Below are 72,089 nucleotides of genomic sequence, written 5' to 3' on the forward strand. Positions count from 1 at the left end.
GCTCAACCTCGAAGATCAGTCTTCATCATTCCCATCAGTATCCCTACCCTATCAGGGTTTTTCTGGTCCCCTACAGTCCCTTGTGGAAGGGTTACTGCATCAGAGGAAGAAAGAGTAGGGGATGGCACATTGTCTCTTAAATGCTTCCATGTCATTTGTTAGATTTAGTCAGATGACCCTGACTAGGCACCAAGGGAGCTGGGAAGTCCTCCCAAGTGCCCACAAAGGAGAGAAGAACTGGAAATGTGTAAGCACTAATAAATCCCACCACAGTTCAGAACTTGGACCTTTTCTTCCTTTGTTCCTTTTGAGTGTGCAACCTAATCTTTACATTATTTTGCAGAAAGCTAGGTAGCTATTAGCTGATGAAAAATTCACTGATTATTTAGAGAACAACTTAGGAGCAACATCTACCTCTCTTCCATCTTGAATAAGATGAACTATTAATGATGAATGTTTCTTCATTGGAGTGAGGAGAAGGACCTTGAATTGAAGAGGCACAGATTGGAACTGGTCCGCAATTGGGTCATTGAGAGGTTATGAAACAACACCAAGTACAGGGAGAAATGAAATGCCTGGAGCCACCTAAGACAGCCACTTTCATATAAGGCAAAAAAATTCATTCGTGAGCTAATCTCATATAGTATTTCAGTACTGACAAAGCTTTTTTTAAAAAGGGGTTGGGGGCTTAGGTGCCCTTTTTATTTTTTTAAAGATTTTATTTACTTATTTGAGAGAGAGAAAGGGAGAGAGAGAGAGAGCAAGTGTGAGTGGGGGGAAAGGGCAGAGGGAGAGGGAGAGACTCTTAAGCAGGCTTCACAGCCAGTGAGGAGCCGGAATGCAGGGCTGATCCCACGACCCTGAGGTCATGAGCTGAGCCAAAATCAAGAGTCAGACACTTAACTGAATGAGCCACCAAGGTGCCCCTTAGTGCCCTTTTTTTACTGTGATGAAGAGAAATAACATAAAATTTACCATTTTGACCATTTAAAAGTGTACACTGTAGTAGCATTAAGTACACTTAACGATACTGTGAAATCACCACTATCATCACCACTAACTCTATTTCCATTAAGCAGTCATTGTTCAGTTCCCCTGTCCCCCACCCTTGCAAACCTGGAATAGATATGCCTGTTCTGAATATTTCATATAAATGAGATCATACAATTTGTGATCTTTTGTTTTTGTCTTCTTTCATTTAGCATGCTTTCAAGATTCATTCATCTCATATCATGTATCAGGGTTTCATTCCTTTTCATGGCTGAACAATATTTTATTGTATAGATATACCACATCTTATCTACTTATTTATCACTTGGTGGACATGTGTTATTTTTATCTTCTGGCTCTTTGCTGTTTTGCTATGAACATTCAAGTACAAGTTTTTGTTTGGACACCTGTTTTTGATTGTCTAGGGGTAGAATTGCTGGGTCATATGGTAAATCTATGTTTAACTTGTTGCAGACTCTACACGCTTTTTTAACTTACATTATTACATTTATTCTTCCCAGTCTGTATTATAATCCTCATTTACAGATGAGGCTCAAAGACATTAAGTGAATAGCCAAACAGGGCCTTGATTCACCATCCTACAGTAAGCACTTTATAAAATCACAGTGCAAACCAAAGTGAGACAGATTTATTTCTGGATATATTTTCCATCCACCTTAAAAATAAGATGAATCTTAAAACGGAATATTCCATGATAGTGATAGAATACCACAGACTCCAGGGTGAGGGAAATCCTTCCTAGCTTCTCCATTCCCTTGTATGCTTCATTAATTTAACATTTAGGTCACTAGCTTTATTAGCTTGAGGGGGCTGGCACTATAAAAAATGAAAAACACTCTAAATAAAAACTAGACCTGTTGCATATTTACATACATGGAAGTGACTCTGTCCCAAGCCATAGAAGTGGTGGTCTAAGTTGGGATGTATAAAATAATGCCACAAAGGGACAAATGCAAAGAAATGGGTGACAGAGGAGAGAAGGGGAGATACCAGAGCTACAGCCAAAAGAACTTCACCTCTTGCTTTCTTGTAGCACACCGTCTGTGGCTAAAAAGTTCTGAGCAACTTCTGAAACTTGCCATTTTAATACGTGGATAGTTTTGGTGGCCCAAAACTATTTTGGTTCTGAAAACTGTCTCCTTCCACAGGGTCACAGTGGTGGGAGGTGGGGGATATGGAAGCCAAGTTTGCACTTTTGGGACCCTCCCGGTTGGTCTCAGTTGAATGGAACTAGGGCAGCCGGGGCCAATCAAATTCTTGTGCCTAGAAAACTGGCATTGAAATTTGGAAAGTCGTTCATCTCTGCATGTAGTCAAGACTACAATGTGAAAACAGGGCTGTGGAGCAGCCATATTCTGCCTTGTGGATGAAGGAGTAGCTTAAAAAAAAAGAAAAGTACACAGAGAGAGTGGAAGGAAGCAGTGGTACAAAAATAAGAGGGGAGAGAGGGAGAGAGCTATCTTATTTCTAGCTCCAGTCCTTCCCCAAAGATGTAGGATTCTGTGACAACCTCTATACTCTTGTCATAAATCCCATTCGGCTTAAGCTATGTGGCAGACTGCCAGCTGTTTACCAAGCCATTCCCTTTCACGCTGGGCACACAGCCAAACTCTATTCCCAGCCTCCTCTGCACTTAGCTGTGGCCATGTGACTGGACCCTGACCAATACAAGGTGAGAGGAAGTGATATTCTCTACTTTAGGCTTGGCATTAAAAACCTTCCCCATGACTCTCCACTAGCTCCCCTTCCTCATAGGCCAGTTGAGTGCCAACCCCCTGGGGCAACAGTGAAAGCCTTGTTTTGAAGACGTCGGAGCCAGCAGCCATCCCATCCTTACCAAGGAGGATTTACAAGCTCAAGAAATAGATCTCTCTTAGGTCAAGATTTCACAGAGATTTCTGGCTTTATGCAACACAACATCAAGCTTTAGCTAAACTAATACAAAGCAGTTTCAGTAGGTTTTAGGGTTTTTTTGTAAACCTACCATCGAAGAGTCTTAAAACATCACACCTTCCACAGCATCTCTTCTCATTCAGTAACTGCTTGTTGAAAAGGCTGAAGACCTTGGGCCAACTACCTCATGTGCCATGCTCTGGAGCCTGCAGCAGAGGGCAGAGGTAAAGGACGTAATCTCCAGGATGCCAGAACAAGGCTCCTTCAGGTGACATCACACACCCAAACACACTGCCTTTGTTGACAGATATCCTTTGAATGCTCTACAAGTTCTGAGAGTGATCGGCCACCCTCTCAGTCTCCATATGGCTGTGCAAGCTAAAAGCAAAAACCTTTCATGTAGAAACTTTGTGTTTCTATTGAAGTCAGTACAGAAATGTGTTTCTTCCCAAATGACTGAGGCAGATTTCCAAGATGGCCCAATAACGCCCTGCTCAATTACTGGAATTCTAGCAAGGAAGGGACTGACCGAAGAAAATGGCTTTATCAAAGAGCTATATTGACAGCAGCTATGCCTTTAAGTATTCTGGAAGACAGATTTGAAAGCAACAGCTTTCTATGTGCAAGATACGAATTTCCTGTTCTCCCCATATAAAGCAGTAACTCCTGTGTAAGAGCAAATTTAATGGAGTCGTAAGGGCTATTAACAGAGGACGTATAAGGCAGATCTTCTTGACATTATTTTACAAACCTAATTGGGCTGTCTGGTCAATAAAATGTCTCTAGAAAATATGCGTTAAATGCAACAGAGCTTGTTTTGAGCCCAAGTACTTGCTTTAAATGGCATGTAGTTTTTGTAATATTTAAACTAATAGTCTTCATTGTCTATAACATGCAAGATTAAAGGTGTAAGAGCTTAAATTCAGGGGAAACAATGAAAATATATTACCTTCAGGTAATTTTATCAGTCTTTGAAGAACAGGAAAAGCCTCCAAAATGTGGGGAAATATTAAGACTTCACTTTGGGATCTGTTTTTTAGCAGCTGTGCCAAGGCCAGGGAGATTCTGTACACATAAAAGCTACCACCACCCTCCCAACTGCAGCCCCTTTTCAAACTCTCCTGATGTCCCCACTTTACCTGAAATATACCATTTTGCTCTTGTCTTCAAAAAAAAACCCCACAGACTCTGATAAGCTAAATATATGAAAGATCACAAAATTAAGTAGAATATGACCTTCCCCATCCTTGGAAGAGTCTATGTCCTTGGAGACATGTGGTGGTGGGAGGGGGTATAATTTCTTCAGCACCTTTACTGGTATCTGAGTATTGTGGTCCACAAAAGGGGAGTGAATGAGGTGGAAGAAGCCCTGAGCAAGACCACACTTGACTTCTTCAGTTGCCTACTTTAATATATATATATATATATATATATATTACTTTAATTATATATATAATATATACTTTAATATTGCACCCTGGAAGGGCACCTGGGTGGCTCAGTCGGTTAAGCCACCACATGCTCATGCACGCTCTCTCTCTCAAATAAATCCTTTAAAGGATTTATTTATACATAAATAAAAATAAATATATATATAATACATATATTATATATATATTTTGCCCCTTGGAAGACACAAAGAACTTCATATAACTCTCTCATTTAATATTTAAAAGAAGACTCTGAAATAAAAAGTGTAAGATTGGAAGATTAGACTATAAGAGGACATAGCAAAGATCAACTATCCAATAAGTGGCAGAGAGAGAGTTTTGATTTTAAGAACAGGGCTCAGTCTGTTGCTCCACATACTCTTTCTGATGTTCATCCCTGTTGATTTAACTTACTTTTTCCACAGGACTTTAACACTAGAAAAATATCAGCATTCATTATAGCTTTATAGACAGCAGAAATATTTAGGTGGATACTAAGGATGCCTACAGTTCGATTTAGAGTTGATTCTATAGCCCTATCCAAAGATTAGTGATTAATAGTAATCAACTATAGTCAATCAATGACAACCAAGAGGGCTCACTCACTGCCAAAATCCTAATTCATACTTATCAACTGCTTATGACACAACACATCAAATGTATGCTCAATGAATTTCTTGGTTAACAAAACAGTGTCAGTGGTTAGTAGGTTAGATGGCAAAGCCAGAGTAAACATGGCATTCAAATTCCCTGCCCATGCATGCACTCTGCTCTTACCAACTGGGAACTGGCCCTAGGGCTCTGTGAGTACCTCTACCCTACCCACTGTTGGTTGCAACAAGGGGAAACAACTGATTTAAGTTGTGTCAATCAACTTCCCATACTCAGAACTTGCAAGTGGGGTACAGACGATAGTTGGTTAGCTGAGTGTCCTGGTTGGGAAGTAACATAGACCCAGTGGTTGTAGGTACAGTTTGGAGATGGTCATGATGGGTCATGGTAAAGTGAAATGGAAGATATATTCTGTAGAAAAAAGAAAATGTGGAGCAAACGGTCAGGGAGGAGGGGTGGACAAGAAGTCATGTGATACCAGACCAAGGGAGATGAGGTGGACTTGGGTCTCTGAAGGTGGACACTTCCCAGCACAAGTCTTATCAGCCTTAGCTGTGATCTCCACCCTTGGATTCTGTGAGATGTCCCTGTTCTCTGATCATAAATCTTCCTTCACCGAAACTGGGTGAAGAGTTTCTGTTCCTTACGATCAACCAAAGGATAATTCAAATCCACAAATATTTTTAAATCCTGTTCCCCTTGTAGGAGTGAACAAGATATAAGAGTCAAATTAGCCTATACTCTTCTGAACAGTGTGCTGGGCACATGATTCTCAACCTCTGTGTCCTAGGAGTATAGGAGTACTTCTCAAAGGAGTCAGTAACTACTCTATCTAGAAGGTTAGATAATTCCTACCACTGGAATATTGTCTCTACCAAGTGACTCTTTCATGCAAAGTGCTACTGGAACCTTTACAAGGACTAGAGGCCAGGAATGGATTGAGTTTGCTGTGGATTGTATGACTTGTTTTTTGTGCATGTTTGTTAAAAAATATGTTTATACTTCTGTCTGAACCCGAGATGAACAATAATCCTGATTTAGCTCTTACTACTAAAGGTTGTCAGTATCAACCACAGACAATAGAGTTATTGTGAATGATTGAGTTGGTTTGGTTCAATGTGAATCTCTGGATATATCAGAAAAATGAGAAGGGGTTGGGAGGGTGGGGCTCTCTTCTTTTACATTGCCTCAAGGGATAGAACTGGTAGCAGCTGATCTTATCTCCACATAGTAAAAACCCTTTGAAATGAACCAAGCAGTCTAGGAAAAAAATGGCCTCCCTGTGAATTCTTCCCATCACTAGAAATACAAAAGCCAAATAACTCCTTATCAGACAGATGGCAAAAGGGATCCTTGCAAGAATGGAGTCTTTAAATTATCCCACCTTTGCAATTTAGGAAACCCTAAATTTCCTTAGAAATCCCACCTGCTCTGCTCCCCTGCCACATCTTATTTTTGACTGCCTTTCATTAAGTACCATTAAGTGATATATCATGTAACCATCACAACATTTTCTGTGGTAGATTATTATTACTTCCATTTTATGTATAAGGAATATATGGCTTCTATATGTTAAATAACTCATCCAGAATCATCCAACTAACAAGTAGCAGAACCAAAATTTTAACCTAGATTCTTAACCACTGTTCATTCAACCATTTATAACTTTGCTATATGATGGCTTACCTTACACCAGCAGCACTATAGCTTGTGAGAAATGCAGACTCTCAGGTCCTACCCAGGCCTACTGAATAAGAATCTGTATTTTAAGAAGATCCCTGGTGATATGTATGCACAGGAAAGTTTCAGCACCCGAATTTATAAAAATATATTTTTTAATCCTTCCAAAAGCACTACTGCTCATTAAACCTGCTCTATGGTTCATTCTATCCATAGGCCTATCTAATTCTTTGACAATATATTGATCTTCTCACTCTTAGTTGTGAATTAATCATGTTTTTTATTTTTTGTTTGCTTTGACATCTTGAGGCCTTACTGACACTGGAAGGGACTATCCCTCCTGGGGTCAGCTAATTTCTAGAGATAGTAAGCACATACCCAACAGCATACTCTTCAAAAGCAAAACAATCAATCAGAGCTCCTACCCCCAACCACTTCCTTTATTGGGATCTCACAGGGCTCTTTCATGCCAAGCCACTATCCACTTGCCCTAATCACCCCAGTGCCAGGTACCAGACAAGTAGGAGCCACTACACCCCAAGGCCTCTGAAATTATTCAAATTTGCTAATACTAAACCTGCTTTCTTTGTCTTGTCTTATCTTTCCTATGGAAACCACCATGGGGGTTCTTGCCCACATTTTCCCTTCATTTCCTCTACTTTCTGACCAACCCTGTTGCTTCTTCTTGTTGCCCTGTATAGCATGCCATGCCTTCTGTTTCCAGGGACCTGTGAGTATAAAAATGTTTCCTTCATGACAATCATTTCCATGTCTCTATGCCTTACCATACCTGATTAAAACAAATCCTGGATACATTTTAAAACAGTTAATATAAACTCAGGTCACTTAGGTTTCAAAAATGTCTCTGAATCAGTAACTAATATGTTCCTTCTAATATAATAATTAAAGCTGGCATTGATTTTCTCATTCAGTTTTGGTATGAGAGCCCTTTTCTCAATAGGTTCATTGAAGATTACTTAGAGACTCCTACTTCGTAGGAGATAGGAGTGATGAGTCGTTCAGATGGCCAGTTAAGATTTCTTCTTCAGCCCTTGGGTTTCCATGGTCTACCTCTGAATCTCTGTGTTGGGTCCCCATCACCCTATAGGACAATCTCTTGAGTAAATATACTATAAGATGGACTCAGACAAAATGCATAATTTTGACCCCAAATCTATACCAGTGCAGTTACTTAATAAAACTCAGCCTCCTGCTGCCAACTCAGGTCATTCAGCCAATCTCTCCTCTCAAAATGTCTCAGAAGTGAGTCAAAAACCAATCCACAGCACCCCCCCCCCAAAATCCAGGAGCTGCATATCAAGCTTTCCAAATTATTTGTTGAAGCTTCTCTTGAGTGGATGATAAGGACACCCCCACCCTGTTTCAATAGAGAAGAGGATTCTGAGCACATTCAGAAGTTCTAAAGAAGTCCTCTTTTTAATCTCTAAACCTTTTTGGCATTTTTAATCTCTTAGATTAAAAGTGGAGGGGGTAATCATCTGAAGTTACTTTTAAAAAAAGAGTAACTTTACTGAACTATAACGATGTAGAATAAATTGCACATACTTAAAGTGTACAATTCAAGTTTTGACATAAATACATATATATATACACACACCCATGAGACCATCACTACAGTCAACATAATGAACATGTCTATCACACTGAAAAGTTTGCTCATCTGCCTTTGTAATCTTTCCTTCTCCCTCCTGGTCCCTCCATAAACCACTGATCTGCTCTCTGTCACTATAGATTAGTTGATTTTCTAGATTTGTATATACACGGAATCACACAGTATATTACTGTTTTTTTATTGAAAGATATACATGTCATAAAATTTACCATGTCAACCCTTCTTGAGTATATACTTCATTGGTATTAAGCACATTCACATTGTTATACAAGTATGTACTCTTTCTTTGTATGACTTGTTTCATTCAGCAGAGTATTTTGAGATTCATTCATTTCAATGTTTAATAGTTCCCTCCTTTTTATCACTGAACAGTATTGCATTGTATGATTTGTTTATTTTATTCGTTTATTAATGGGCATTTTGGGTGTTTCCAGTTTGAGGCTGTTGTAAATAAAGCGGCTATGAATATTCAAGTATAAGTCTTTGTAAAGACAATTTTTCATTTCTCCTGTGCAAGTACCAAGCAGTGAAATGGCTGGGGCACATTTAACTTTATAACATACTGCCTATTTTTCAAAGTCAGTGTAACATCTTATATTCCCACCAGTGGTATATAAGAGTTCTAATTCCTACACATCCTCACCACTACTTGGTATGGTCAGATTTCTTTTTCCTAGTCTTTCAAATAGTTGTATAGTGGCATCTTATTGTGGCTAAAGAACTTGAAAATGGTTTGACCCTTTCAGGTCTTGCTTTTAAGATTTGTTAGGTGTGGGGTGCCTGGGTGGCTCAGTCTGTTAAGCATCTGCCTTTGGCTCAGGTCATGACCCTGGGGTCCTGGGATTGAGCCCCACACTGGGATCCCAGCTCAGCGGGGAGCCTGCTTCTCCCTCTGCCTGCTGCTCTCCCTGCTTGTGCTCGTGCGCTCTCTCTCTGCCAAATAAATAAATAAATAAAAATCTTAAAAAAAAAAAAAAAAGATTTGTTAGGTGGAACAAGATTAATGGTCAGTCTGGGGCTAATCATTCCTCAATGCTGAACTGTACCTTTTTGAGTGCTCTATACAAAGTCTTATATATCATGAGGTTTTCCACGGGGGCTGGTGGGAACAGGCACTATGCCCAGCCTCCCAGAAAGGAAGGTAAAACTGATCCCTATTATTCCATCTTGGCAGGAAGCTAAAGACTCCAACCAGTTTTTTACCATCTTCTTTAGTAGTTCAGGCTAAGTAGATTCACACCTCACTTTGGAAGGTGAGAATAAGAGCCATTTATTTTCTTGGGTGTTCAATCAAAACAGAACAGAAAACCTCACTTAACATATTATTACATGTATAAAGGATAGTTCCCCCTGTGTTTTGTTTGGCTGAGTTTCCATGAATAATTTCATATGACCGCAGCACGGGGTGATGGTTCTTTAGATAATGATGATATGTCATGTGCATCCAGTTTATTCTGGCCCATAACTTCTCACATATACAATGACTCCAATATATTTGGTAAATTTATGAATCAAACTTGGATAAAATGAGTGTGGTTAAAAAGTAAATCTTGAATTGGGGTGAAAGGCATGTTTCTGGAGTCATTCAGGTCTGGGTTTAAATTCTGGCTCTTCACCTACTGGTTGTTAAGAATTAGGCAACTAGGCAGAGTGGAGCGGTCACCGGAGATGCCTGATGGTCTGTACGGAGGAGCGGCTAGCAGCGCGATGGAGCGGGCCAGGGACCGCTTACACCTGAGACGGACTAGGGAACAGCACGTACCAGAGGTGGAAGTCCAAGTCAAACGTAGAAGGACAGCCTCACTGAGCAACCAAGAGTGTCAGCTGTACCCAAGGCGATCTCAGCAGCAGCAAATACCTGTGGTGGATTTCCAGGCGGAACTGAGACAGGCATTCTTAGCTGAGACACCAAGAGGTGGTTAAAGCAGTATTGGAACATCCAGGTAGCTGATTTCCAAGTGAAAAAACAGGCTCCATCTACTGTTTGAAGCTTCTGCCCCAAGCTTGCATTGTTTGTAGGAGAACCTGCGTCATACCTTTATCTGTAGCCTTCCCTTAGGTCTTAAGGATCCTGAAACCTTACTGTGGACATTGGATTTGGTGGAACAGCAACCATGACTGTGGGAAACAGCAGCAAGATGCTGCAGCACATTGACTATAGAATGAGATGTATCTTGCAAGATGGCCGAATCTTCATTGGCACCTTTAAGGCTTTTGACAAGCATATGAACTTGATCCTCTGTGATTGTGATGAATTCAGAAAGATCAAGCCAAAGAATGCAAAGCAGCCAGAGCGTGAAGGAAAGCGGGTTTTGGGTCTGGTGTTACTACATGGGGAGAACTTGGTTTCCATGACTGTGGAAGGACCACCCCCCAAAGATACTGGCATTGCTCGGGTACCACTTGCTGGAGCTTCAGGAGGTCCTGGGGTTGGCAGGGCAGCTGACAGAGGAGTGCCAGCTGGTGTTCCAATTCCCCAAGCTCCTGCTGGATTAGCAGGCCCTGTCCGAGGGGTTGGGGGGGCCATCCCAACAGGTAATGACTCCACAGGGAAGAGGCACTGTAGCGGCTGCTGCAGTTGCTGCCACTGCCAGCATTGCTGGAGCCCCAACTCAGTACCCACCAGGACGGGGGACCCCACCCACTCCTGTGGGCGGAGCAACACCACCTCCCAGCATTATGGCTCCTCCACCTGGTATGAGACCACCCATGGGCCCACCAACTGGGCTTCCCCCTGCTCGAGGGGCGCCAATAGGCGTGCCCCCTCCAGGAATGAGACCCCCCTCCACCAGGAATTAGAGGTCCACCTCCCCCAGGAATGCATCCACCAAGACCCTAGGATACTGTTGATCCTTCCTAAGTCACTCTTTTCCCTGCAATGTGTCTTGTGAAATTGTGTAGAGTGTTTGTGAGCTATTGTTTCCTCCTTGCTGCATTAATATTAGCTAATAAATGCACAGAGCAATTAAACTGCGGAAAAAAAAAAAAAAAGAATTAGGCAACTAACTTAACCTCCCTGAGCTGCTAGGAAACCAACTTGCTTACAAGCAAGGGAAACAGGTTCACAACTAGCTAGTTAAATATGATGACATAATGTAATGCATTGTTTTCCATAAAATGCATATCATGCATTTCCACATAATGCATGTAATGTTGCAAGGTAATTAAGATACAACATAATTGTAATCTATTTTCATATATTTTAAGAATTATTATTATGTAATGGAATAACTTCTTATCATAGAGACTAAGGCAATCCATAATCTTCCGAAACATGGACATTCTAGAACTGTAGAAACTCAGCAGTAAGTCTATATGAGAAACACCTGCCTAGCACTAAGGTTTGTAGGTTCAAACATAAGGGTGATCCAAAGATACTCCTGCAATTTCAACTCTTCTCTCTTTTAATGATGAGCAAATGAAAGATTATTCGATTAAACAATATATTAGATAAGATTAAATGATTTGTCATTATTACCAAACTGTTTGTACTTGAGTATTTGGAGAGTACTATCCTTCAAGCCATCTTGCCTTTTAACTTGACTATTAAGTTTCCCCTTTGCTGACTTTCTCATCTGTAGAATAGGGACAAGAGTGGTGTAGCATGGAGATTCAACAAGATAATTCTTGTAGGGGCACTGGGTGGCTCAGTCGTTAAGCATCTAACTTCAGCTCAGGTTATGATCTCAGGGTCCTGGGATCGAGCCCCGAGTCCAGCTCCCTGCTCAGTGGGGAGTCTGCTTCTCCCTCTGTTCCTCCTTTCCTCCCCCCCACAATCCGTGCTTTCTCTCTCAAATAAATAAATAAAATCTTTCAAAAAAAGATAATTCTTATAAAGCACTTAGAATGGTACTCAATAAATATAGGCTATAATTACTTTACATACACTGAGGCATTCACACAACAGTGCTTTGGATCAAGGTAGGTTGAGAGCTTAAGTTATAGACCAATGCAGTTGCTTCAAATAAAGTAAGAACCAGATTAAATATAGTACCTTCAAAGGTTATATACCATGTTGTTAGCCTCTTAAAATTATGGAGTGATACGTTTCAAGTGAAAATGTATTTGGGAGCCACTGTAAAAAATGTTAGTATAATTATTTTGTTTTACATACTAAGTGAAGCCTGAGAAAACCACTGAGAGGACCCAAAATTATCAATAAATTTTATATTTTTATATTCTGGATTCTTCAGATACGGTTGAAGTCATAACTCCCCAATCAGAACCTAAGTTTCTTGAGACTGTTTGTTGCTTATTATCATTTATTACTTCTAAGTAACAAATAAATAAATGTGTGCTAAAATAACCAGATCCCAGACACCTTCTTCTTTGCTCCATCTTAACATAGGAGGTGTTAGTAGAAAAAAACCCAAAAAAACAAACGTCAAAAAAACACTGATTACCTAAGTATACACATCTATATTTAAAAGAGAGTTTGAAGCAATAGGAATTACTATACCAGCAATTTGCTTTTTGGCACTTAAAACTAATTTCCATCCTTCTAGGAACATCTGGGTGAAATTAAAATTAACCATTTTGATCCTACTTCACGTATCGCTATCTTACCCCATCCTTTGATGGATTATCTATCCAAGAAGTTTTCCCTTTCCCTATGCACTCCAGCCCTTACTGATCTCCCTCACTTTCAGACTCCTAAAACACTCATGGTCAATTACACAGTAAATGTAGGCATTTCTCACATTTCAAAGTAGCCGCTCTGAGAGAGAAAAGCCCTAGAATTAGAGTCAGAAGACCTGGGTTCAAACCCTGGTCTCACTGTTTAAAAGCTGAGGGTACTTGCTATTTGACATCTCTCTATCCTTATAGGTAATATTCCTTATAGGTAATTTCCTTATAGGTAAATTTCCTTATAGGTAAAACAGGGATTATGTTTTCTGTATCTTACCATGGTGCTTGGAAAATGGTGTGTTAATTGCTTCTTGATTTGATTGATTCAGTGAGTGATTGATAAAATTCTCACCAATAGTAAAAATATTGCAGACCCCACAAAATTCCACAATAGAGAATGGATGGCCTATATAAAGTGTTCTCCACGTGGCTAGTGTGGTAACATATACCACATCGGTACAGAGTTTCTTGTCCTGATGCCCATGGACTTCAGGAGAATTGTGCATACTGTGAGATGGTATGAGAAATTACCTGTGTGCACTCCCACAGGGATTTGAGGGAGAGGAGAAACCAACAATGTTGAGAACCACGGTTCTTCTCAGAAATACAAAACCAGAAGTGAGACGGTGGAAGAGAGAGGGGGGTAATCAATCCAAGGTGCCAAAGGGGTTGGTGAGAGGGAAGCAGGACTGCTGGTCAAAGCAACAGTGGGCTGGGTACTAATCTAGCTCTGGTCTAGTCTAGACCTAACTAGTCTAACGAGTCCATGATCCCTCTCTAATTGGTCTAACCAGTCAACCTTGCCCTGTCCACAATGTCTCTACATCCTACAACAGTGCCTAGAATACAATAGGCATGCACCAATTATCTGCTGAGAATTTCTTTCAATTTTCTTACCTATAAAATGCAGGAGACTGAGTAAAATTATCTTTAAGTTTCCTGCCAATTAGAAAACTCTTTTACATTTGAAGTTAATTATTTTATGGGGGAAAAAAACAAAACAAAACAAAACATGGAAGCTGCCTTTCCCCATCTAGGAAGGATCAGAATTCAGCATCCTATTCTAGCCTCACACTTAACAAACTTGCTTCTCGCTGAAACTCATCTCCAACAAGTCCTTCCTTAGAAAGATGATTTTCATTATTTTGGTTATTATTCTCTTAAGTAAGCTACTGACAACTCCTTCCAATCCCTGCTTTCTCTGGGGGCTTCCGACTAGGGGCAGGTAACAGATACAGTGCATTAACACATCAGTATCAGTTGAAGAGTTACTCCTCTCACAGCCAGGCTTTTAACAGGCCTGGATTTAAATGGCATTGCTTTCAAGCACATTTCCTTCATCAGTATTTGAAATTTCAAAGAGCAATCAATGTCAAGGATCTGAATGTTAAAATACAGGAGACCTTTGGAAATGCAATTATTGTTTTCTCCTATAGATAATTAGCAACTGAAAAAAAAAGTTGCTTCAAGTGAGATCTTCTGGGAAAATATCACTGAACTCTACCGACAAGCTTTGAAAGAATTAGGTGTTCGAACTACCAACAGGGCAGCCTGGGCTTTGTGGTGCTGTTCCAGGAGTGGTGATGGCTTTGTACTAGATGAGCTTCCAGATGCGACCTCATCAGCCCCCTCCCCATCCACATACCCATATGAACTGCAAAATACTCTGTACAACCCTGGGGCAGAGGGCTGCAGCCCACTGTAATGAGATAGTCCTTCTGGTGCACACAAAGGAGCATTAGAAAAATCAAATCTACAAGCTTTCACTGGGTACTTCTCTGAAAAAACACGAGACAGTCGAAATTGACTTTAACTAGTCCTGAAATGATAAACATTGCAGCACAAGGTGTTGGTTTGACTGAATCTAAAGGAATTTCTAACAGTTTCAGCTGTTCAAAAATGAAATAGGATGCCTTTAGGGTTGTCTACTAACCAAAGTTGTTCGAGCAAGCCATTCAGTCTACTATTGATGGGATTCCCACAAAACATGGGGGGCTCATTTTTCAGCTCTTCCAGAGTTTTGAGCTTCGACCTTTCTCTAAAACAGACCTTTCTTAAATTTGCTTCATTGCAGTGACATGGAAATTTGCAGACGCAAAGAGGCAGAGAATCTCACATAGTATTTATCTTCTAAAATTCAATACCGAATATTTTTATGGTTAGCCCACCATACTTTAGTCCTCTGTGGGACTCTTCCATGGTCTGGGCCCCCTTGCATGTGTTAGTATGTCCATGACTGGGCGGATGGAAGAGGCATCATAACTTCTTAGTCGCGTGGGTTTCCCCAGAAGGAAAAAAAAGTGCTACATAATTCTATGAGGGCATAACATGCCCCCTTTGGGAATTTTCCCAAACGCCCTGTCTCCCTCTCAAATAAGAAGGAAAATGAGCAATATTTGTTGAGTACCAGGAAATACGCTAACAATTTCAGATACCTTTATTCCATTTGTTTCATTCATAGGAATAAAACTTTGAGGTAGTTTCAGTATGTCCATTTAACAAATGAAAAGTCTCAGACTTTTCTGAGAGTTTAAGTCAAATGCACGAGGTCACACCACAAGTAACACAAAAGCCAGAATTCAGACCTCCTATGTTCAAATGCCCCCCGCTCCGACCTATCTAGAATTCTAGCATATAGAAGTGTGGTCATAAACCAGGAAACAAGGACCTGTGCATCTTTATTCTAACCATGAACTTATTCTTCCAGTAGGCCTTGCAAGGGAGGAATCATTAGAGTGCAAATAACCTAAAGGAAAAAATCTTTTTCCCTGAAAGCTGAAGTGAAAAGAATGTGGGAGAGCGGAGCAGTGAATCGTCAGGGCTCGGCTACAGAAAGCTCATCCACATCAATCAGCTCTTGGAGTCGGTGCCCTAAGAGAGAACTGACACGAAATTACACAAAAAGTTATGAGGCTCAAGACACCGAAGCTCTTCTTGGGAAGAAAATCATCTTTCATCCTCAGCTGACCCCATGAAGAAAGGGGGCAGAATAAAACCTGGGAGATGACAATCTGAGGAACTGAGGTGGGGTTCTGGTGCAGTAGGAGTACTGAACAAGGGATGTATGTAAAAAATGGAACATTTGCATAGATTGTGCTGAAGTTGAAATGAATGCCTCTTGTTCGGCTAGTATTTCAGGCGCTCCTGTGTGCTCCTCGTGGGGGAAATGGCACTCAGATCAATGATCTAGCATCACAGCAGCTACTGGTAGGACAGATGACAGAGCAAGACACACCGGCAGACCAGACTCACAGGTAGTTTTGAACATAAGACCTCTGTTCTTGTGCTGGCTGAAGACTCATGAATTTCACAGAACTACCGCTGGGAATTGAGAACCAGAGAAAAAAGGAATGGGGAATAGGCAGCATTCAGTGATAATGTCTTGATGGTATTCAGAGGAGAGTTTTTGATATTCTCAACTAAAGCATTAGGGAAAAAAAAAATGAAACTTGGCCTCTATCTCACACCACACACAAAAGTTAATTTAAGAAGCTCTGATTTTTTAGAAGAAAGCATAGAATATTTTGTGAAAAATGAAAAATTTTCTTGGATAGGACACCAAAAGTACTAACCACAAAAGCACAAGCCAGACTCAAAATGATACATATTCTCTCCGATGTGTTGTCCAATTCAAGCCCTTCTCTTCTCATGAATTTTTTGGGGAGGAAGACACACACACACACACACACACAGTGATGATATCTCCTTTCTCTCAATTCCTGTTGTAATTACATCTGAATTCTCTTAAAATTATCACACAGTGCTAGCATATTGATTGTGTATAGTTATTTATTGGCTGCCAGCCATGGTATGCTGGTAAACGTTTAGTAACGGGCTCTCTAGAGTAAAAAGACCCGATATGTAAACTTTGCCAATTTCTGTGGTGTAAATACTCCACTGTGGCCTATCTCAAGCCATCAACACCAAGTTCCTAGAGGTAGAGTTGGAAAGAGAGCCATACAACTGCGCATGAGCCAGCACAGCCGGCTATCACACATCACTGGTAGCCTGTCTCCCCAGTGAGTCCGTAAGCAATTCCTGGTGGTCTAGTTGAACTTAACATGCTTCCTCGGTTTCCTCGTTTGGTAAAAGTGGGTAAACATGCTCGAGAGAGTAACTTCCTCAGAGGATAACTCATTCTAAAGCTCTATTTGAAGTGTAAGAAATTAGAGTGGATATTTGCCCAATATATCTCCAGCAGCCATATCTTTTTCTAGAAATAGCCTCCGTTTTCTGTTTTGGATCCATCCCTTCCTCATTTTCAATCCACAGTCCTCAGGTGAAGCTCATTGCCCGGCTCAGGAGTGGACTATGTGACCAAGACCAATCTGCACATCACATTCTCTCGCCACAGTGATTGGTTCACAAGAATGCCATGAGATCCAATGACAAAAATAAGAAGCGGTGAGACCTTTGCTGAAAATACTGTCACATAACTCGACATTTGTTACTAGGGACTTGAACCAAACAGAATGTAAGATCTGGAGCTACCCGTGTCTCCACCTTGCCACCATGTGGAGCCTGTGAATCATGCAAACCCAACAGAAAGAGAAAAACTAAATGATGAAAATGTTTGAGCTTTGAAGTCAGGAATGCCAAAACGTGCAAAGCTTCAGCCTTAGACCTTTTATTTAAGTAAGCCAATAACTTTCTTTTTTCCTTAAACTAATCTGTGTTGGGTTTTCTCTGACATACAGCAAAAAAATTCCAAACTGATACAGAAACATACCCTGATTAATAAACCCTATATTATTAACACATTGGGAAATATTAGCAAAAATTCGTAGCATGATAATACTTTTCTAGAAAGCATCATTTTGCCAGTTTCTTACAAAGTTAAACGTACATTTGTCATATGTTCTGATCGTGGCAGGCAGAATAATGTCCAAATCTCCAGAACCTATGAATACATTACCTTTTCTGGCAAAAGGGGCTTTGAAGGGAACTTAAAGCTGTGGTTAAGTTAAAGATCCGGAATTATCCGAGTATACCAATATAATCATAAGGGTCCTTCAGAGGGAGGCAAGGACAGAGTCACAGAAGGAGATGTGACCATAGAAGTAGAGGTCGGAATGATACAGGATCACTGCAGGATATGGATAGCCTCCAGAAGCGGGAAGAAGTAAAGAAGTGAATTCTTCCCCAGAGCCTCCTTCCCTAGAGCCCTGCCAACACAGTTTAGACTTCTGACCTCCCCAATTGTAAGAGAATAAGCTTATGTTATTTTTTTTTAGGTGACTAAATTTGTAGTAATTCATCACAGCAGCAATAGAAATCTAATAACCTAGCAATCCCAATTCCAGCTGTTTTACCCAAGAGAAATGAAAACTGATTCTTACAAAAAGAAAAAAACATATGCAAATGTTTATGGCAGATTGAGTCATAATTGCAAACACTGAAAACAACCTAAATGTTCTTCAACTGATGGATGAATAAATAAACTGGGTAGCATTCAACTCAGTGGAATACTACTCATCAAAAAAAAAAAAAATAAGAATGAACTACTGATGTGTGTGACAATTGCGTGAACCACAAATGTATTGTGTCAAGTGAAAGAAAAGAGATTCAAAATGTTACATTCTTTATAATTGCATTTATACAACATTCTGGAAAAGACAAAACCATAGGGACAGAGAACAGATCAATGACTGCCAGGGGTAGGCAGTGGAGAAATGGCTGATTACCAAGGGACAGTGCAAGGGAATATTAGGGGTGCAGGAACACTTCTGTATCTAGAGCATGGTGGTAGTTTCACAACTCTGTGCCTATGTCGAAACTCATAGATCTATACTTCAAAAAAAAGTGAACTTTCTTGCATATAAGTTAAAAATGAAACTGGGGGACGCCTAGGTGGCTCCGTTGGTTAAGCGTCTGCCTTTGGCTCAGGTCACGATCCCAGGGTGCTGGGATCGAGTCCTGCATCGGGCTCCCTGCTGGGCGGGGAGCCTGCTTCTCCCTCTGCCTGCCATTCCCCCTGCTTGTGCGCTTGCTCTCTCTGGCAAATAAATATAAACAAACAAACAAACAAATAAAAAATTGGTTGGAAGTTAAAAAAATAAGCATCTATTTATTTGAGAACAAGTTTGAGATGCTGGCATGAAATTATCTGTCTATAGGAGTTGTTTTCCTATGTTCGTCTCACTCACATTGTCAGGCTTTCACATCAAACCCCCTTTCTTGACCTTCGACCACCGTTTCTCAAATAACTAAACAATGGTATAAAAAAATGTGCTAAACTAAAAATCCAGAGTGGCAAGAAGCAAGTCCCTGAAGGACCTACCATCTCTAGAAGCTCAGCCAGCAGCTCTCTGGCCCTTTAAAAATGCAGTGCTTAACCAAACTCTGACCCCAAAATGTTGCTTGGGTTTTTGTCCCTATTATTCCCTTATTAATTTTTAAAAGGCGAGCAGTTCCACCATTACACTGGGTTTAAAGCCCAAAAAATAATAACTTTTGTGGTTTTAAGATTTCACAACTTTGACCCTACGAGCATCACCAGAGACAGGCACTATCTTTTAAAAAGAGAAATAGAAAAGAAGAGCAGTCAAATAAAAATGGATACAGTGAGGGGCGGGGCACAGAGGGTGGCATATTTCCAGGAAAAGTAGATAGATGCATGGAGTGTTAGTGGGTGACCTCAGGCAAAAGGAGGTCAGAGTCGTCCTTCTTCGTGACCCAAGTTCATCTCATAGTATTCTGTAACAGTACAGTGCCTCATTTTCTTCATACTGCAGGGTCACAACTAGACAACAGCAGAGGAAGAAATGAAAAACAAGGGGAAAAGGGTCATTTTTCCAGGATCTCAGAAAGGGAGCTCAGTATTTCTATAACATCTTATTGGGAACAGACACACAGCCTAATGTTTTTTCATGAGTTCCCAGTTTCTACTGCATGGAAATGTTTCCGTATCACTCATGCCACAAGCCAAAGACATAAAGGCACTGTCTGTCTTTATCCGAATACCACATGATAAAGAGTCTGAAGTCCAACAGATCCTTAGAGAATTTCAAGGTGCTCTACAAGTGATCCAAATTTGGGCCATCTCAAGATAAAGGACAGTAATGGTTATGCCTCTACCATTTCACTAATTCTTGGCTCAAAAATCTAAAACAGGTATCTCTGCTGTGAATGAATATCTTAAAATCTCCAAACAGAACTCACTTCCCACTAATTCTGTAAACAAGATATTACTTCTCCCTCCTCCCTACCCAATACCCATTGATACCCATCTCTGTCTTTCCCTCTAGAAAACCAACTAACAAATAAACAAAAACTCATCCCCCAAGATTTCTTTGCTAGTTACTATCTACCATAGGTACTCTCCTTAGCGTCTACACGGTTTTACAGACAATATCAACTCATTTGTAGGATTATCTGGGAGACTGTAGGTCATGTCACTAAAATTTCTGAATTATTTCAGTGAAAAATTAGTAAAATAGTTCCTCTGCTGTACCATGGGAACAAAGAAATGTAAAGTAATGCACAAACTATAGCAAATCTTATTCTTTTAGGGGCACCTGGGTGGCTCAGTCGTTAAGCGTCTGCCTTCAGCTCAGGTCATGATCCCAGTGTCTTGGGATCGAGTCCCGCATAGGGCTCCCGGCTCTGCGGGAAGCCTGCTTCTCCCTCTCCCACTCCCCCTGCTTGTGTTCCCTCTCTCACTGTGTCTCTCTCTGTCAAATAAATAAATAAAATCTTTTTTTTTAAGATTTTATTTATTTGAGAGAAAGATTTTATTTATTTATTTGAGAGAGAGAGAGTGAGACAGCATGACAGGGGAGAGGGTCAGAGGGAGAAGCAGACTCCCCACTGAGCAGGGAGCCTGATGTGGGACTTGATCCCGGGACTCCAGGATCATGACCTGAGCCAAAGGCAGTCACTTAACCAACTGAGCCACCCAGGTGCCCCTAAATAAAATCTTAAAAAAAAAAAATCTTATTCTTTTAAGCAGAAATAAATTTGAGCATTATTTTAATTTTTTGAGAAGAAAATGTGCAGGAGGAAAAACTTTTGCACTACTCTTATGTTCACTGACTATGGACCTGTGAATGAGGCTAGCAGAAGACAGATTAACAAGAGAAAAGGCACACGATTTTCACTAATGTCTTGGGTGCACAGGAGTTCACAGAAAAGTGAGACTCAAAGTAGTTAGACTTGGGAGCATATATACCATTCTAACAAAGGAAAGGGAGTTTGGGCTTCAAAGGATGATAAATTGTAAGCAAGTGACTATGGGGGAAACCAATGGAAGATAGGGTTATTTTGGTAAGGTTGTTTATGCAGACTCATCTTAGTGTAACTCTCTGTCTCTGTGGTGATGAGTCTCTCTCCTCTTCCTGGTACAGGGAAGGAACACCTTTGCAAAGGGAAATTTATGCCCTACTTTTAGGCAGGAAAGGGGAAGGTAGAGAACTGACATCTGTGGATTCTCAATTCCCTGCAGTTCAAAATAATCCTTATGCCCAAGTGGCAGACTTGGGGGTAGGATATTGAGATCGCCTTCAAAAATCTTTCCAAAACATACTATACCCATATAAACCATAATTTAATCTTTTCCCCCAAAATAGGGTCATCAATAGGAACCCCAATTAATGGACTGTATGATAATATAGATTAGTTCTGATTACTTCCTTCTTCCTTTCCATAGAAACCATATTAGAAAACAGAATATAGGATTCAGAGTCTTACACACATAAGTGGCGTTCTGGAACTTCACGTAGCTGTGTGTGTGACCCTAACCACATCTCTTATCTCCACTGAGGTTAGTGTTTTAATCTGAAAAGGACAGCAATATGTTTTTCTCCCAGAAATGCTAATTAAGACTATAAAGATGATGCTTGTATCATAAAAAGCTATTAACTTGAGAATATGAGATATTGATTGATTAGTCTTAATCACATGATCCACTCCTGTACTGACCCTATTAGAAACATTTAATAGGCTAGCTATCAGTAAGAACAGAAAGTATTATCATTAAGGTTTCAGATACCTCTGAGGTGTTAGACCTGTTTATGTTTATAGCAAATGGCCCTAGAATTTTCTTCTCAGTTTGCTTTGGCACCTGGTTTCTAATGATTTTGTATTTCCTCTTTCACTGTCCATGTATCAGCAGCTTGTTTGTGTGTGGTTTTGAAGGCACTTGTGGCAGATTATATTATTTGTCTCAGGTTTTCACTACAGCATATGAATACATGTCCTTGCCATGGCCTTGTGGTGGAGAAAGTACTTCCCCATACCTCGACTTTTAGTATGACCACATGCTTTACATTAGCCAATGGGATATTAGCAGATGTTTTGCAAACTTGTGCAGTTTGACCTGCTCACTTGCAGTCCAGCCTTTATCATCAAAAGAAAGACTCAGGTAGCCATTAGTGCAATGAGATAAGAGAAACAGGAGCAAACTTTACTCAACCTGTATCTGGAATCCAAACCCACCATAGGTCAGCTGAACCCAAATGAACATACAGTTACATGAGTAACAAATAAATGATTTTATAGAAGCCACTGAATTGGAGTCATTAGGCATCTTTGTTGTGGCAGTAGCTAACTACATGGTGCCCTCAATCTTTAGGTTTTATCTCATTGGATGATTACACACTTCCCAAGAACAATACATTTTTATCATTATTAACATGGTAACCTCTACCACACTCCCCACACCATACTTGTCCTGATGCTACCTTCTTTTATGATGATTCTAATTGCGGGGAGATTTTTAAATACATACAATCATGTTAGAATTGTGTAATTAGGATTAAACGGGTCATAAGAGAGAGCCTGAAGTAGCACTGTCCAGGAGCAATATGATGTGAGCCAAATACAGAATTTTAAATTTTCTCTTAGCTACTTTAAAAAGTAAAAGGAAACAGCTAAAACTCATTCTAATAATGCATTTTATTTAACCCAATATATCCAAGATGCTTTCATTTCAACATGCAATAAAGTTTCTAATGAGACATTTTATATTCATCTTTCCATACTCAGTCTTCAGAATATATATATTACTCTCCTGAACATTCAGAGTAGTCACATTTCAAGTATTCAAAATAGCTACATGTGGCAAGTTGCTATATCATATTGTACAGCATATGACTGGAGGCTTTCATAAGAAATGAAATGGAGAGACTTCTGTGCAGAGCTTTACTGACAACCACTAGAACCACTCAAAGCTCCTTCCTTCCTTCCTTCCTTCTTTCCTTTCTTTCTTCCTTCCTTCCTTTCTTCCTTCCTTCCTTCCTTCCTTCATTTCTGGACAGTTGGCTGATTTTCCTATAAATGGAGGATGGCTTGCACTTGGCAGCATTCTGTGTTCTGACCTCAGACTTGCATTTATCTATTATTTTATCCACATTTTAATTTTCACTAATTTTAGTTTTTCCAAAAAACAATTACCATATTATGGTTTATTCTATGAGCTTTGTTCAACATTCTGTGAAGTGAAATGGGATATAAGTAATGTACAGTTACTTCCTGTACTTTGTTAATATTATTCCTTTAACCTAAAATATTTTCCCTCCCCTTCCCCAGCAAACGACTTCCTCCAGTCAGCTTAACTGCCAACTCATATTTAGGGTTCTTGGCTTTTCCTTATCTTACCACCTTCCCCAGATTTCATTTGTTTCTAAGCCCTCAGGGAGATTGTAAACTCAGGAAGTAGCTACTTCAATCCTTTCTGGATTCAAACAGCCTGAAGTATCCCATCAAGCACCAGATTCTTCAGGCAGATGGAGGCTGAATAATATTTGTGGACTGACTGATGATGAATGGCCATTGCTAGACGATTCCCAGTAAGGAAGTCCATGAGCATCATCTATCTTTTAACAACCCTGGTAAACTCTAAATTCAGCTGAAAACATAATTAGTAAAAGATCACATGCCCCCACTATCCATGGCCCAAGAATTCTCCTGGGGGTGACGCCTGAGTCTTCTCACTCCTACCCATGCACTGCCTGCTGTCAGGGTTGTACAAATGGAAGTCAGGCTCAAAAGTTACACAATAGAAGTGATTTTTAATATTCCATTTTAGTTTAATTTCAGAAGGTCCAGAACCTCATTTATTTCTGATTATTATTAATATTTTAACTCAGGGATTAATATGTTTTTATCCCCCCTTTCGCTTCTTGATATTGCTTTCTGTAACCAGCCTGTGCTGGTTAAAACTCTAATTAGAGAATAAAAGCATGGGTAAATTATTTTTAATATGACTAAGACCAGACTATCTTCATAATAAAATTCCTTTTGTTAATGAATTTAAAATAATCTCAATAATGATTTTTCTACTGAAACTGATAACACCGTTGGAATTATAATGATTTCATATTTTTTCTCATACAAAGGAGAAAATTAATTTTTGATAATGATTTACACTCCTCCCAGGTTTAGCACAGATCTACAAATAATTTTTAATAACCAGGTTGTCCACTGAACAATCTTATAGCAGAAAGTATCTGTGCCATGGTTGGCATGTGGGATGAATATCTACAGTGTAAGAAAGCCATTCCAAATGCTCATAAAATAAAAAATATTTGAGTTTGAAAAAAAAAAGATGAATCTATTATAAATCATCCTACAGATCCACAAAGAATCAGAGTGGAAAAGACAGTAAGTAAATGAAGATGCTAGGATTTCTTTTTTTCTTTTCCTTTTTTTTACCTTTTATTCTTTGGCCTAATTTTCATTAAAATATTTGAACTGTTTTTTACTCTATTCCTTGCACGGTGATTTTCAGACCTTATTTGGAGTTATAGGACTGGGAAGGGAGAACTTTAAAGTCAACCGGAAGTAAAGTATTAACTAAAAGGCCTACACATTTTTGGCCAATTTTCAAGATTCTGTTTTTCATTTAGTAATACATGCCTTCATTCATTCCAGTTTTCACACACACATGCACACACACACAGAGAAAAACCATTATATATTAGGTGGTATGTTGGTTTTGTAAAAATCAAAGATACTCATATAAAGTCTTTAACCTTCATGTCATATTATTATTATAGTAAGGGAAATAAGAGTTGTTGATAAATAATTTTAATAAAGACTTTTTAAAAGACAGGATATAAGTGAGATTTTTTCATGGCTTCAAAGAAGAAAAATATTTATTAGGGACATAGGGGAAAGAAGAAAGGAATTGGAATGAAGAATCAGGGTAGACTTCAAGGAAGAGGTGGCATTTATTCTAGAGATAAGCATTTAGATGTCCAGAAACAGAGGTGATGGGAAGACAAGGGAAAATACTCCCAGCTTCTGGAAGTGTCAGCAATCGAGAAGAGATATTTAATAGATGAAAGCTGTCACTTTATTTATTTATTTATATGTCAACTCATTCTCTAAAATACTAGAGGCAATTTGAATAAATACATATGAAATTAATAAAACAAGAATTATAAGGTTCATTCATTGAAAAAAAAAGTTTATTGAACACCTTCACATGAGCCAGGCTAGTAGGAAAAAAAAAATCTCTGCTTTCATGTTTACATTTTAGTATGGAAGACTCACAATAGACAGAAAAATAAATACATAAACAAATCTGTAACACTATGAAAAAATATAAAGCAGGAAAAAAGAGAAAGGGGGTAAGCCATGGAGGGGTTCAGAGTAAGCCACCCTAAAATATGCCACTTTTGCATATGGATTATTTTGAGCTGAAGTCAATGAGGATCAAAAAATGAAGAAAGAAGCCTTCATGGAGCTTCCCTTATAGGACTAAAAGCAGAAATTTCTGAGAAATGAAGACTGCCATAAACTCCTTCTCCTGGGAAAGTTTGGGTTTTTTTTTTTTTTCTTTTAAAGATATTTATTTATTTATTTATTTATTTATTTATTTATTTATGAGAGACAGAGAGAGAGCTGGGGGAGAAGCAGAGGGACAAGCAGACTCCCTGCTGAGTGAGGAGCCTGATACGGGGCTCGATCCCAGGGACCTGAGCCGAAGTCAGATGCTTAACTGACTGAGCCACCAAGGCACCCCAATTCCCTCTCCTGGGAAAGTTTTATGGCTGAGAAGAAAACAAAATTTTGGCACCAAGATGGACCTGCACAAACAAACCTCACTAAAATGGCCCCTAGCTTCTATTAATTTGCCCCATATATGTACCTTCCCATAGTTTGTCACACTTGGAAGCCTAAAATCCTGTTCCTTTGTCTTCTCACATCTCCACAATCTACTGCTCTTTGTTAGACATGGTATATAACCTCTGAGGCCCAGCTGCTTCTTTGGGTCTTCATTTCTTTTCTAGGAAGACCCCCTTCTCAAAAAATTAACATCAAATAGAGTTTGCACACCTTTCGCCTATTAATCAGTCTTTTCTCAGTCTAATTTGCATGGCTTCAGCTGGAGAACTGAGGGAAGCAGAGGTAAAGTTTTTTTTTTTCCCCTCCCCTACACAAGAGTAAAGAAAGACATGCTAGTTTAGATATAAATTGGTCAAAGACATCTTTCTGCAGAGGCCATTTTTGAGCAGAGACTTGAACAAAATGAGGAAATGAACCTTGAATATTTCATGGAGTCACCATGGTTGGGCTCTTACATGGTGCCTCGGAGCTCAAAGACTGTGCCCAGAAGCCCAGGGAGAAGCTGCAAAGCTTCTTAAGAACTAGCTTCTGAAGAGACAAAATTTTGCTTCCACTTCAGTGTGGTGCACATGTAAGTTGTCAAGGCCAGCCTAGATTCAAGTAGAAGAGAAGGAGTGCCCACTTCTCAACGGCAGAAGTAGCAAGAATGTGTAGCCACCCTCAATCCTCCAGCTTTGTGCAAATGCTTCAAATTAGGTTGAGGTATCTTTCCCTAAAGAAATGGTCTACATCAAGGGTCAGCAGACTATGCCTAAGCAAAATAGAACCAACCAGTGGACCTACCCACCCCACTGACTATTTTTGTAACTAAAGTGATGTTAGAACACAGAAATATCCATTCATTTACTTACTATCTGCCTATGGCTGCTTCTCTGCTTTAAGGGCAAACTTAAATAGTTGCAACTGACTTGAGAGCGGGCAAAAATTAAACTGTTTACTCTCTGACACTTTACAGAGAAAGTTTGTGGAACCCCGGTCTACAAGAAAGCAATCATGACATTTCTCAATCACTCCACATAGATCTCCAGCAATTTTATTTTCAATCTTGGCTATAGGTCCCTAGAAATAATTAATTTTGCTTTGAGTAAACTGAAGTTCAAGAAGATTTTGAAAATGTAAACTGATATCCAAGCAGAAAGCAGGTGCCTCAGTAAGAAAGATAAATATGTTGAAGCGAATCACACCAAACCTGAAGCTAATAGAAGCAGAACTGAGAGAAACAGGTCCTCTTCACACGATGCAGAAAACTGCGCAGCCAACCCACTGCAACCTCCTCAAGGTTCTTTGTTTGTTGCTTAAAATTAAGGAGAGGAAAAATACCTCAAATCTTAAATAAAATGCATTCCCCGCCCGCCCCCGCCAGAGACTGGATATTAAACCCATCAGAAAAGCTCAGAATTTTACACTTGTAACAACATTGCAAGAGAAGAAACTTAGGCCCATTTCAAGATGTTTGTCAGCTCTAAAACAATGTAACCATTGGTTAAAACAAAACTTTAATCATTGGACATGTTTGGCATCATGCCTCTTTGGCATGCCTCCCTGAGACCTGACAAATCACCCTCACCCAGAGTCAAGAGTATAGCACGTATTAAACCAGTCCTGACAAGTGGATTCGTCGTCTACTACACTAGGGTAGGACTCATCGTTTAATCAGCCAAATAGGTAACCCCAAGACTATCTCAAAAGAAAGTGAAGAGTTTGGGCGCCTGGGTGGCTCAGTCGTTAAGCATCTGCCTTCGGCTCAGGTCATGATCCCAGGGTCCTGGGATCGAGCCCCATATCGGGCTCCCTGCTCCGCGGGAAGCCTGCTTCTCCCTCTCCCACTCCCCCTGCTTGTGTTCCCTCTCTTGCTGTGTCTCTCTCTGTCAAATAAATAAATAAAGTCTTTTAAAAAAAACTAAAATAAAAAATAAAAGTAATCAACCTTAACCAAAAAAAAAACACATAATAATGCCTTTAAAACAATAAATATTTTTAAATGTAAAATAAATATAAAGCAAGAAAGCCTTTAGAAATAATAAATATTTTTAAATGTAAAGCATGAATATAAAAAATGACCTTAATAAAAATGAAGTATGTTTTAACATCTATAATAAAATTCAAAGCAATGACAACATAAATTCATAAAAATAAACCTAGATTTGTTAGAAATTAGGAATAAAAGATGTTTTGGATTATAAATAACAAAATGAGCTATTAATACAAGTGATAAAAGGTAAAACTGGTGAAGTGAAAAACAAAGGACCTAACAGAAGTTAACAGGATAAAGTACTAGGGGAAAAATAAGAAGAGAGCATAAACACAATTTTCAGAAAATACAGGGAAAGATAGTGCATAGAAGAAACTTGAAAAGTTAGCAAAGTCCTGAAATGGGCTAAGAATAGCAGATAAAGAACAATTAAAATGGCATGCATCAATTTGTTAATGGTACTCAAATTCAGGACTATAAAATTCTTTATTAAAAATAAAAATAAACACCCTTAAAGCAACACCCACCTGGAAACACCCAAGTGGTGGGACTCCTATTAAAATGGAAATATCAGCTTGCCCTGTGGAGAACTTTGCAGAGCCTGAGAGGCTGGGAGGAAGACCAGAATGAGAAGCCCTTCCCTCCTACCTGTCAGGTATGCCCAAGCCCCAGCTCAGCCCCCACATGATCTGTGCCGTGAGCAGCTTGGCTTGCTAGCCACAGTAATGCATGAAGGTAAACAGTGGGAAATCAGGGCAGAAATACAGGATGAGTCATACAAGGCTTTAAATGCCACACTGTTTCACAGTGTTTTCCAAACATGAGCATTCAGTAAACTAACAGGTTTATCCTAGAGATTTTGATTCAGTAAATCTAGGAGGGGAGGGGAGGAGAAGGAAGGGGAAGGCAGAGGAGAGGCAGCGGGGAAGGTAGGTGCTCTGTGATTTTCACTTATGACATTCTCAAACAGGTTCCAACCCTTTTAAAAAGTATTCTCCACTCCAAGTAATTTTGATATTTTTCCAGGTTTAAGAAATAATGATTTATGATCTTGAGACAACTGAGACTTTTCAATATCCAGGTATCAAATTCCAAAACACAGATGGACGAGAAAAATGCTTTGAATGGTAGCAGGTCAGAGTTACACAAACCCAGTAAAAGGTGCAGCCAAGTAAGAATGACGCTGGGAACCTGTCGCTTTCATATGAAACTCAACTGTTTTTAATGTTCTTTGCTACTGCCAAAAACCACCAAATTAAGAGAAAGCCATGAATATACGTGTCACTGGTGGCTTTTAAGTATCAGAACATTGCCAAAATAAACAGCAAGGGTCCTTTGATATTCATATTTCTCAGGGATCAAATGTATGCACTCCAAGCCATATCTACCTCCTTCGAGACACTGAAAGGATAAAAATTAAGATGATTCAAGCCTTTTCTTTTCAACTTCAGAAGAGCACAGTGCTATATATATATCACTGGCACACCTAGAAAATGATTATGTTTGAACAGCACACTGGATAAACTGTAGGGGATTTGGAAGCCTCTGCATGGCTATGGTGAAAAAACTTCATTACATTTTCTTTATATCAAAATAATTTGAAAATAAAAATAAAATACAGAGTTTCAAGTGTAGTATTTGTGGCGGGCAGGGAATGCACCATTCCAACCCCTCCTCATGGCAAGGCTTGGCTCAGGGACTGACCCACCTTGCACAAGGACACATCTGTCTTGGGGCAGCTCATATCTAATGAGCAATCAAGGCAGGAGTATAAGGACCCAGCCGTATTGGCCCAAAAGGAAGCAAGTCTGAGGGGGATTGAAGGAAGGTTCCAGAGCTGCCTGGAGATAGGAGTGAGGTGGGGAGGGGGTTGGCCCAGACTTTGAACACCTCACAATCCAGCGTCCTCTGCCAAATCCTGCTCCTGCCCCTTTCTCTTCATAGGTGGGGATCCCTAATAAACACTCTGACCTACAAAGTCCATTTCAGCTTCTGTTCCTGAGGAACTGTCAAATGACAAAGACAAAGAATAATACAATTTAATAACAAGGTTGATGTCCTTCATTCAAGGGAAAACAATCCACAGATTGGGGGAGTACAATGCTTCACAAGCAGCGAAACACTCTTTCCAAGGGATTTGGGGCAAGAGCAAGTTTTATAGCACTTTCCTTCAGATAAACACCCAGAAGTGAAATTGTTGGATCATACGGTAGTGCTATTTTAAATTTTTTAAGGAACCTCAACAGTTATCTACAGTGGCTGCGCCAACTTATACTCCCACCAACAGTGCACAAAGAGGTTCCTTTTCTCCACATCCTCACCAACACTTGTATTGTCTTTCTCTTACTAACCATTCTAACAGGTGTGAATTGATATCTCATTGCGGGGTTTTTTTGGTTTTGTTTTAATTTACTGCAGCATTTTATTTTCCTCACATAAGACATAGTGCTGGGGCTTAATGTTCTCACATGACAGCAGAAAACCAAAATTTGAGAATTGTGCACCAAAAAAAACCCACTTTACATAAATTAAAAGGATGAATACATACATTTACATGTGTAAATGCAAAGTGTTTCCCAATTCAAGGCAAGCAATAACCCATGGTGCTCTGAAGAAAAGGCTTGGACCTCCCAACCCTATCAGACCAGCAGGGCAGAAATGATAACCGGTTCAGGACTCTTGCCAGCGACTAGAGAAATCCTGGAATAGGCAGCTCTTACCCATTAATAGCGTGCACAGATCAAGAAACTCATGGTCCTGTAGACTCTCATCAAGCCAATAGATTTGTCGTCCATAAACATGTTCTCACCTCAGTCATGATGTGACTGAGCAACATGTATTAAGGTTTTAAGTCAAAAATAGATACAGCATACTAAACATACAAACAGAACAGTTAACTTAATACAAGGTCAAAAATAGCAACAAGTTCTACAGTCCAGTGCTAGTATCAGATACACATTTCAAGGACATATTTCTTTTCAAAGGCTTATTCCACTTTCATGAGGCTAGCATGAGGTTTGCTAGGGCATACTTACACTGTTGAATTAACTCATGTAGCAAATACTATGCATCTGCTCGAAGTCCATTTAGAGGCATTTGTGGAGGATGATGGAGAGGCCCACCTCCTTGTATTCCTGCTACTGATCCACATCTGCTGGAGGGTGGACAGCGAGGCTAGGAGGGAGCCCCCATCCACACTGAGTACTTATACTCAGGAGGAGTGATGCTCTTAATCTTCATTGTACTGGGGGCCAGGGCCATGATCTCCTTCTGTTTCCATCAGTGAGCCAGGATACATGGTGGTCCCAGTGGACACCACCATGTAAGAGTATACCGTGTCGAGCACCTGGGTAGCTCAGTTGGTTGGGCATCTGCCTTCGGCTCGGGTCATGATCTCAGGGTCCTGGAATCGAATCCTGCATCAGGCTCCCTGCTCAGCGGGGAGCTCTTCTCCCTCTCTCTGCTGTTCCCCCTGCTTGTGTGCTCTTGCTCTCTCTCTCTTAAATAAATAAAATCTTAAAAAAAAAAAAAAAGTATAGTGTGTCAACATCACACTTCATGATGGGAGTTGAAGGGAGTTGAAGGTGGTCCCATGGGTGCCACAGGACTCCATACCCAGGAAAAAGGACTGGAAGAGTGCCTCTGGACACCAGAACTGCTTGTGGCTGGTGGTGATCACCTGACCATTGGGCAGCTCATAACTATTCTCCTGGGAGCAGGAGGATGTAGCTGTGGCCCCAGCTCCTGCTCCAAGACATAGCAGACCTCCATGATGTCACACAGGATTTCCTGCTCAGCCACTGTGGTGAAGCTGCAGTCATGATCCATGAGAATCTTCATGAGATGGTCTTTCAGGTCTCAGCCAGCTAGGACCTGACACAGGATAGTATGGGGCAGAGGGTAGCCCTCATAGATGGTCACTGTGTGAGGGACTTGGTCCCCATAACTCATGACAATACCACTGGTACAGCCAGAGGCATATAGGAAAAACATAGCCTGATGGTTATGTACCTAAGCAAAGTATGGAAGATCTGGAATGTGATCTGAATCATCTCTCAGTTGGCCTTGACATTCAAGGTGGCATCAGTCTGTAGCACAGGGTGCTCCTCAGGGTTCTAGAAGTTGTGGTGCCAGATCTTCTCTATGTTTTCTCAGTTGATGATGATGTCATGCTTGATGGGGTACTTAAAAGTTAGGATTCCACTCTTGCTCTGGGCCTCATCACCCAGGTGGTCCTTCTGTCCCATGCCCACAATGATGCTTGGTGTCAGGGGTGCCTGACAGTGGACAAGAACATGCCCTGGGCGAGGGTGGGGGAGTCATTCCCAGCAAAGCCAGATTTGCACATGCCAGAGCCAGTCATGATGAGCAAGCAGTGTGGTTTCTTCTTGTGGAGGTGGTGGGCCCAAGGGTGGAGTGAAGCAGGCATTGTGGTTTGATTTGCATTTCCCTAATGATTAGTGATGTTTGAGCACTGCACCTTTTCATAAACCTGTTGGCCATGTCTATTCAGAGCCATCCATTTTTAACTTGATTTTTTTTTGTTTTTTCTTTTTCTGTAAGTTGTAGAAATTATTTATATATTTTAAAAATCAACCCTTTCTCAGATATAAAATTTGCAAATAGTTTTCTCCCATTCAGTAGGTTGCCTTTTCATTTTGTTGACGGTTCCCCTTGCTATGCAGAAGCTTTTCAGTTTGATGTAGTCTCACTTATTTTTGCAAATAATTCTTACCAAATAATTGAAAATAATGATGAAGTTTTTATTTGTAGACTGCGCACATACTGCTAGAGCTGTCATCATGTGCCTCAATTCAATGTTACTAAAAGTGAATAGCAGCTACACCATGGACAAAGGTATGGGATATGAAATCAGAGATTCAAGGCTGCCCCTCCGGGCTATGCTAGTCAGAAAACCCTGACCCTGACCTACTGTGCCCTCTTCAGACTCATGAAACAAAAATGCCTTCAGCAACTCTGGATCTAGCAATTTTAGTAGCTGCTCAATGGCAATCCCCTTCTTGGCAGTAGTCAGAGTATCCCAGTGGAACAGCAAATGCCCAATTCTTCCCATCACCCTTGTTGCTTGTGTGGACTACTGGATTTGCCATCAGACCTCCTCACACAGGCAGTCCCCTGCAAGCCCTGGATGAGGCTGCTCATAGCTGAGTTTGCCAGAAGAAATACAGAACAATTAATTAAATTTGGATTTCATAAAAAGAAGAAATATTTTTTTTTTTAGAAAATCCATGTGTCAAATATTACAAGGAGCTTACTTGTATTAAATGTTTTAATCTGAAATTCAAGTTTAACTGGGTGTCATGTATTATTATTTGCTAAATCTGGCAACCCTACTTGAAGTATGAAGGTTCTGGTCATCCCAAGCCCACCCCAGCCTGGGGTGGACTAATGACATCAATATCTCCTGGATTACCTATCATTTTCTCTGTGTATCTTTTGGGAAATGCTATTGCTGGATTTCATATTGTTGATTCCTTCAGTCTTTTTGAAACTCTTCTTTGCCTTCCTTGACTCATCTTTCTTTTCTTTTTAAAATCTGACCAGTTTTTCTCTGGATTCTAATTCTTCCCCCACTGTCTAAATTAAAGGTTAGTCAATATTTCCTGTAAAGGGTCAGACAGTAAATATTTTATTTTTTGAGGACCACATAGTGTCTGTCATAACTCCTGGACTCTGAATTTGTAGAGCAAAAACAGTGACTGGCAATATGCAAATTGGAACATGGCTATGTTCCAATAAAACTTTATTTACACAAATAGGCAATAGGACAGATTTAGCCCACAGGCCATAATTTGCCAATCCCTGCTCTAGATGCAGGTGTAGCTGGATCAGTCCTTGCCTTTCTTCTGTGTTTGTTCTTTTATCGATCTCATCTAATTACATGATAGGCCTACCACTTGTATTTCAGTGACATGCAAATCTGTATCTCAAACCCTGACTTTCCTCCCAGTCTTGTATTCCAAAAGCCTGTAAGATGATTCTTCCTAAATGTCTTACAGACACTTTAAATTCATCAATCCCAATTTCTCTCTGAAAGCATCACATCTCCTGTTCCTCTCCACAATCTCTATTTCTGCCAGGATAACCACTGTCCCTATGGCTAAACCCAGCTCAAAATTTCCACAGGTGTTTTTGGTTTCCTCCTTTCCCCAGCTACTCATATTCACCCAGTGGACAAGTCCTGTAAATTCAACGTATTTATTTCATATCTGTGTCTGTCTCCTGTCCCTTCCTACCACCAAGGCGAAGCTTTCTGTACCTCTTGCCCAGCTCATTGCAATATTATCCAAATGACTCTAGACACCAGACAACAAGCAAATTTCTCCAATACTGTTAGATTGCCTTTCCTTGGAATGGTTCTGACTTCTCTCTTTCTTCCTACCATCCCCTTGAAGAGTTTTTAATGCTTTTATATTAAAGTCTAGATTCTTTAGCCTGACATCAAAGACCCTCTCTGAGCAGATTCAACTCTTCAATTGTTGCACCATTAAGAGTAATCAAAACAAACTATGTGCAGTTCCCTAGCTACTCAATCACTTTCTTATCTACTTAATTCTCCCATGCTTTGGTTTTCCCCTGCCCTTCCCAACCCTGGTCACCTAATTCCTACCTACATTGGAGGACCCAGCTCAAATATCTTCTCCACAAAGTCATCCCTAACCTTCCATCTAGAAGAAATGTTTCCATATTCAAACTCTTGACTACACTTAGATTATACCTCCCTCACACCTATTATAATTTTCTACCTTGTATCACACTAGCTCCTGCCCTATCTCCCTTGATACGGTTTGAAATCTGGTAATAAATTCTCTGAATTTCCTTTTCTTTCCCCCCAAAAAGATACAGTAAAAAACCTTCCAACCTTCCTCATTTTAGGTGTTCAATACATACTTGGTAAACAAATAAAAAATAGAGGATTAGTATTCTATACACACAAAAAAAAACTACTGAGTGAATGAGTGTGTATGTGTAAAGAGAGAAAAATTGTGGATGTGGTTAATTTTAACTCATTCTTCATTTTTACAACTTCCCTTTTTTTCACTGTAGAGGAGGAGAAAGGGGCATTTAACCCAGATCTACCTATTTCAACAGCTTCCATTCTTATCTACAAAGATATACTGCCTCTCATATTAACAATAACAATGAACTTGCAAAAATAAAAAAAAATAACAATTAACTTGGAAGTGAGGATTGGAAACTATTAGTAAATGTGTGGTTTTTATTTCGTGTGTATTAAGAAATGGATAGCAGAGGCAGAGTAGCAGTCAGGTCCAGATCTAATAAGGAATTAGAAAATCATACCAGTTATTTTAGCAGAGAGAATGTAATATAAAGAATTTTGACTGGGTATAAAGTTGTAACCAGATAACTAAAAAAGTAAGAAGAGAATTCCAAGGTGTTAAAGATGTGGTGATTGAAGGAGGCAACTACCATCCCCGTGGCCTGGGAGAAACAAGAGATTAAAAGTATCAAAATTTACAAAAATTAACAAAATTTACAAAAATTAAAAGAATCAAAATTTACAAACTTAAGAATCTCATCAGGCTGAAACTCAGGTTCTGAAAATAGGGACCCTGTTTAGCTCGTGTTAAAAAACACTGCAAGTGAATTCAGCTGCATCTACAGGAAAGAACCCTGCCGCCGGGGAGAAGCAGCATTGCTGGGGAGAGGCACCTAAGAACAGGAAGTAGAGAGAGATGAGCAAATCCCTCCTTCCTCATCCAGACCCTCTAATGTCCCTACTGACAGAGCCTAATATAGAAGCAGCTGGCAAAGCAGAAATATGGTTTGCAGGGCCCCAGCCCCTGCAGCACAGAGATATAGAGTTATAAAAGGATGGGTTTGGAACTGAGAGGCAATAACTTAAGAAGTGGCCCAGGAAGGACATCTATGAAAAGGTACCTATTGAAATGTGGCACTTGTGAGCTTGAGAATGAAGTCAAATAGGCTAACATAAGCAATATGAGATCTCTCACCTATAAAAATAAAATTGTAAAGACCTCTAGGTGGGGACCTGAAACAAGTAAAAGGAAAAAAAAAAGATGCAGACAGATTTCTTGACTTCAAAAATCAAATAACAGCTCAAGAAAACACCAAGACAAATTACCTGTGATCTTGAAAACGGTAAGGTGGGGGGGGGGGGGTAGCGAATTTGTCATAATTGGCAAAGCATTGTTAATTCAAACCCCAAGGAATGCTAAAATGCCACAGTTTCACACTAGAGGTCACCCCCGGTAAGAAAATATAATTGTACCATCCTTTATTGTCCCCCTGTAGCTGTTACAATATTGGAGAGCTGCTCCTTATTGCAAAGAGATTGGATTTTTATGAGACTGACATGCTAAGCAGCTTTCTAGTCAAGTAAAATACTGCATTAAACAGAATTCACTTTCGTACTTTGAGAAGCAGATATATTGACTGTATAGTACAGAAGACAGTATCCATTACATGCAATCACTGACTATTTCTAAGGTACCAACTTTAATCAGAGGTAGGTCAACACTGTTATCAAGAAACAATACACTGGATATTACATAGAGACTGATATTGAAGAAATACTGCCTCATGTCAGTATCTAAATTGGGGAAAATACTGCCTCGTATCAACAGAAAGCAGGTGTACTACATGAAATAATTACACTACATATTTTAACAAACTCATTAATTTTAGAGTTTATTGCATTAAAGGCATTTACGGCTTAGGAAATTAGGGTGTTTTTATCATTTCATGGCAAATTATGATGATTCAAGGACATCTTCCAGAAATGACATTTGTTAAAATTCTTAATGGCAAGGGATCCTCTGTAAGTACAGAATTCCAATTTTCAAAATCATCTGAATGCACTAAAAATAAGTTGATCATTCATTGATATGATGTGGATCACTTTTACTGTATCTCCATGTCAATGTTCCTTTGATATTTGTGCTCCCAGCTTTTACTACCCACTAATTCTGATTGCTGTTGTTTTGTTGTTGTTGTTTGTTTGCTGTTCTCTCCCAATATTCTGGTCTTTCTATATCTTTCATGGAAAATACCTACTGCGTTTTTTTCTTTATACTTCAGTTGCCACTCTTGGAGCCACGAATGACCATGTTGTTTAAAGTGTCCGGGAGCCTAACCCCTCAAGTCTGAGACCCCCTCACTCATTGTGGTCTTTTCTTGCACCCCACTTCAACAGCAACAGACCCAGCTCACCTGGTCACATCCTTTCTGTTTTCAGCAAATAAATGCACCACCTTCCAAATTTCTATTAGATAGAAACATCATATTGTACTGTATTATTATATATCCATTCATTCTACCATGCATCCCTAGTATATCAAATCCACTGATAACGTCACTTTTCTACAATCTATCACTTCTCGAGTTGGTACTGCCCTCCATACAGGTTTAGAACCCATGGATTATCATTATAATTACTCACTAGTTACCCATTCAACTTTCTTGCCCCACTTTCCCTAGATCATGCTCCTTTGGATAAATCCCCACCTTGGTTAAACCCAACTATCTCGTCATTCTGTACTTTTCTCCATAAAGTTGAATGTTGCTAAGGAAAAGACATAGAAACATGCTATCAGGTCTAAATTTGAAAAATCAAGATAAGAATTATTTGACAATAATAACCAAAGAGTCAAAGGGTCTCTCAATAATTCAAATATACTTCCAGAATACATTCGTTCACCTACTTAGCAAAATGGACTTTTAATATCTTCTCTCTCCTCAAACCTTCAGCACAACTATTCCCCAAAGACACATATACACACATACTTTCAGCTAGTGATATTGTCTCATATTTGAGAAAAAGGAGGCAACTAAAGAGAAACTGCCTTATCTTACCACTACCAAGTCTGCCACCTTCCCTGGATCTGTTACCACAGTCTCTGGCTGTCCCTCTATTATAATGAAGTATGCCTTCCCTGTGTACCTCTAAACTTGTGCTCTAGGCCCCATTCTTTTTCTACTTTTCAGGGTATCCATTCAGTTCCTGGTAATCAGTTTCTCCCTCTCTACTGAATCATTCCCATCAACACATACACATTCTTCTTGATGTCATATTATCACCATTGCTATTGACCCCATACAACCTCCCCTGACCCCATGGTCCACCTTCAGTTTCTGGAGTACTTTTCTGCTCCTTTTAGAGCAAAAGTTCTTGAATGGCTTATTTATGGTCTAGTCTTTACTTCCTGCCATGCCATCTCTCCTCAGCCCATTATTTTTCCTACACAATTGATTCTTCTTGTCAAGGTTATTAGGAATCATCACCAAAGTCCACCACGTTTCCAAATTTACTTGGCAGCTATAATTCTTCAGCTTACTCAAATTCTTGGCAAAATTAGACACTGTCAGCCACTCAATCCTCCTTAAAACACATCCTTAATTTTTGTGACTCCACATTTTGCTGGTTTTTTCCTTATACCTGAACCACTTCTGCTCAGTCTCTTTTTTCTGACCCGCCCCTTCAGTTCAAAACTGAAAAGCTGGAGTGCCCCAGGGATCCCCCAAAGCCCCACTGTTCTCCATCTCCAGTGTTTTCCTTGGTGAGCTTTTATATATTCCCACTATTTTAATACCATCTGTGGAGACTATCGAATTTGTATCTCCATCACTGACCTCTCCACTGAGCTCTAAACTCTAAGCTGTAATTAACTGTAATTCTATGATTGACATTTCCACTTGAATATCTAATCATCTCATTAATCCCAATATGGTCAAACAGAACCTTGATTCCTTTGATTTTATCCCCAATGTGCACTTTTGAACTCCTTCCCTGCCAATATCTCCACCAACCACCTGGTGCTCAGGTACAACATTTAGCATCATTTCAATTCCTCTCTTCCCCTCATTCTCCTCCCTTACATGAAATCCCTAAACAAATTACTTCAGATTCAACTCCAAAATAGATTTTAAACCTACCCACTCCTTTTTATCTCTCCTGCACCAGCCACTTCCAGTTGCAATCATTATCACCTGCATGATGGCTCTAATCTACAAGAGAGGTCATTTCCATTGCTGGAACTATCTTTTCCACTATCATTTCCATTGCTGAAATATCTTTTCAAAACATAAATCTTCTCATGTAACACAACACACACACACACACACACACACACACACACACACACACACACACACACACACACATTTAAAGCCCACCATTTCTTTCCCTTGGTACTTAGAATAAAATCTAAAGTCCTTCCTGTTGCCTATAAGAACCAATATGACATGACCCAGTTCCACCTTTCTAGCTTCAGGACCTAGTGCTCTCTCCCAATCTCAACATACTTCAGCTCTAATAGCTTCTTTTTATTCCTCAAACTCACCAAATTCTCTCTGCCTCAAGGCCTTTGCACTTGTTCTTGTCTCTGCAGAGTTCTGTGTGGCTGGCCTTTATTACAGCTCACACTCCATCTTCACGGAGGAACCATCATCCTGCAATATACCACCCTGTTTTAGCTTCTTCACAGCACTCATCACTTTGTGAAACTCTCTTGCCCATTTTTTTGTTATTGTTTACTTTCTTTTTTCATCTGTCATCTCTCTCTAAGTCGAGAACCTTATATATTTTTTTGCCACTATATCTAGAGCCCAGACTATCTAAAGCATAGTTGACACTAAATAAATACGTGTGGAAGGAGGAAAAATGTGAAAGAAGGAAGGAAATAGGATTTAATGATTTTTTCATAAAGGTAATGACACAACTACTTGTACAGTTTCTCTAACATCCATCTTTCCAACTTCCCCAACTAAATTTCATCCCTGCAGGTTTATGCATAACAAAGTACAGAGCACAGCTTAGCTCAGAGGCATGGCTCTGTTAAATAAAACTAATCTGACAGGATCAGACCACTGGGGTTTAGCCATTCACATTCTGGATGGCTGGAAATGATAGTGTGCCAAACCTCCTTGGGTACTCAGTGAACCACACTCTCTACCATCTCCCTACACACTCCAGGCAATTACCCATCTGGTTTGCCTGGCTCGCCCAGTCGTATTTGAATGAGGTTTTCAGCTGAAAGTGAATGGTGTGTCCGACCTGAAAGGCAGCCTCCGGCAGTTGTATCCCAGGCCTACTTTCAACTGTAGCCATTCTCTCCAGATGGGGGTCAGGATCCTCCCCAAAAGTAGCAGGACAGGTAAAGACAGAGGAGGGAACGGGGAGCCTAGGCAGGAGTCAGGAGACCTGGGTTCGAATCCCTGTCTGTCTCAAGTTCACTGTGACCTGATGAAATCCCTGCACCCCTCTAGATTTGCCTCCCAGCTGCAAACTGTGGGGTTCATACTAGGTAACTCTAGGAATTTCTTCCAGTTCTAACATTCCAAACTTGTAAACCACCAAGTGGCAAGCATTTGCTGGGTTGCAAATTCTCCAACCCAACAAGCCAATCTCCAACCTGGGATGAGTGGTGATATTACCACCATGTGGGTTTTTTATATTTGCCCAGAAACTCATAATTACGAGGTTACCCTCACCACACCCCTTTGACATACATGGGTGACAAACACTAATTACCCTGCTTTGCTGGAGGAAGAAAGATGGCACAGAATGATTAAATGACTCACCCTCTGTTTACCAAAAGCAGTGGTCTGGCAGGGACTAGAAATCCATGAATTTCTGAGTTGTAGACCTGAGCTCAGGACATTAGGCCACAGGGCTCTGCTAGATCATACCAGTGTTTGGCTTCACTTGTTTTTTATTCTGGAATAGATGAAAAACAGTCATGATTGCATTCTCTTTTCTGAGAGATTCACTGCTGTTAGTGCTAATGCAATTGGATAAAAGAGAGAAAGTTCTATTTACTTCAACCAAAAACCTAAGAAAATTTTGTGTGGGCAGGCAGTGAGGTACACAGGGAGAGTGTGGACTTTGAAGTAAGAGACACTTTTCTTTGTTTTGTGAGCAAACATTTTTCCAGGTATTAAGAAAGCACAAAAAGCATAAAAATGTGTGAGACTCAATTCCACTCAGAGCTCTGCAAGATAACTAATTCTCTGAGTTTTGCTTTTCGCATCTGTAAAATGTAACTGATAGAACTTGCCCACACTATCCTTGCAAGGATGAAAAGTGATGAGAAAAGGCAGTTACTCCCATTGTGGTTCCTCAGTTAATTAGCACCTTTTCCTCTTTCTCCTCTTATCTCGGGAACACAAAATTGGGTGTTCCCTACCCACACACCTAAAGTTCCCTGCTACTCACCGTTATCCAATGAAGAAAGAGCGGACCACAGGCCACTAAAGCAGGTGACCAGTCATCCATGAGGGAAAGGGATCCCTGGGATCTCCTGTTCCAGATTTGCTAATGACATAGGGTATCTTAAAAATGAATAACCGACCCTGTGTCTCCACCTGTAACAGTGGAACTAACCAAATTGTCCCAGGGAATATTCTGGAAGAAAGGGCCTCTGAAAGGTTTATAGACTCTTGGACATAAAATGTAGACTAAGTGCTATGATTTTTTTTTTGGCAGTCTTTCATGTTACACTCAAACATCTCTATTCCTCTGAATAGCCACTTCAGCCTCCTTATCCATCAGCTAGTCTCTATCATGCCACCAGCAGAGACATCTGCAGAAGCTAGTGAATAAGAAAAAGAGACACAAAGTAGGGAAGGAACACAGTTCACCACTAAGGCAAACGTCTTAGCTTGTTTCCTTTTCTCACTCTTAGAGATTTGGAGAATCACATTTTTCAACATCAGGCTTCTGTTTTTAACCAACATTGTTAAAAACAGGGGACTCAGAATGATAAATAAGAGACAAATTTGCACTGAGGTGGTCTGGTGATTAGCCCTGGAGCTCTGGACGCTAAGTTGGGAGACATGCTTTCAGACCTGCACCTACCACCAGCGGGCTGTGTGGTGATCTGTAGGAGTATGAACTCCTATAATGAACTGAGATTCATTCCCCCACCTAGGTATAAGTAGGCTAAGAATAAACTGTCCCCAAAATGCTTACTAGCACTAAAGTCCTATGAATCCTGTAATAACATACATAGAAGCTGACACACAGTAGCCACACACACCTTATATTCACAGTGTTGGGGGCTCATAGGTCCAAGGGTCCTATATTCTCATGCCCTCTGCTATAACATTGTTCATTTTTTCTTTGAAGTAGAAACAGACTTTATATCCCTGAAAGAAATATAAACGTATATAAGAACTATGTGTTCCAATACATCTGTAACATTAACAAGTTTCCTAGGTATTTCAGATTAAAACAAAAAAAATCCATGGATTTTGAGAAACTCTGGTCTAGACATACATATCCCAAACTACTAACCAGGTAAGAAAGCAAAACACAGGAAAAGACACTTTCAGTATTTGAAAGAAATTAATAATGAACATGTCACTTAAAATAATTATTCTCAAACTGTATAAAAACTTTTTTAAAAAATTCAGATTCCTGAGCCCTACCCCATACCTTAGTCAGAACTGTGGGGAAAGGAGTGTAAATGCCCCAGATTCAGGTACGTTTGCAAAGCTCCTAAGGCCATGCTGCTGATTGCCCAGCTCTGGAAACCACTGTTAGAAAGCAAAACCTCAGCAGCCAAGTCTGGCAAGTATGTCAGTCCCTCTCCTCAGTGCCCAGCAGAAGTAATTTCTTCTCTCACTTGTGAACATCTGTGATAATCATCACAGAGAGCCGGCTTGTTTGTTAATGGGGGGAAGAAAAGCTATTTACCTAGTTTGCAAGCCAAGGGAGAGCTTAATTAATGTCAGAGTAGATACGATTTCCTCCTCTCTCCTTGCCCTAGGAACTCACAGGGATAACGAGAGGATTTTTAATTAATGTTTGAAAAGCATTCTGAGATCCCTGGATGAGAGGTGCTGGAGAAGGGCACAACATGATTATTATTGTTATTAATAGTAGTTGTATTAATAGAAATAATGAAGTTCTCTAAAGTGATTTTTTTTTTTTTGAAAATTCATGACATCAATTGCCAGTACATTTTTGTGGCAAGAATTTTTGGAGAGAATGAAGGAGAAAGGAAAAAAAAAGATATAAGGAAAATAAAAATACTTTTTTTACCCATTAGAACTGGGTAACACTTTGAGGTTCTAGCATGAGGACTCCACGAAAAGTTCTTCTTATACTTTTCCAAGGTAAATTAAAATATAACTGTTATAGCTATAAGATGTTTTATGTAAGCCTCATGGTAACCACAAAGAACAAACCTATAGTAGCTACAAAAAAGATAAAATGAAAGGAATTAAAGCATATCACTACAGAAAAATAAATCACAAAGGAAGACAGCAAGAGAGGAAGAACAAAGGAATTGAGTCAACAGTCAGAAAACAATTAACAAAATAACAATAGTAATTTCCTATCTATCAAAAGTTAGTAATATTTTATCTATCAAAAATTAAGTGTAAATGGATTAAATTCTCCAATCAAAAGACACAGAGTGGCTGGGTGGACCAAACCAAACCAAACCAAACAAAAAACAAACAAAACAAAAACAACAAAAAAACCCAAAGATCCAACAATATATTGCCTACAAGAGATTCACTTTAGCTTTAAGGACACATATAGGCTGAAAGTAAAGGACTGGAAAAAGATATTCCAGGCAAATGGTAATCAAAAGAGAGAGAAATGCATAGTAATGGTTGTATATGTTTCAGATAAAGAAACCTTCGTCAAAATTAGTCACAAGAGACTAAAAACATAACTATATTATGATAAAGGGGTCAAGAGGATATAACAATTGTAAATATATATGCAACCAACATTGGAACACATAAATATTTAAGGCAAATATTAACAGAACAGAACGCAACAAAAATTAAGAAACTTAAGATTGAAATTATATCAAGTATCTTCTTCAACTACAATGGGTATGAAACTAGAAATCAGTAACAGGAAGAAAACCAGAAAATTCACAAGTACATGGAAATTAAACACTATACTCCTGAACAACCAAAGGGTAAAAGAAGAAATCAAAGGGGAAATCAGAAAGAATCTTGAAACAAATGAAAATGAAAACATAACATACCAAAACTTACAGGACAGAGCAAAAGCAATTCTAAGAGAAAAGTTTATAGTAATAAATGCCTAAATTAAGAAAAACAAAAGAACTCAAATAAACAACCAAACTTTACAGCTCAAGGAATTAGAAAAAAAGAACAAACTAAGCTCAAAATTAGCATAAGGAAGAAAATAATAAACATTAGAGCAGAAATAAGTGAAATAGAGACTAAAAAGACAATAGAAAAAAATCAAAACTAATAAGCTAATTTATTTAAAAAAGGAAGCAAATTCACACATTGTCAGCTAGACTAATCAAGAATAAAAAAGGATAAACAAAATTATAAATGAAAGAGGCAACATTAGAACTGACACCACAGAAATATAAAGAATTATAAAAGGCTACTATCAGGGGCGCCTGGGTGGCTCAGTCGTTAAGCGTCTGCCTTCGGCTCAGGTCATGATCCCAGGGTCCTGGGATCGAGCCCCACATCGGGCTCCCTGCTCAGCGGGAAGCCCGTTTCTCCCTCTCCCACTTCCGCTGCTTGTGTTCCTTCTCTCAGAGTCTCTCTCTGTCAAATAAATAAAATCTTAAAAAAAAAAAAAAACGGCAACTACGATTGTTAACAAATAGGACAACCTAGAAGAAAATGAATAAATTCCTTGAAACACACAACCTACCAAGACTAAATCCAGAAGAAACAAAATCTGAACAGAACAATAACAATTAAGGAGATTGAATCAGTAACCAAAAACCTCCCAACAAAGGAAAGCCCAGAATTAGATGACTTCACTGCTGAATTCTACCAAACATTTAAAGAAGAATTAATGCCAATCCTTCTCAAACTTCCAAAAAACTGAAGAGAAGGGAATACTTTCAATTCATTTTACAAGGCCAGCATTATCCTGATACCAAAGCCAGATAAGGACACTACAAGAGAAGAAAATTAGAGTCAATAGCCCCAATGAACATAGATGTAAAAATTCTCAACAAAATCCTAGCAAATCAAATTTAGCAGCACATTAAAAGGATCAAACACCATGAACAAGTTGAGATTTATTCCTGGGATGCAAGGACAGTTCTACATACACAAATTAATAAATATGATATACCACATTATTAGAATAAAAGATGGAATTCATCTGATCCTCTCAATACATGCAGAAGAAACATTTGAGAAAATTCAGGTTCTTTTATAATAAAAGCAGTCAGCAGAATGCATATAAAAGGAATATACCTCAATGTAATAAAGTTACATATGACAAAAACTAACATAATACTCAGTGATGAAAAGCTGAAAGCTTTTCCTCTAAAACCAAGAACAAGACAAGGGTGCCCACTCTCACCATTCCTATTCAATATAGTCACAGAAATCCTAGCAGAGTCATTATGCAATGACAAAAAAAGGGGGAGGGAATCCAAATTGAAAAACAAAAAGTAAAATTGTCTCTGTTTGATGATGGAATGATTGTATATACAGAAAACCCTAAAGATTCATCCAAAAAACTGTAAAACTAATAAATGAATTCTGTAATTATGCAGAATACAAAATGAGAATACAAAAATCAGTTGCACTTCATACACTGGGAACAAACTATCTGAAAGAAAAATAAAGAAAATGATTCCATTTACAATAGTATCAAAAATAACAAAATATTAGAAATAAATTTAACCAAGGAGATGAAAGATATGTACACTGAAAAATGTAAGACACTAATGAAAGAAATTGAAGAAGACAGAAAGAAATGGAATGTTATTCTGTGTTCACAGACTGGAAAAATTAATACTGTTAAAATGTCCATATTTCCCAAAGCCATCTATAGATTCAAAGCAATCCATATAAAAATCCCAATTTTTCACAGAAATAGAAAAAACAATCCTAAAGTTTGAAAACAGAACAAAAAAATGTTCCAAATAGAGAAATCTTGAGGAAGAACAAAGCTAGAGGCATCACACTCTTGATTTTAAACTATAATCCAAAAGGACAGTGATAAAACAGTATGGTACTAGCATAAAAACAGACACATAGACCAATGGAACAAAACTGACATTCCAGGAATAAAACCATGCATATAAGGTCAACTGATATTTAACAAAGGAGCTAAGAGTACTCAGTTGGGAGAGGATAGTCTTTTCAATGAATCATGCAGGGAAAACTGGATATCAACATGCAAAAGAATAAAATGGAGCCTTGTCTTAGATTACTCACAAAAATTAACTCAACATGGAGCCAAGACTTAAGACCTGAATGTAAAACTCCTAGAAGAAAACATAGGGAAAAAGCTCCTTGACCTGGTCTTGGTAATGATTTTTTCTATATGACACCAAAATAGCAAGTAACAAAAGCAAAAATAAACAAGTGGGATGATATCAAAGGAAATAGTGTCTCCACAGCAAAGGAAAAGTCAACAAAATAAAGATGTAACCTACAGAATAGGATAATTTGCAAGTAATATATATGATAAGGGGTTAATATCCAAAATATATAAGGAATTCATAAAACTCAATAGCACAAATATATATATATTCCAATTTTAAAATGGGCAAAGGACCTGAAGACATACAAATGGCTGACACATACCTAGAAAGATGTTCAACATCACTAATCATCAGGGAAGTGAAAGTCAAAAACATGAGTGATCACCTTAGACCTGTTAGAATGGCTATTATCAAAAAGACAAGTGATAACAAATGCTGGTCAGGATGTGGAGAAAAGGAAACCCTGGTGCACTGCTGGTGGGAATGTGAATTGGTGCAGCCACTATGGAAAACAGTAAGGAGGTTTCTCAAAAAATTAAAAATAAAACTACCAATGATCCAACAATCCTACTTCTGGGTATATTTCTGAAAGAAATGAAATCACTATATCGAAGAGATATCTGCACTCCCATGTTCATTGCAACATTATTTACAATAGCCAAAACGTGGAAATAAGTGTCCACCAACAGATTAATGAATAAAAAAATGCAGTGCATAATTATACAGTGGGATATTATTCAGCTACAAAAAAGAAATTCTGCCATTCACAAGAGCATGGATGGAATTTGAGGGCATTGCACTATGAGATGAGAGAAAGACAAATACTGCACGAATCTAAAAAAGCCAAACTCATAGAAACAGACAGCAGAACAGTAGTTGCCCTGGGGGTTAGGGAAATGAAGAGATGTTGGTCAAAGGGTATAAACTTCCAGTTATAGACGAATAAGATCTGGAGGATCTAATGTAAAGCATGGTGACTATAATTAACAATACTGTATTACATAAAAGCCATCTATGAAAAACCCACAGCAAATATCATTCTCAATGGGGAAAAACTGAGAGCTTTTCCCCTAAGGTCAGGAACACGGCAGGGATGTCCACTATCACCACTGCTATTCAACATAGTATTAGAAGTCCTAGCCACAGCAACCAGACAACAAAAAGAAATAAAAGGCATCCAAATCGGCAAAGAAGAAGTCAAACTCTCACTCTTTGCAGATGATATGATACTTTATGTGGAAAACCCAAAAGACTCCACCCCAAAACTGCTAGAACTCATACAGGAATTCAGTAAAGTGGCAGGATATAAAATCAATGCACAGAAATCAGTGGCATTCCTATACACCAACAACAAGACAGAAGAAAGAGAAATTAAGGAGTCTATCCCATGTACAATTACACCCAAAACCATAAGATCCCTGGAATAAATCTAACCAAAGACGCAAAGAATCTGTACCCAGAAAACTATGGAATATTTATTAAAGAAATTGAGGAAGACACAAAGAAATGGAAAAATGTTCCATGCTCATGGATTGGAAGAACAAACATTGTGAAAATGTCTATGCTACCTAGAGCATTCTACATATTTAATGCAATCCCCATCAAAATACATCAACTTTTTCAAAGAAATGGAACAAATAATCCTAAAGTTTGTATGGAATCAGAAAAGATCCCAAATAGCCAGAGGAATATTGAAAAAGAAAAGCAAAGTTGGTGGCATCACAATTCCGGACTTCCAGCTCTATTACAAAGCTGTCATCATCAAGACAGTATGGTACTGGCACAAAAACAGACACATAGATCAATGGAACAGAATAGACAGCCCAGAAATGGACCTTCAACTCTAGGGTCAACTAATCTTCAACAAAGCAGGAAAGAATGTCCAATGGAAAAAAGACAGTCTCTTCAAGAAATGGTGTTGGGAAAATTGGATAGCCACATGCAGAAGAATGAAACTGGACCATTTCCTTACACCACACACAAAAATAGACTCCAAATGGATGAAAGACCTAAATGTGAGACAGGAATCCATCAAAATCCTAGAGGAGAACACAGGCAGCAACCTCTTTGACTTCAGCCATGCAACTTCTTCCTAGAAACATTGCCAAAGTCAAGGGAAGCAAGAGCAAAAATGAACTACTGGGACTTCATCAAGATACAAAGCTTTGCACAGCAAAAGAAACAGTCAAGAAAACCAAAAGACAACTGACAGAATGGGAGAAGATATTTGCAAATGACATATCAGATAAAGGGCTAGTATCCAAAATCTATAAAGAACTTATCAAACTCAACACCCAAAGAACAAATGATCCAATCGAGAAATGGGCAGAAGACATGAACAGACATTTTCGCAAAGAAGACATCCAAATGGCCAACAGACACATGAAAAAGAGCTCAACATCGCTCAGCATCAGGGAAATCCCAATCAAAACCTCAATGAGATACCACCTCACACCCGTCAGAATGGCTAAAATGAACAAGTCAGGAAATGACAGATGTTGGTGGGGATGCGGAGAAAGGGGAACCCTCCTACACTGTTGGTGGGAATGCAAGCTGGTGCAGCCACTCTGGAAAACAGTATGGAGGTTCCTCAAAAAGTTGAAAATAGAGCTACCCTACAACCCAGCAACTGCACGACTGGGTATTTACCCCAAAGATACAAATGTAGTGATCTGAAGGGGCATGTGCACCCCAATATTTATAGCAGCAATGTCCACAATAGCCAAACTATGGAAAGGGCCCAGACGTCCATCAACAGATGAATGGATAAAGAAGGTGGGGTGAACATATATATATATTATGCAGCCATCAAAAAAATGAAATCTTGCCATTTGCAACGACGTGGATGGAACTAGAGGGTATTATGCTAAGCGAAATAAGTCAATCAGAGAAAGACAAGTATCATATGACCTCACTGATATGAGGAATTCTTAATCTCAGGAAACAAACTGAGGGTTGCTGGAGTGGTGGGGAGTGGGAGGGATGGGGTAACTGCGTGACAGACATTGGGGAGGGTATGTGCTATGGTGAGCACTAATGAAGGGGGGGAATTGGAGGGGGAGACAAACCATGAGAGACTATGGACTCTAAGAAACAAACTGAGGATTTTAGAGGGGAAGGGGGTGGAGGGATGTGTTAGCCCGGTGATGGGTATTAAGGAGGGCACATATTGCATGGAGCACCGAGTGTTACACGCAAACAATGAATCAAGGAACACTACATAAAAAAATTAATTAATTAATTAATTAATTAAAAAAATACTGTATTACATCCTTGAAAGTTGCTTAGAGAGTACATCTTAGATGTTCTCCCAACAAAAGAAAAATGGTAATTATGTGAAGTGATGGTGTGTCAACTAACCTTACTGTGGTAATTATTTCACAATAATATATGTATCAAATTATCACATTGTATACTTTAAACTTACATAATGTGACATGTCTACTATATCTCAATAAAGTTGGGGAAAATTTTATTATGAAGCTACAGTAATCAAGACAATACGGTACTCACACAGGGATATACACATATATATAAATGAAATAGAGTTGAGAATCCAGAAATAATTCCTTACATCTATGATCAACTGACTTAGCAAAGTCCCAGATCAATACAGAGGTGGGGGAGGGAGGAAATAGTGCTGAAATAACTAAATATCCCCATGCAAAAGAATGAAGTTACACCTTTACCTCACAAAATATGCAAATACCAACTTAACTTTGTTCATAGACTTAAATGGGATTGCTAAAACTATAAAACTCTTAGCTGAAATCTTCAGAATAAATCTCTTTAACTTGGATTTGGCAATGGGTTTTTGGAAATGACAACAAAAGCACAAACAACAAAAGAAAAAATACACAAATCATACTTTATTAAAATTAAATGCCTTGTGCATCAAAACATCCTATCAGTAGACTAAATGTAGTGGTCATTTCACCATATGTATATGTATTGAATCTTTACGTTATACAACTGAAACTAATATATATATGGTTATACATCAATTATACCTCAAGTTTTTAAAAGCCCGCTATCAAAGCAGTGAACAGACAATCCTCAGAAAGGGAGAAAATATTTACAAATCTATACCTGATAAATGTCTTGTATGCAGACTATATAAAGAACTCATAAATGAACCAAATAGCAAAGATACGAATAAATATTTCCCCAAGGAAGATACTTCCCCAAGGAAAGGTCAACATCATTAGTTATCATGAAAATGCAAATCAAAACCAGGAGCTACCACTTCACATCTACTAGGACTGCTGAAATAAAAAAGACAAACAATAATAAGTGCCGACAAGGATGTAGAAAAATTGGAACCCTTACACACTGTTCTTGGAATTGTCAAATGATGCAGCCACTTTGGAAAACAGTTCGGCAGCCCCTCAAAAAGTTAAATAGTGTTTCCATGTGACCCAGAAATTCTATCCCCAGATACTTACCCAAGAGAATTGAAAACATATGTCCACACAAAAACCTGTACACAAATGTTCATAATACCATAACTGATACTACATCATATCCATACAATGGAATATTATCCACCCATAAAAAGGACTAAAATATCGATATATGCTACCAGTATTTCGATAAAGAACACTGAACACATCAGCCTAAGTGAAAGAAGCCAATCACAAAAGGCCATATATTGTATGATTCAATTTTTATTAAATGGTGAGAAAAGACAAATCCTTAGGGAAAGAAAGCAGATTAACAGTTGTCAGAAGCTGGGGCATAGAGGGAGCAGGGAGTTATTATTAATGGGGTTTCTTATTCAGGTGATAAAAATGTTCTGTAATTAGATGGCAGTGATGGCTCCACAATCTACAAACACAATAATAAACCAGTGAATTGCACATTAAAAAACCAATTCTCATATAGCTTCTCATATGCCATGACATATGTCAAAATCTATTTGGAGATTATGGGAAGATAGCAATATGTTGTGTCAGTAAAGACAGAATAATTACTATGTGTAATAAAAATTAGTTTCTTAATAACACATAACACCTACATTTTAATAAAATTATCGTAACATCTTTTTAACCTAAAGCACTACTAATGCTGAATTTGCCTTATGGAATGATAATTTGTTTCATTTTTACTATCTAGACCTCTTCAGAGAACGTTTTTGGAAAAAAGAACTTTCATTCTGAGCTTATTATCCTTGTTAGTTGTCGAACTAAGTGCATGTTTGTGTCTCTAAGTGTGTATACTGGCATAGCACAAAAAAGAGAGAAATTCACTCTATTAGTATCATCTTTTTCCCTTAAAACTTATCATTTTCACCACTTTTCAGGTATTTTCTGAAGTAACTAGTTTGTTTTAGAGTTGTATGGACATATCACTGACTTTTAAAAGAAATGCAATCCTCAGACACAGGGCTCCAAAATTTCCTTTCTCTCAAACAGAAGAACAATGCTGAGGGTACAGTCTACATCTGGATAGTTTCCTGTATGTATAATGCATTCTAACATTTTCATCAATAACCCCTTTTAATCTTGATTATTCTCTGAATTTGAAGACCAAGCCTAAGCATATCAGCACTCACTCAAAACTCGTGGCAATGAGTTTAGATTACATACACACTGCCCGAAAGAAGAAAAGAATAGAAAGGAAATGCAGCGATCAGCATTCTTGCAGCTAAAAGATAAAGGGGGGACAAAATTTACCATTGAAAGGAATAAAGAGAAAGGTACTACTGATAGTCATCAAGTGGTTGTCATTCTCAGTGCTGGCCCACTGAATGATGTCCAATCTACATTGAGAATCTTGAGGGTTTGGGCTCCTTTAGCTCTTCAAAGCAATGACATCATCCCACAAGAGGCAGAAACGAAATGCCTTCCATGAGATTATAGCCTTTATTGAATAGCCTAAAACTAACTCAATATTACTGTGATGGTTTTGTTGTAGCTACTAGTAATACTTGCATTTTGACCATGGTGTGTTCAAAGCACTTATACATTTATTTAATTTTATTATCACAGTCATCATCTAATGTCAGAAGAGATTAGGTATTATTAGTATCGCTGGCCACATAAATAAATTGAAATACAGTTCTAACTTCCTGGTTTTGCAACCTGTTCACAGGCTCCCATACCTTTCTTTTCTAAAGCCATTTCTTTGTAAAAACACCATAAAAACATGTGGAACATAAACCAGTGACATGATCTAACCTAATCCGTCCAAAATAAATATTTACATATTTTCAGACTAGCTCCTAAGAACAATTTATACACGGTTAGAATAACAAAGAAGAATGCAAAAAACCTTGAAGTCCAAATATATTCTGCCACATCGAGTGCCCTGCACATTCAATGCCTGATGCTTAAGAAAGTTCAAAAGAAAAGAGCCAGTATTCAGCACCAGCTACGGAAACCATCTTCTTCAGTTTGTGTGTACACCTATCTCTTAGAGAATAGTGAGTGAGACATTGTGCACCAGAGATTACTTGAGCATTTCCTCATGAAAAGGGTCTAAGATGTGACAAAATGTTATTGATACATTTAATAAATTTATGGAGAAATTATTCCAAAAGTTTTGGAGAATGAGAATAAGAGGGTGATGTTTCAAGTCTCCCTTTAGGATGAATTTTATTAAGGGAACAAATGAACTGTGTATGCACATCATTTTTTTTGCAATTATTATTGTTCAGTAAATATTTAATATTGATCTCTATGTGTCAGGTTTATTCTTGACACTGAAGATATAGCCTTAAACAAGAACCAGAAGGTCTTTGCTCTCAAGGAGCTTACATTATAGTAGATAGAAACAGACACTAAGCAAATACAAGAAGTAAAAGACTAAATGGAGAGTGGACACTTATATAGGGAGAGAACTAATACAAGGCAATGCAAGGAAATATTTGAGTAGTTATTTTTGGATAGCAAGGGAAGGCCTCTGCTGAAGGTGTTAAAGTTGATATTTAAATTATCAGAAGAAACAAATTGAGCAAAGATGTGGAAAGAACACTACAGTGTTCTAAAATGAAATAAGCTTGTAGCTTTCCTAGAAATAGTCTTTGGGGGGCGCCTGGGTGGCTCAGTCGTTAAGAGTCTGCCTTCAGCTCAAGTCATGATCCCAGGGTCCTGGGATCGAGCCCCGCATGGGGCTCCCCGCTCAGTGGGAAGCCGGGTTCTCCCTCTCCCACTCTCCCTGCTTGTGTTCCCTCTCTTGCTGTGTCTCTCTCTGTCAAATAAATAAATAAAATCTTTAAAAAAAAAAAAGAAAGAAATAGTCTTTGGGTTGCTTTTCTTAATTAATCTCTTCCTCATCACATTTTTATGTGTAAATTCAGCCTTTGTTGAAGGCAATCTGTGGCAAAGTTGTACCATTTTCTTTGGAAAATAAAAGATAAATATGTAGATAAGATTTTTTAAAAAATGGAATGAGACTGACTTGGTGAAAAACAAAAAGAAGTCCATTGTGGCTAAATGACAGGGGTTACCAGACAATGTTGGAGAGTAGGCAGGAGCCAGATTACAATGGGATGTTGGTAAACTAGAATAAGAATTTATTCATGTACTGAAAGGAAAGGTCTAGCACAGAGGAAGAAATTGATGATGATGATGGGCAGAGGAGCATCACAACCTGACAACATAATACTAGCTTTTCACTTGCTCCTCTTTTGCTTTATGTGCTGTTTGGGGGTGACTTAATAGGAATATAAGTATAATCACCCTATAAAAATAAAAATGGTGAAGTCTCCCAGTAAAGACAGCTTCATTAGTTTTGACTTTGCTGCAAACTCTCTGCTCTGGACAATGAGCGATTATATATAAAGATGAAAACAGAAATACATAAAAAATTTATCTCAAAATCAAGATAAGTATCTCTTGGATGACAAGGGAGAAAAATATAAAGTGGTCAGCTCAGTTGAAGCCATGAGCTGTAGACCTCTAAGTTTGAAAAAGACAGTGACAACCTACCGGGAAGAGACAGGAACCAGGTTATTACTTGGGGCAAGAGGCTTTGGTGAAGCTCTCTCCCTTTTTGGATAAAAGACTGAAATATATTTCCACCAATTGTCTAGAGCAGTGGTTCTACACTGGAGGTACTTTTGCCCCCCAGGGGACATTTGGTAATGTCAGGAAACATTTTCGTTGTCAAAACTGGAGATGTAAAGATGCTATTCATGGGGCACCTGAGTGGCTCAGTCAGTTGAGCAGCCGACTCTTGGTTTCAGTGCAGGTCATAATCTTGCAGTCATGAGATCAAGGACAATGTAGGGCTCTGCACTCAGCATGGAGTCTGCTTCAGATTCTCTCCCTCTCCCTCCAGCTCATGCTCTCTCTCAAATATATAAGTGAAATCTTTAGAAGAGAAAAAAAAGATGCTACTCATATCTAATATAGAAAGACTAGGGATTCTATAAAACATTCTACAGTTAATACACACACGCACAAAAAGCCCCCCAACAACAAAGAATTGTTTGGTGCAAAATGTCAATAGTGCCAGTATATAAATAGTGCACTACTGAGTGCCAAGCCTCAACAGTGAGAAACCTTGGTCTAAAGGCCCACTTTTAGTCACTTAAAGTCCAGAGGCAGCAGAAAACACAGGGAAAGTCTCTCAACCAGAAACAGCCAAGTTGTCCACTGGCTCAGCGATTGGATCTGTCAGTTCCCCAATATCTCTTAGAAGCAGGAGCCACACAATAAATAATGTCACCTGCATACAGACTGAAGTCCTGAAAGGCAAGCACTAAACCCACAGCAATGGAAGAGAGGGAACAGAGGAGTGAAGACACACCAATTCAAAAGGACATTTTCAATCAAAATACCAAAACATGTGAAGAATTGCTAAGAAAGACAGAAAACAAAACTAACAATTAGAACATAAATACACTTAAGATATAATTAGTTTTAAGGAAAACTGATATTTTTAAAGGATACTTACAATTATTAACAGGGAATGTAAGTATAAATATCAAAAAGAAACAAAGAAAGACAAAAATAAAACAAGAAGCTGAAATACAACAAAAATTCATGAAGTGATTTTATACTAGACTAGACATAGTCAAAGAGAACTGGGCTATAGTTGCCACCATTAGAACTTAAACTCCATGAGGGCAGAGATCAATGGCCTTGTTCCTTCCTGTACTGAAGACACAGTCAGCACAGTGCCTGTGCTAAGGCATAGTCTTAATTACACTGCTCGGTTGAGTGAAAGAGTCACTTTGACTCAAGTTTTGTGAACATTGGACCAATTCTAATAAAGTATGTGAAAAACTCTTCTAAAAAAAGAGAGAGAACTGGGCTATAGAGGTTGTGGAATTCATTTAGAGCACAGAGAAAGGGAGCTTAAAAAGAATAAAAAATATGAAAAGTCAGCTAGGGAACATAAAGGATAATCTTCAGGTTCCAACATACATTGTATAAGAATTTCAGTAAAGATAAAAAAGGAAATGGTTGAAAATCAGTATCTATAAAAAGAGCTGAGAATTTTCCAAGATTGGAGAGAGACACACATCCTCTAATCAAAACATATTCCAAATTCCAAGGAAGTTAGATAAATAGAAACCTATTCTTAATTATAGCATAGCATATCATATCTAAAAGGAATATAAAATCTTAAAACCAACAGAGAAGAAAGTGTACAATCAAAGTAGGTAAATTCATCTGTAAGATAGCCAATGAAGATAAAATAATGCCTTTCAAATATTTGAGGAAAATTTCCTGATAATTTAGAATTTTATACCCACCTATACTATCTTTTATGAGTAGAAGTAAAATAAAAACTTTGTTATACATACAAAGGCTATAAGAGTTTATCTCCCATAGAACCTCCCTAAAATAAATACTAAATGATAGTTTTCTGGAAGTAGAACATGAAGGATGATCCTTGGGATCCAGAACGAATGTGGAGTGAAAGTAGAAAGTACATATTTTTTAAATAAAAATCGTGTCACTCACACATATTCATTCTCTGCAAAATAATTAGGATACCAGTAAATTGGTACAAGACCCTAGCCTTGTAAACAAATCTATAAACTTAATCAAAGACCAGTGATAAGTAGAAAGGGACCATCACAGCATCTACCCAGAAATATTATAAGGCAATCAATCAATCAATAAAAGCAGGAAACACATTGGGGGATAAAAAGATGGAAAACACTCACTGAAATCTTATGATCGTGTATTTTGTTATGAGTTTTAAATTTCTGAATTAATTCTTCAAATGTAGAGCACAAAGGAGATCTATTAAGAGTTTGGAGAAACTCTGGCAAGACAACAAAAAGTGAAAATTTGAATTTGCAAAGATCCAAAAAAAGTAGAATAATAATCACACAATGACAGCCACATAAAGCCACTGGAAGTAGCTCAAGAATAATAGTCATTGTTTAAAACACAGCAAAGGACAGAGAGGACATGACTGAGCCAAGTGAAGGAATAAGAATGAGAAATAGAGAATAGAACAAAGATAGGCAAATAATATCCAGCGTATGGTTAACTGGTATCCCCAAGAAAGAGGAGCAAAATAATAGAAGAAAAAAATTTAAAGAAAAAGTTTCACAAATAAAATACTTTAGTCATAAGTTAGTGCCTTAGGAAATATTAATCTATAGCAATCAACAGAAAGATATACTCTAGTAAAATTGTTGGATTTCAAGGATGGAAAAAGATGAATAAAGTAAGTAAAGTCTAGTAAAATTGTTGGATTTTACAGACGAATAAAGAATCCCTTGCTTGACCAAAAAATAAAGTCAAGTCATCAAAAAAGAGGTGATAATTTAGGCAGGCCTCAGACTTTTTTTCCACTGCAAGTCTTTTTTTTTTTTTTAAGACTTTATTTATTTATTCATGACAGAGAGAGAGAGAGAGAGAGAGAGAAGCAGGCTCCCAAGGAGCAGGGAGCCCGATGCGGGACTCGATCCCAGAACCCTGGGATCATGACCTGAGCCGAAGGCAGACGCTTAACCATCTGAGCCACACCGGCGCCCTCCACTGCAAGTCTTAATATGAGGAACTATAAAGCAATGCCTACGAAGTCTGAAGAAAGTGTGACAGAAGACATAACCAGACCAATTGTGGCCCAAATATAAAGGTAAGAGACAAATAATTTTTAAAATGAAAAATTAAAATATAGTTCCCAAGAAAATCTACCAAACTTTTTTTTGAGATATAATTGATATAGAACATTATATTAGTTTCAGGTATACAATATAATGATTTGATATTTGTATATATTGCAAAATGATCACCACAATAAGTTTTTTAACAACCATCAATGCACATAGTTTATAAATTTTTGTCTTGTGATAAGAACTTTTAAGATCTATTCTCTTAACTTTCAAGTACAGTATTATTAACTATAACTATTACAATACAGTATTATTAACTATCATCATCATACTGTACATTACATCCACATGACTTATTTCTTAATATCTCCAGTACTAATTCATATCTTCCAGAAAAGAAGATTTAAAAAGAAAAGCACCCAAATAATTTTTGTGAAACAAATGTAACAGTAGCAAACCCCAAAAAAACCTGAACCCACAAAAAAGGAAACTACAAACCAATTACTTTTACAAGTATTGATGTAAATGTCAGAAAAATATTGGCAAACAACATACAGGAGAATTTTCTAAAATAATAAACCAGGATAATATGTTTTATTCAAAGACTATGAAATAGTTTAATATTAGGAATCTCTTCAGATAATTCATCATATTTATTTTGTTTCATGCATAGAAAAATAATACAAAACTACACAACTGTTGAAAAGGCATTACAAATTTTAACTATTCGTAATAAAAAAATTTAAAACAAAATACATTGATACTTCTGTGTATTTGTATCTATGTGCATATGTATAACTGATAGGGAAACACAACTAGAAAATTTCTCATTAAAGTCCTAGAGCAAAACAAGATGTCTTATTTTTCACATTTATGTTTAATACTGTTCTAGAAGATATAGAAAAAAAGAAATGAGGTATAAAAACAGGGAAAATGAAGATAAGATATATCTACTTAAATGAATTGTTTATTCATTGTTGTTATTATTAACTGGAAACTGGAATCAAGTGAAAAGGTATTTCAAATAGCAAGTTAAATCACTAATTTCACTGGGTAAAAAATAATATATGGAAATCAAAAGTTTTCATATATAAAACAACAAGTTAGCAAAGGTAATAGAAGAAAAATCAATAGCATCCAAAAAGATAAAATACCTAGGAGATGAATTTAACAAGAATTGCATAGGAAATTCAGAGGAAGAAATCTTTAAAACAGTACTAAGGAATCAAAAAAAGAAATATACAGAATCACGTTCTTGAATACATATCAAGAAGATGTCAGTTTTCCCTCTGTTGATCTATATTTAATGGAACTCCCCCTGAAGAACACCAACAGTTTATTTTTCACAAGACAAGCTGAATGTGATATTCATATGAAAACATTAACAAGCAAGAAAATGCAGGAAAAGTCTGAAAAACTGAGGAAGGGAAAATTGCACTAGCCTAAACTAAACCTTATTATAAAATTACAATACTTAACAATACTGACACATGAGTAGACAGAACATCCAAACAGAACTGAAAGTCAAATTGAACCTAAAAATAACCTATAATAAGATAAATGTGGTATTTTATTTTAATGAAAAAAAGATAGATTATTCAATAAATTATGTTGAGATACATGGTTTCTTTCTGAGATTCCTACCTCACACTTACATAAAAAAATAAATTTCAGATAGATAAAAGATTCAAATATCAACCTGGTAAAAAAGTACTACAAGAAATTATGGCAGAACTTTTTTCTATACAATTTTGGAAGACGATCTTTCTAGGTAAGACACAAAGCTCAGAAACCCAAGATATAGAAATTAATAAATTTGACTAATCTAAAGGTTTTTTTAAAATTATCAGCCAGGCAAAAAATATCATGAATTATATCAAAAAGGTAACTACAAGCTGAGATAAATATTAGAGTCTCATTTACCAAAGGCTTAATTTCTTTTTTTATTTAAATTCAATTAATTAACATATAAAATATTATTTGTTTCAAGGGTACAGGTCTGTGATTCATCAGTCTTACATACCACCCAGTGCTCATTACAACACATACCCTCCCTTATGTCCATCACCCAGCCACCCCATCCCTCCTACCCCCCTCCACTCCAGCAACCCTCGGTTTGCTTCCTAAGATTATGAGTCTCTTATGGTTTGTTTCCCTCTCTGGTTTCATCTTGTTTCATTTTTCCCTCCCTTTGCCTATGATCTTCTGTCTTGTTTCTCAAATTCCAGATGTCAGTGAGACAATATGATACTTATCTTTCTTTGACTGACTTATTTTGCTTGGCATAAGACCCTCTAGTTCCATCCACATCGTTGCAAATGGCAAGATTTCATTTTTTTTTTGATGGCTGCAAAATACTCCACTGTATATATATACCACATCTTCTTTATCCACTCATCTCCTGATAGACATCTACGCTCTATCCATAGTTTGGCTACTGTGGGCATTGCTGCTATAAACATCAGGGTGCACATGCCCCTTCAGATCACTACATTTTTGTATCTTTGGGGTAAATACCCAGTAGTGCAATTGCTGGGTCGTAGGATAACTCTATTTTCAACTTTTTGAGCAAACTCCATACTGTTTTTCTTATATGAAATTTTTCTTATATGTAAGAGCTGTTTTTATGTTTTGTCTATTTAATCTTTTGTATATTTCCCCTTTGCATTATTAATCATTTTCTTTTTAAAAAAGATTTTATTTATTTATTTGAGAGAAAGAGAAAACACGAGCTGGGGGTGGGGGTAGGCAGAGGGAGAGGGAGAAGCAGACTTCCTGCTAAGCAGGGAGGCTGATATGGGGCTTAATCCCAGGACGCTGGGATCATGACTTGAGCTGAAGGCAGACACAACTGACTGAGCCATCCAGGTGCCCCTATTAATCATTTTCTTATGGAATTGTAGGATGCAAGTTACATTAAAGAAATTAAAATTAGGCCTTTGTGTCAAGCTCTATTACAAAGCTGTCATCATCAAGACAGTATGGAACTGGCACAAAAACAGACACATAAATCAGTGGAACAGAATACAGAACTCAGAAATGGACCCTCAATTCAATGGTCAACTAATCTTAGAGAAAGCAGGAAAGAATGTCCAGTGGAAAAAAGTCTCTTCAACAAATGCTGCTGGGGAAATTGGACAGCCACATGCAGAAGAATGAAACTGGACTATTTCCTTAGACCATACACAAAAATAGACTCCAAATGGATGAAAGACCTAAATGTGAGACAGGAATCCAACAGAATTATAGAGGAGAACACAGGCAGCAACCTCTTCGACCCCGGCCGCAGCAACTTCTTCTTAGACATGTCTCCAAAGGCATGGGAAACAAAGGCAAAAATGAACTATTGGGACTTCATCAAGATAAAAAGCATTTGCACAGCAAAAAACAGTCGATAAAACCAAAAGACAACCAACAGAATGGCAGAAGATATTTGCAAATGACCTATCAGATAAACCAAAATCTATAAAGAACTTATCAAACTCAACACCCAAAGAACAAATAATCCAATCAAGAGATGGGCAGAAGACCTGAACAGACATTTCTGCAAAGAAGACATCCAAATGGCCAACAGACACATGAAAAAGTGCTCAACATCACTCAGCATCAGGGAAATACAAATCGAAACCACAAGGAGATACCACCTAACATCGGTCAGAATGGCTAAAATTAACAAGTCAGGAAACGACAGATGTTGGCGGGGATGCGGAGAAAGGGGAACCCTCCTACACTGTTGGTGGGAATGCAAGCTGGTGCAGCCACTCTAGAAAACAGAATGGAGGTTCCTCAAAAAGTTGAAAATAGAGCTACCCTACAACCCAGCAATTGCACTACTGGGTATTTACCCCAAAGATACAAATGTACTGATCCGAAGGGGCACGTGCACCCCAATGTTTATAGCAGCAATGTCCACAATAGCCAAACTATGGATAGAACCTAGATGTCCATTGACAGATGAATGGATAAAGAAGATGTGGTATATATATACAATGGAGTATTATGCAGCCATCAAAAAATGAAATCTTGCCATTTGCAACGACATGGATGGAACTAGAGGGTCTTATGCCAAACAAGATAAGTCCATCAGAGAAAGACAAATATCATATGATCTCACTGATGCGAGGAATCTAAGAAACAAGACAGAGGACCATAGGCGAAGGGAGGGAAAAATGAAACAAGACGAAACCAGAGAGGGAGATAAACCATAAGAGATTTGTAATCTTAGGAAACAAACTGAGGGTTACTGGAGTGGAAAGGGGTGGGAGGGATGGGGTGGCTGGGTGATGGACACTGGGGAGGGTATGTGCTATGTTGAGGACTGTGAATTGTGTTAAGACTGATGAATCACAGACCTATTCCCCTGAAACAAATAATACATTATATGTTAATTAAAAAAAAAAAAAAGAAAAGTACCCTTCCTGTATCAGGAAGTGGAGAGCCCTCTGATCACCAGAGACAAGTCAATGATGAGATGAGTCTGCACAGTCCTTACCAGAATAACCCTTTTCTTCCATGTATTTTCTCCTCATATTTTCCTCATTTAATTCCTGGTCTCCTTCATATATTTCCCAGTCTTTCCTACAACTCATTGGCCCTAGAAGCCCAAACCCTCTTTCTTTTGTCTACTCACTTCTCCACAGTTTATTGTCCTTTGTTAAAATGGTACATAAGCTCCTAAGTCTATCTGCTTTTTTGGGTTTTCACCTCTTTTCTGTAAAGTCCTCATGCATGTAAAAATATTAATTAAAACTGTATGCCTTTTTTCCTATTAATCTGTCAGTTTAGTTTGCAGCACCTAGCAACTGAACCTAAGAAAGTAGAGGAAAAGTTTTTTCTCCCCTACACCACTCACAAGAAAAAAAATTAATTACAAAATGCCATTTTTACTTATCATACTGACTAAGATTAAGGAAAAAAACTTTGATAACACGCTGAAGTAGTGAAAAAGTACTAAGTGGGTAGGCCCATGTATTGTTGGTGGGTGTGAATCACTTCAACAAAAACAATTTGGCAATCTCTCTTGAAATTAAAAATGAGAATACCCATTTTCCCAGCAATGATACTCCTAGAAATTGCCCCTATAAATGAACATGTACATTGTGTAATTAATCATTTGCAAGAAGATTCACTGTATTGTTTGCAACAGGAGAACGTTCACTAAGACAGCAAACTAAATAAATAATGGGAAATCTTCTCATACTATGGAATAAGATAGTCATTTAAAGTTAGCTCAAAAAGGACTGATAAGGAAAGAGTCTTAGGATACATTTTTAATTGGAAAAAAAAATCAAAGTTCTGAGTAAACAAAGAAAGGGACGTAGGTATGGGCTCATATATGCGTAGGCATAGAATATCACTGGAAGGGTCCACCAGAACTAATAAAAGTGGTTGCTGCCATTGAGGAAATTGAGTTCCTGGGGACGTAAGTGTGATATTTTAAAATTTCAATCATATTTATGCATTTCCTATTTAGAATATATCACATATGGTAATGTGTATTATAAATCCTTACATGGTGGTTTTGAAATATACTGAGCCCTGAAGCCATTTTTTTTTTAGTGAATATATAGTGGAAACAGTCACTTCTTCTCCATGTCTTCCCTATAAAGAAATTATGTCTCTTTTTCTTTGCATTTGTCAGATGGTATGTGCTGTGGCAACATTAGAAAGTAGGACTTGTATTATACTCACCTGTATTCATGTCTGCTTGACCCCCTTTGAATCATAAGTTCCTGAGTCCATTCCTAGTGCCTTATTCATCTCTGTATGACCAGCATTCATCACAGGGCCAACATACAGGAATTTGTTGAAGTGACACATCCTTTGCCCTTACACTTTGCATTAGAAGAAACACTTTGGGGAGAGGGGAAAGGGGTGCCACAGACAGGGACATATGGTGCAGCCCAGGTCGGCATAAGCTGCCCATCCATCCAGAAGGGATCTAACTGCCCTGTCCCCTTGGTTACCCTGACTGGTCACTTGACTATTCAGCTGCCCTTGTTATTGTAATCCCTCAGATGGCCATCTGCTCTGCTCACGTGGAAGAGCTGGCCCCAGGGAGAAGTGCTCAGCTGCCCTGCATCCTCAAATCAGGTCAATTACACCAGCGCTCCTTAATTGCTTATGACGGCTTGGCTATTGTGTATGAACCATCAGTAATTTCCAGTTCATTGTGGCTAAAAATTCTGGACTAATGAAGGTTCCAACCTGTCCCCCAGGGTCCCTGGCACCACTCAGCTTGTACATGTTGCACAGCATGCTGGATTCCATTTCACACCCTATCAGCCGCTGAATTTCAAGCTGAAGTGTAAGTTAAAATAAAACCATACCACAAAGGACAAGGCAAGAAGTTTCATTTGAAGACAGCGATTCTTTCTCAGTGGAAATAAACAGGGAGAGCATAATCCTGACAAGGGCCCTGATCGGTCCTTTGAGCAGCAGCCTGCAGCCCTGAGCCCAGGTTGTTAGGTGGCTGTGCTGCTGTTTCACGTGAGGAATGACCAGTTCCACACATGAGTGATGCGAATGACTTCCTGGTCCAAACTTAGGCACTTTTGAAAAATTTCAGCAAAGTCAAATTATCTTTCCTAGACTTCTCATTTGAGAAACTCTGGTGTTCATTTTTCATCTTGTCCTGCTATAAATGAATAATCCTCCTGAAAACTCACTACACTTTGAACAGTTGAGTTCCTTTTGTCTGATGGTGAACAAAGAAAAAGTTGATGGAAATGTCCCAGGGGGCACATTTGAAAAGGCCGGATTTATAACAAAAAAACCAACCTCTTCCAGCTGTGTGATACTGAGAAATTTAAGCCTTAAAGCTCCCCAATTTTTCTCTCTGCCCCCCTCCTCTCTATATGATTATACATGTGAATACACAATTATTATATATAATTATTCAGAATTAGTTGCATATTGGCATATACTCTCAAGGTCAGGGATTTCATTGATAGTATATTTGATAAAGTTAATAACATAGAGTGGATGTCCTGTCAGCTTCATTTTCTCAGTTTTCAGACAACTGTACTTGGAGTTCATGTTCACATAGATGCTGCTTCCAACATGGTATTGCACTAAACCAAAAGCCAGCCTTTTCCTGTCAACTCATAATACTGGGTAGCGGACTGTTTTAGATCCAACATTCTTTCCTGGAGTCAATGAATTATCCAGCTAAAAGGGACCTTCAAGACCACCTTACCAAAAACCCTGCCTTTCAGAAGTGTTTCTTTTTTTTTTTTAAGATTTTATTTATTTATTCATGAGAGACAGAGAGAGAGAGAGAAGCAGAGGGAGAAGCAGGCTCCCGCAGATCAGGGAGCCCAATGCGGGACTCGATCCCAGGATCCTGGGATCATGACCTGAGCCGAAGGCAGACGCTTAACCATCTGAGCCACCCAGGCGCCCAAGAAGTGTTTCCAAGTCACGTGGCTGAACAGTGCTGATCACAGATCTAGCACCCAGGTCTTCTACATCCTAGGGGAGCACTGGAGCCTCACAGACCTTCTATTTGCCTAAGAGATCCTCCCTCCCTCCATTCTTATCTCTTACCCTACTTCCCTCTTTCTCTCCCTCCCACCCCTACACAGAATCTTCTAGTATTTCTGTTACCAAATGAAATTGTACCAACTGAATTAAAATAATCAAAATCAGTTCCTTCTTTTCTTCATTCAAAGGAATTGTGAAAACCTACTTCCCAGGTCTTAATATGCTAAATGTATCAAGAGTTAAAACATGATTTGCAGAAAATTCAGATGAGTATATTCAAATTCAGTAAGAATCACTGGCTTAGAAAAACTAAATGTTCTTTACAGGTGAGATTCCATTTAAATTATCCTCTGCAGAAAGGAAGTTAGGATCCTGATGGATATTCAGAAAGAAGCGCCCACAACCTTTCCTGTTGACCCATCTGCATAATATTATAATATTATATACTCTGAACCAGAAGTCAGGAGATAGAGTTTTAGCCTTAGTAAAGGTTGCTCCTCACTCTGAACAAAGAACTTCTCCAGCTCTCATTTGTAAATGAGGGCAGGTCCTTCCAACTCTATCTTGCTGACTGCAATGGCTGGATGGCCTTTACACCTTTATTTTATTTTTTCATGATACTTTAGGCACTCTCACACACATAGTAGATACATGTCCAGAAAAGTAGATAAAAGCTATAGGTTGTGATACTAAAGAAATGAATTGAAAGTCATGTGTTGTTTTGTTTAGTTAAAAAAAAAAAAAATCATTCTAGCAGTTGTCTTTAGGTAATCATTGCCCTTTACACAATTATCTTAAGAAGAAGTATGGCCCCAAATCAGCTGATACAGCACACGCAAAACTTCACTACATTATCTTAGAACAGGTTTTGTTTTTTTAACATTAACTGTTTGCCTACATCATACAATTTATTTGTCAGGTAGGCCATAATTTGTGATTATTCCTCCAAATCAGAACATCACTGAAAGATGAAGGTGTGTAATCACTGGGAGTGCATCAAATTAGTGGCTTCAGGTTTCACATACACAGTAGTTCAGCTTTGAACTACATGGGTCCACTTACATGTGGATTTTTTTATATATAGTGATTTCACATTTGGATATTGGGTGTTCAGAAGTGCCAGTTAGAACAAAGAATCAGACTTCCTCACCTAATAACTGTGTTATTCATTCACCTAGTGGTAAATGTCAATATTTCTTAATATTATTCCTCTACAGAACAGGAAAAAACGTCCCTAGTGGGCAATCAAAGAAATCTGACTGTGCTTCCATTTAAAAATGGCACCTAGCAGATCCTGACATACCTTCCTCTGAGTTAAATGCTAAAATATCTATGTAGAAAAAGGGAACTACTTAAAAGAAAATAAAATGTTAAGGTAGATAAACTATTGCCAGAATTTGGAAGAAAATTCAAAGAACATTATCACCAAAGCAATTTGAAATATAACCAGGCTTTAGCTCAGAAAACAACCTAACTTGATTAAAAAAATAATATACTTTTTATATCCCATATCATCTGACCCTTGATTTAAAGACAAAGGGGACAAAATGACAAACTGAGCAGACATCCATATACTTAGTAGATGCTGCTCTCATTAATATTTTCTTAAGAAAACTTTCACATTCCTTTTGGGGTGGATGAAGAAATTCTGAAATTAGAGAGTAGTAATCATGAATGTACTTAATGCCACTGAACTGTGTGCCTTAAAATGGTAAGTTTTGTACTCTTCTGTCACAATAAAAATAATTAATAAATAATTTCACACACACACAAAGAATAAAATAAAATCCCATAGACCCATCACCATAATTCAACAATTATTAACCCATAGCTAGTATTTCATTTAAATCCTTATGCCTTCCATTTCACACTGCATTATTTTGAAACAAATCCCAGGCAGCATATCACTTCATCCATAATTATTTCCATGTGCTTCTCTAAAAGACAGTAATACTTTCTTAAAACATAACTGTTATCATGCCTGAAACTAATAATAATTCATCATCAAATATTCAATCAGGGTTCAAATTTCCCTCACTGGCTCACAGTTCTTGATTTGAAACAAGAGTCAAACAAGGTCACATTATATTTGGTTGCTACGTCTCTTCTGTCACCCTCAGTGTGTCTATTCTCCACTCCTTTGCAAATTTCTTCACAATTTAATCACTGAATGAACAGGATTGTTTGCCCCCAAAAGCTCCTTACATTCTGAATTTTGCTGATTACATCCGCATAGTGTTGTTTTACATGTTCCCACATCCCTTGAGTGTCCTGAGAGCTAGTAATTAGATCTAGGGGCTTGATCAGATTCCAGTTGGATATTTTTAGTTCGAATACTTTAAAGTTGTGTTATAGAATCCCATCAGGAGGCATGTGTGTTTGGCTGTCTCTTTTTCCACCATCTAAGACAGATCTGTGTGTTTAAATGTTATCAGTCATAGCCACCCCTAGAAGTTCTCCATAAGCTTTTTACCAAATAGTCTTAGCAGCCAGTGATAATACTGCCTATACATACCATTACTTCCTTACAGGTAGCAAAATGGCATACTTTAATTCTATCATTATTTCTTCCTTAATTAGCTGTATCGCATATATAAAGAATTACTTCATCAACTACTGGGATTCACTTAGATGGAATAACTGGAAAGGCAGGATTACATACTTCATTTTGAGGCAAGAGCACTATGTCCAAAGTCAGAGAGTACAAATGAACCAGCCCCTAAGAATTCCCAGAAATACTCAAGAAGGGATGGGTCTTGGCATGGGGAGTGGGGATGGAGGGTGTCAGATGAGCAACTGGAATTCCTGCTCAAACAGGGAACACATCCTACTGAAATTTAAGTAACTACTGTTAAGATAACCCAATTAATATCCATAGGCTCATGAGGTACAGGAAAAATTCAAGTTACATTAGATTTTAATACAACAAATTAATGGGGAAGAGAAAAATTATGTATTAGGCTCCAACAGTTAAAATTATTATTAAAATTATGTATTAAATTCAACTGGGACAATTACAAAAATATTTGGAGTTTAAAAAATATACCATCCTTAATTTACATGTTACCCCAACAGCACCAGGTGAATTAAAGAGTTAAATATAAGAAATGAAACCAAAGCAGCTTGAACTTCTTGGTGAACATTTACCTGACTTTGTAGTAAAATTTCTAAGCCTAACAACAAAGGAAAAAACTATAGTGCAAAAAAAAAGATTATATTTTATTTCACATAAATTTTAATATGTTTGTCAACTCCAACATAAAAGGTAAATGACAACTCGAAAAAACACTGACTAACAATATCAATATATAAGAAGCTCTTACTGGCAAGTCAATAAGAAAATGGTAAACAGGGCGCTTGGGTGGCTCAGTTGGTTGGGCGACTGCCTTTGGCTCAGGTCATGGTCCTGGAGTCCCGGGATGGAGTCCTGCATCAGGCTCCCTGCTCGGCAGGGAGTCTGCTTCTCCCTCTGACCCTCTTCCCTCTCGTGCTCTCTATCTCTCATTCTCTCTCTCTCCAATAAATAAAATTTAAAAAAAAAATAAAATGGTAAACATAGTAAAATAGAAGATATGCATAAATCATTCAAAATGAAGAAAATTAAAGTACAATAAAATTCTATTTTTTTTCCTTTAAAGTTGAAACCAATTTTTTCTCTTATTTAAAAACTTGCATTGGAACTGGTACAGGAAAAAGAAAACCCATGCTCTGCAGAGCAAATCACATATCAGTAAAATTTTTATGAAGAACAACTTGGTAACGTGGATGAAGTGTCTTAAAAATATACTTACCCTTTGAGCCAAAACAAATTTAGAATTTCTTTTAAAGATATAAATAGAGACATACATTCATATTTGTCACAAAGTTCTCCTGGTAAATTTGGAAGACTTGGAAACAATTTAGGTAAATAATGCAGAGTTATGAGATGAAAAACTCTATAGCCAATAAAAATGTTTTCAAAAATATTTTAAAATGTGTGAAAATCCTTCAATGGATAATAATAAAGACAAAAAAATAAGGTTCAAAATTATTTCCATAGTCTAAATCTAATTTCATGTATATGCACATATACGTACTTAAATACATATACATTGTATTTATATACACACTTATAAATATGTATAAATGTATTTTATGTCTACATATACATATCTACATATATAAATACATATTTATATATTGTGTGTATATGTGTATGAAAGTGAGTGAAGTGCTCACAGTGTTGACTTTAAGGATTTGTTTTCCTTCTGTATAAATTTGATTATGGTTACATATTTTCTAATGAAGCACTATTTTATAATCAAAATAAAGAAAAATTCATATTATTTTTAAAAATCTTTTGTTTGACTCAGCCATTCCATCTATGTACATTCATTTCATCACCATCAATTCTGCAAACATTTTCTATTATGTTCCAGGCATTGTCACTACTGGGATCCATGGCAAAGGGACCTGGCAGTTATACAATATTGAATAAGCTGCTAACCATTCCCCTATGGGAGTCATACTCTAGTGAAAAAGATCTTCACAAAACTAAATATGGTTTTATTGTACTCAATGCTCTAACAGTAGTATAAACCAAGAGCAGACAGCTATTACATAACCCAAACTGTTTTATGCCTCAGTAGAAGGAAGGTCTGATTAAAGCAAATACATGATTTGCAAAAACAGCTCTCTGTGTAGTATAGGTTCCCTAGCAGAATGAAAGTGTAGACAAAATACTCAGTGTTGTTGCTATTTCACATGGACAGTGTCATTCACTACTAAGAGATAGAACTATCAGCCCCATTTCTGCTGCTGTACGGTCCTGGTTTTCTCTTGAGTCATCCCTACCTTCTTAGTGCAAAGGGTTGCCGTTGTTCAAGATTTGCCCATTAAACATGAGAAACAGTACCAGCCATGCTTGTCTTTCTCAGATTCTCTGCCCTTTTCCACATCAGCTAGCATCAGGTCCCCATCCAAACCAACCCTGGAGGTTTTGCTCCACAAGTTATGTGGGCAGAGTTGATGGAGCTATCACTTGCTCTTGTCTGCAAACAAGGAATGATGGATGGCTATCTGCTAAATGTATTAAACTGCAGTCCAAGAGAGATGCTCCTTAGCATGCAAAAGAAGGAGAAAAATTAGATTTTTCATTTCTTCATTCACCTCCTACATTCCAGGAAGACTTTGTCCTCTCTTCCGTTCTCATGCTAGTCACCAATATAACTAACAAGTTCCTCAGCATCAACCCACATACACAGTTTACTTAACGCAGCATATTCATTCCTTCATTCTACAAACATTTATTGAGAGCCCATTAAGTGGCAAAGCTCTGTGCTAGAAGCTGGAGATACAAAATGAATAAAACATAGGGCTTGTACTTGGGCACTCGTGATATAGTGAGAGAGAAAGACATTAAAACAAATCATTGAAATAAAGTATTATAGGTGCTCTAATAAGCAAAATATACAGAGTAGCGATTATAAACTCCTTTTACTGAGAACTTGCTATATAGGTTCTATGGTAAATACTTCATATGCATTAAAAGCCCTCAATCCTTGCAATATCTCTATGAGATAGTGAGAAGTTAAACCAACATACTTTTCTGACCCTGGTTAGACAATTCTGGGACAATACTTTCCTGCTTGTGTGCTAAAAATACTGAAACCAAGCAAAAGGAAGTACTTTTGTTCCATGAAATCTTTGCTCCTGGAAGATAGACTGAACCAATTAAAACAGCTTACCTAATTATTAAGACGAAAGGTGTTCATCAGTTCCAAGTTATTTTATCATAGAACCTGCCCAAACCCATCCAATCCTCTGCCTTGAAACCCCCACCATCACACAGCTCAGGCCCTAAAACACCATAAATATCATCCCCCCCATTATTGGGAAGCTACTAAACGTCAGTTATACTGGCCTTCCCCCTTACTCAGAAAGCCAATAGGCTTAGCTTTGCTTGACCACCAGGTTTTCCTGGGATCTTCTGAGATATCAATGATCAGCAATTGATATGACAGTCATCATTTCACATTTGTATAAGGATTTATGTGACTCTAGTCTAAACCTTATAATTCTGTCCATTCTGCCATTTATGGTGGATTAAAAGAAGTGATTTTTAGTAGGAAATGTGTGAAGAAAGGGCACAGTAGACATGCCATTTAAGCTGAGTTTTAAAAGCCAGATAAAGTGGGGCAACAGGGTGACTCAGTTGGTTAAGTTTTGACTCTTGACTTTGGCTCACATCATGATCTCAGGGTCGTGAGATCAGCCCCGCGATGAGCCCTGCGACAAGCCCTGTGACAAGCCAGGCATGGAGCCCCGCATGGATCTCTATGCTGGGTGTGAAGCCTGCTTGAGATTCTCTCTCTCCCTCTCCCTCCACCCCTCCCGCCCCCACCCTGCTCACATTTTCTCTCTCTCTCTCAAAAAATAAAAAATAAAAAATTAAGAGCCAGGTAAAGTATTCATCTGACTTTCAAGAGAGGAAATATTTGTGTACAAAGAAATAGAGGCATGAATCTGTAAGGTAGTTAAGAGAATTTAATTACAGAAAGAGTACATGGTGGAGTGGGGTGCTAGGAGATGAGGCTGGAAGCATAGGTGGGGCCCGATCACAAAAAGTCCTGTTTCCATCCTACAAGTCTTGATTTTACCTTGTAGGCAATGGGAAAACGTAGAATGATTTTTTTTTTTAAGATTTTATTTATTTACTTGACAGAGAGAGACACAGCAAGAGAGGGAACACAAGCAGGGGGAGTGAGAGAGGGAGAAGCAGGCCTCCTGCCAAGCAGGGAGCCCGATGCGGGGCTCGATCCCAGGACCCTAAGATCATGACCTGAGCTGAAGGCAGATGCCCAAAGACTGAGCCACCCAGGCACCCATGATTTTTTTTTTTTTTAACCAGAGTGACATAATCAGTTTTGTGTTTTTATAAAGATTATTCTGGCACTGATTTCAAGGCGTAAGTCAGGAAACAGGGAGACTCATTGGGAAGCTATTAGAGTAATCTAGAAGGGATTCTGGCGAGCTGGACAATATGGGTGGTAGACGAATGAAGAGGATGGGACATATGAAAGGAACCAAGGCCTTAAGATTGGATCATTAATGAGATGTCCTTAGAGGAAAAAAAAGAGCTGGGGATTACTCCAAGTTTCTAGTTTAGGCTAATGGGTACTTCCAAAAATAGAAAATCTGGGGGGCACCTGGGTGGATCAACCAGTTAAGCTGAGTTAGGTTAAGTAAAGAGTTAAGTAAAGTTAAGTCTTTATTTTGGCTCAGATCATGATCTCAGGGTCCTGGGACGGAGCCCTGCGTCAGGCTCCACACTCAGCCAGGAGTCTGCTGGAGGATTCATTCTCTCTCTCCCTCTTCCTCTACCTCTCCACCACCCCCCATCTACCCCCCCCCTTTGGCTTGC

General features: G+C 38.4%; 3 pseudogenes; 2 read left to right on the forward strand and 1 right to left on the reverse strand.

Moving 5' to 3' along the window:
* Window positions 1-9,922: 9,922 nt before the first annotated feature.
* On the forward strand, window positions 9,923-10,185 carry LOC148162372 (SNRPN upstream reading frame protein pseudogene; annotated as a pseudogene).
* A 188-nt stretch (window positions 10,186-10,373) lies between these two features.
* Window positions 10,374-11,236, forward strand: LOC114201429 (small nuclear ribonucleoprotein-associated protein N pseudogene; annotated as a pseudogene).
* A 3,152-nt stretch (window positions 11,237-14,388) lies between these two features.
* On the reverse strand, window positions 14,389-32,297 carry LOC114201432 (actin, cytoplasmic 2 pseudogene; annotated as a pseudogene).
* Window positions 32,298-72,089: the final 39,792 nt, after the last annotated feature.

This window comes from Eumetopias jubatus, unplaced genomic scaffold, assembly GCF_037043125.1.
Source record: "Eumetopias jubatus isolate StellerSeaLion01/CBP00866 unplaced genomic scaffold, mEumJub1_p1.0 scaffold_15, whole genome shotgun sequence".
Lineage (NCBI taxonomy): Eukaryota > Metazoa > Chordata > Mammalia > Carnivora > Otariidae > Eumetopias > Eumetopias jubatus.